Source organism: Xyrauchen texanus, chromosome 47 (assembly GCF_025860055.1).
Source record: "Xyrauchen texanus isolate HMW12.3.18 chromosome 47, RBS_HiC_50CHRs, whole genome shotgun sequence".
NCBI classification, from domain to species: Eukaryota; Metazoa; Chordata; class Actinopteri; order Cypriniformes; family Catostomidae; genus Xyrauchen; species Xyrauchen texanus.
Genome location: NC_068322.1, coordinates 25,488,112 through 25,560,200, shown reverse-complemented (window position 1 = coordinate 25,560,200; position 72,089 = coordinate 25,488,112). Strand labels below are relative to the sequence as shown.

The 72,089-nt window shown below is 39.9% G+C and overlaps 1 protein-coding gene across 3 annotated transcripts; it reads left to right on the top strand.

The window, feature by feature from the left end:
• Positions 1–28,147: 28,147 nt before the first annotated feature.
• Positions 28,148–61,746, top strand: def8 (differentially expressed in FDCP 8 homolog). 3 transcript variants are annotated; one of them, XM_052120991.1, is made up of 12 exons: positions 28,148–28,440; positions 29,274–29,393; positions 36,981–37,072; positions 39,720–39,869; positions 41,908–42,049; positions 42,145–42,309; positions 42,465–42,592; positions 44,391–44,504; positions 44,849–44,929; positions 46,118–46,258; positions 56,174–56,283; positions 60,693–61,746. In XM_052120991.1, the coding sequence occupies exons 2-12, from the start codon at positions 29,288–29,290 to the stop codon at positions 60,775–60,777; spliced, it is 1,314 nt and encodes a 437-aa protein (XP_051976951.1). In that variant the 5' UTR covers positions 28,148–28,440; positions 29,274–29,287; the 3' UTR covers positions 60,778–61,746. The 3 variants fall into 3 exon arrangements, with proteins under 3 accessions (XP_051976951.1, XP_051976950.1, XP_051976952.1); XM_052120990.1 differs by having other exon boundaries at positions 28,150–28,445; XM_052120992.1 differs by lacking the exons at positions 28,148–28,440; positions 29,274–29,393 and adding an exon at positions 30,240–30,381.
• Positions 61,747–72,089: the final 10,343 nt, after the last annotated feature.

Sequence of the window (72,089 nt, the reverse complement as noted above, 5' to 3'; positions counted from 1 at the left end):
CACTCTACCATACAGGCCTGATTGGTGGAGTGCTGCAGAGATGGTTGTTCATCTGGAAGGTTCCCTCTCTCCATGGAGAAATGCTGGAGCTCTGTCAGAGTGACCATCGGGTTCTTGGTCACCTCCCTGACTAAGGGCCTTCTCCCCCGATCGCTCAGTTTGGCTAGGTGGCCAGCTCTAGGAAGAGTCCTGGTGGATCCAAACTTCATCCATTTACGGAGGATGGCGGCCACTGTGCTCATTGGGATCTTCAATGCTGCAGAACTTTTTTTGTACCCTTCCCCAGATCTGTGCCTCAATACAATCCTGTCTCTGAGGTCTTCAGAGAATTCCTTGGACTTCATGGCTTGGTTTGTGCTCTGACATGCACTGTTAACTGTGAGACTTTATATAGACAGGTGTGTGCCTTTCTAAATCATGTCCAATCAACTGAATTTACCACAGGTGGACTCCAACCAAGTTGTAAAAACATCTCAAGGATGATCAGTGGAAACAGGATGCACCTGAGCTCAATTTTGAATGTCATGCCAAAGGCTGTGAATACTAATGTACATGTGATTTATTAAATTTTTTATTTTGTATAAATTTGCAAAGATTTCAAACAAACTCCTTTCACATTGTTATTATTGGGTATTGTTTGTAATATTTTGAAGAAAATAATGAATTTATTCCATTTGGAATAAGGCTGTAACATAACAAAATGTGGAGAAAGTGAAGCGCTGTGAATACTTTCCGGACGCACTGTATATAGAACTGCTGGAACGGAAGTTCCGAGACAACATTTTCAAGATGGCAGCGTGCTAGTTCTCTGGCGCATAAGGTGAATAGTAACCATGATTAACCATGGTAATTCTTGTGGTTAGGCTACTATGGTTTTACTACAAATAAGGGAAAATAGCTTAGGCATAGTTCAGTGTCATTCACAGCAAATATGAAGCACCATACTGTCTTATCAGATTTAGAACGTAAGCAGTAGGAGGCATATTGTAAGATGGGTTTTAATACATTGGCAGCTACATTAAATTGATAAAACTCGCTCACAAGGGCAGAAGGAGAGAGACCAATGTATTTTCTTTCTCCAGCAGCAGCAAGTGATGTATTAGAAGATGTCCACTACATTGCAAGCCAAATAAAATTATAAAGTTCACTTGCATTGCAAAAAGGTATGGCAAACTGCCCATCTAATGGGTAAAAGTGAATGTGCAAGGTTATCTGCTAAAGAATTTACAGGGATCAACTCACTCTTATGAAAGTTAATCTTGTACCCTGAAATTTACCGAAATGTAAAAAATAATAGGAACAGAAGTCTTGTGATCAGAAATAAAAAGTAGAAGATCGTCTACATGTAGGGATAATTCATACTCCCTACCTAGCCAACTGATACCTTTAAAATTTACATCCTCACAAAAACAGATAGCTAAGGGCTCAATGACAATGGCAAAAAGCAAAGGCGACAGAGGACAGCCTTGCCTAGTGCCCCTCTGAAGTAAAAATGGAGGTGAAACCACACAATTAGTTAACACATATGCCTGTGGAGAGACATAAAATAGTGTGATCCAGGCTTTTCCTTACATTAAATAGATATCCCTATTCGACACTATCAAATGCCTTCTCCGCATCAAGAGCCAAAACCACCTCTGGCACATTTGAACTAGGCATATTGAGAATATTGAAAAGTTTCCTTGTATTATAGAAAGAATGTCCTCCCCAGGTAGTTTCCCCCCGACCACACAACAAGGCCACAATCCCCATCAACTATCTACATGGCGACACGTGCTACGTCCCAACATGGTCAGTTACCATCAAGGCACAGCCAGGAAGCTGGCCAGTGGAAGTCAGGATTGTCAAAGATCTGCCAGTGCCCCTAATCTTAGGACGAGACTGGGCGGGGTTCTAGCAGCAGTTGGTCCAACCTGCCAGCCGCCAGGGGTAGTGCCACAGGGGACCCCGCCCAATACCACAGAGAAACACGCCCGGTGTTGCTGGCCACTGACAGCCCATTCACAGCCCAGCGACCGATATGGTTAGATGAGAATGATTGCTCGTAACGTATATTCTGACCTTTTCCAACAGATAACAGAAGGGGGGGGCGTGTTCGGCAAGGAAGAACGGGAGGACAACCACCTAAGAAACTGTTGGTCTCAGATCAGAGTAGTCTACGGCAAGGTACGGCTTCCCGCCACCCACCCCTTTCCTTGGTGGTGCCACGTACGAAGACTAAGACCATGCTCGAGTTGGCCCAATCGCTTCCCATGGCCTGGCACTTGGGGGTTGAAAACACCACCTGACGAATTAGGGAACGGTTCCATTGGCCCGGGCTGGACGCGGAGGTGAGACGATCTGTCAAAGATTGGCTCCACAGCAACCTCCCCCAGCCCCCTCATACCCCTGCCCATCATCGAGGTGCCCTTCGAACGCATCGGGATGGACCTGGTGGGACCACTGCTGAAGTCTGCCCGGGGGCATGAGCACATCCTGGACATGGTGGACTATGCGACTCGGTACCCTGAAGCATCTCAGGCATCCACTGGGTTTACGCCCTTCGAGTTGCTGTTCGGTCGCCAGACCTGGGGCCTACTGGACATTGCCCGGGAGGCTTGGGAACAACAAGATCGTGATGGTTCCGAAGGGCAATGGCACTCTCCGTTCTGCAATGACTTTCAGAAGTTAAATGAAGTCTCCACCTTTGACGGGTACCCCATGCCCAGAGTGAACGAGCTCATCAAGCGGCTGGGCAGAGCATGATATATATAGCCACCCTGGATCTGACCGAAGGATACTGGCAGGTACCCCTAGCGCCATTGTCCAAGGAAAAGACAGCGTTCAGCACACCTAGTGGCCACTGGCAGTACCGTATGCTACCTTTTGGCCTACATGGGGCACCTGCCACCTTCCAATGGATGTTGGACATGTTCCTAAGACCCCATCAGTCGTATGCAGCGGCTTACCTGGACGATGTGGTAATCCACTCTGAATGGTGGGAGGACTACCTAGACTGTTTGTGGAGGGTGCTGACCGAACTGAGGAAAACTGGACTCACTGCCAATCCAAAGAAGTGCCACCTAATTATGTCTGAGGCATGCTACCTGGGATATCAATAGTAAAAAAAAAAACTTAATTGTTTTTTTTTTACTATTGATATTAACTCACCAGTTGTTTCTTTCTTTTTCTTTTTCCTTTTTCCCATTTTTTGCTTCTTCCTTCCTCCCTACCTCTTTTATTTCTCTTCATTTCGTTCTATTTTTATTAGAACAAAATATGGGAATACAACAACATAAATACAGTACAAACAAAACAATAAACCAAAAAAACAAACAAATCAGGTTTTGCATGATATTATGTGAAGTGTAGGTGTGAGGTTGTGTTGTGTTGTGTGTGTACATCTCTATTCAGTATGTACTGAGAAAAAGAAAGAAAGAGAAGGAAAAAACTTAAATAAATACATAAAAAAGGGACGGGATGTAAGTCTGTAGTTTTATAGATATGTGTTTCCAGAATCTAATATTAATAATCATATGTATTAAGTGTAGTAATAGGAAATAAACATTTTCAATTGTTATATACACTCACCTAAAGGATTATTAGGAACACCTGTTCAATTTCTCGTTAATGCAATTATCTAATAAACCAATCACATGGCAGTTGCTTCAATGCATTTAGGGGTGTGGTCCTGGTCAAGACAATCTCCTGAACTCCAAACTGAATGTCAGAATGGGAAAGAAAGGTGATTTAAGCAATTTTGAGCGTGGCATGGTTGTTGGTGCCAGACGGGCCGGTCTGAGTATTTCACAATCTGCTCAGTTACTGGGATTTTCACGCACAACCATTTCTAGGGTTTACAAAGAATGGTGTGAAAAGGGAAAAACATCCAGTATGCGGCAGTCCTGTGGCCGAAAATGCCTTGTTGATGCTAGAGGTCAGAGGAGAATGGGCCGACTGATTCAAGCTGATAGAAGAGCAACTTTGACTGAAATAACCTCTCATTACAACCGTGGTATGCAGCAAAGCATTTGTGAAGCCACAACATGCACAACCTTGAGGCGGATGGGCTACAACAGCAGAAGACCCCACCGGGTACCACTCATCTCCACTACAAATAGGAAAAAGAGGCTACAATTTGCAAGAGCTCACCAAAATTGGACAGTTGAAGACTGGAAAAATGTTGCCTGGTCTGATGAGTCTCGATTTCTGTTGAGACATTCAGATGGTAGAGTCAGAATTTGGCGTAAACAGAATGAGAACATGGATCCATCATGCCTTGTTACTACTGTGCAGGCTGGTGGTGGTGGTGTAAAGGTGTGGGGGATGTTTTGTTGGCACACTTTAGGCCCCTTAGTGCCAATTGGGCATTGTTTAAATGCCACGGCCTACCTGAGCATTGTTTCTGACCATGTCCATCCCTTTATGGCCACCATGTACCCATCCTCTGATGGTTACTTCCAGCAGGATAATGCACCATGTCACAAAGCTTGAATCATTTCAAATTGGTTTCTTGAACATGACAATGAGTTCACTGTACTAAAATGGCCCCCACAGTCACCAGATCTCAACCCAATAGAGCATCTTTGGGATGTGGTGGAACGGGAGCTTCGTGCCCTGGATGTGCATCCCACAAATCTCCATCAACTGCAAGATGCTATCCTATCAATATGGGCCAACATTTCTAAAGAATGCTTTCAGCACCTTGTTGAATCAATGCCACGTAGAATTAAGGCAGTTCTGAAGGCGAAAGGGGGTCAAACACAGTATTAGTATGGTGTTCCTAATAATCCTTTAGGTGAGTGTATTAATAAGTTATAAAAAATAGTTATGATATGATAATTCAGTCATAGTAATTAGAAATCACATATTAAATAAACTATATATAAAAGGTATATCCATAATTGTGTCAATAATAATGACAGTGATGATAATGCTGAGAATAGTGATGATAATATTGATGTAATGAAATCGATCATAGTGGTAATAATAGAGATGGTAAGAATTATGATAGTGCTATAAATAATAATAATTTGGAGAGTATATAATATCAACATGTATATACATATATATGGATAAAACCACAAATATATAAATATTTCTTAAATATATATTTCTTTCTTCTAAGTTTGTAAATTGGGAGAGTGCGTGGGTCTGGTTTCAGGTGTTTGATTTAGAACCAAATACAGTACATTAAAAATGGGTTCCAGATGTCATTAAATGAAAATATATTCTTCTTGTGGGTGAATGATATTTTTTCTACTATGATGTATTCTGTTAGAATATTGATCCAATGTGTATAGATTTTTTAATTGTCTTTTCTTTACACAAATTTAAATTAGCTTTAACCTGTTCTGCAGATGAAAAAAGTCAGCTGAATGACATTCACAGAATCTTCTGCACTTTTTTCAAGACTATAAACTATCGGATCTATTTCTCCAATGCTGAGTTCACTTTCAGAAAACTATCTTTTGAACATTTGAAAACTTTTAAATATTTAAAATCTAACCATCTTTACCTCGGATCACATTTGCTGAGCTTCTTCATAAAATGTAAATTGGATTTAATATGCTAAAATTTATTTTACATGACAATCAAGTTCAGTTGGTCTTTAAAAGTTGCTGGACAAATCAGGACCATTATTACAGTCCTATCAGTGGTGGTGGTGTAGTGGTCTAAAGCACATAACTGGTAATTAGAAGGTTGCTGGTTCGATCCCCACAGCCACCACCATTGTGTCCTTGAGCAAGGCACTTAACTCCAGGTTGCTCCGGGGGGATTGTCCCTGTAATAAGTGCACTGTAAGTCGCTTTGCATAAAAGCGTCTGACAAATACATAAATGTAAATCTGACAAATACATAAATGTAAATGTATCAGAAGGGCAACTGCTCCCTTTTGATTGCTTTTATTTGTGAAATTAAAAGTAAGCTTGCTATGAATTTACAATTTTACAAAGATTTTGGGAAATCTGGGAGGCGAAATGTAGGGATATACACGCATTTCTGTATGGAAACGGTTTAAGGGCAGAGTTCTTTTGCGATAAACAAAAACGTAAGTATGAGTATTTTTTTTTTAAGCATGATGTCATCACGTACACCATTTTTATCGATAAAAGGTCATTTGAATGGAAACAGACAAAAGACAGCAATTTTGAAATATCGCAAACATTTGTTTTGACGCATTTTCACTTTGTCGATAACAAAAAAGCATGAAAAGTCGATGGAAACTAGGTTACTGTGTGCTGGCGACTTCTGGCGACAAGAGCAGCAGCAAACGTTGGTGACTGGATGTGGGTGTGTCAATCGATGAGACAAAGTTGAGAAGAGGCTCATTAGAGATATCAAATGCCTCCTTGAAAGTAGTCGAAAGCAGGCTGATGCAGTCAGGGGAGGAGTGAAATAAGAGCTGTCAAGCCAGAGAGTTCTCACTTCTCATAGTATATCAGCCGCTACGAGATCAAAGGCAGATATAGCATGATTCACATTCAAGTGCTTTGTTGTAAATTAAGTAGATGCAATTTAAATTCTGTTGCTTTTAAATGAAAATAAATTTGATGAACAAAACACTCAAAGTACCTGTTTTTTTAATTCCCTCCATATAACGTGTTTTTCCATAAATGTTTAGATTAATAAAGACAAGTATTTTAGATATTTCAGAAATATGATTCAAATCACATATCCCATACAGAGATTTCACTGTTGGGAATATTCACATATCATTTATACACATAAAAAAATAATATTAGAGATATTTTAAAAGAGAACAAAACATTGTTTATGCATGTTTATATGCTTGAATAAAATACATTGTTATAAGCATTTCACACCTAAATTGTCAGGCCCTGTCACTGACCAATTTGTATATGTTAGAATGGTTTCCTAATATTTTTTTTGTTACACAAATAGTATTTTCTTGGTCAAATGTATTTGAGCACAGAATAAGGCACTCATATTCCCTGTTGTTTTTTGGTCTTGTCTTTTATGTTGTAATTCTTGTTTAGTTCCTGTTTCCTGTTAATTTTTGTAGTCCTTTGTAGTTTCTGTAGCTGAAACAGGCCATAGAAGAGTGCAAGAGACTGATCTTAGAACTACCAGAACATTCTGAGAAACAGAAGGATACAGTGGTAAAACTGATCCATCTTCGACTCAAACTTCAGGAGTTAAAGGTGAGACACATGGCTCAGGGTTCAGTTAAATTCACCTTTTTCTTAGATTTACACTGCCAATTCAAAGTTTAAACACACCTACTCATTCTTTATTATTACTATATTCTACTTTTTAGTCATCAAGACCAAAAAATTTTGAATAAATAAAAAGTAACTTGTATTTTATCTTCTAGACCCCAATTACAACAGGTTGTATGATGCATCTCAGGTGATCCGATCACATGTGGTCGGGTGAGATACATCACCTTTTACATCTACAAATGCGTCTCCTGTGACCACTTGTGTTGGGATTTGACAACATACAGTACATCAATTACTATGTCAGTGTGTTACTGCATGATATGAAAGTGCAAAAAAGACAAAAGTGCAAGAAATGGCACACTGATTCTCCCAGATGCAGCTGAAATTTAATCTAAGCACAAACGGAACATTTTAAGCAGAATTATCCATTGTTTTAGTCAAGTTCTACCTGTATTAACTGGAGGTTGACTGATATGTTTTGTTTTTTTTAATGCCCGATCAGAGACCAGGGTGGTCAATTGTCCGATATAATGTGGATATATCTTACAAATTATTTATAAATATAAATTGCTATAAAAAACATAATGAACTTTTATTTAGCACTAGTTCTATTTACAATATTTATTCACTATGTTCTAAGTCCAATTTTAATAATTTGTTAAAAAGTCTGATCGACGGCGGATCCACCTCGCATCTTACAGGACTTGAAAGATCTGCTGCTAATGTCTTGTTGCCAGATACCACAGGACACCTTCAGGTGTCTTGTAGAGTCCATGCCTCGGCGGTTCAGCGCTATTTTCGCGGCATGCAGAGGACCAACAACATACTATGGTCATAATGTATTGGCTCATTTGTGTACATGTATTCACTTTTTCTGATTGGATTTTTTTTTGAACCGCACGTAATTAGCAAAGTTTAAACTCTTGTTTTAGCACAGCTCTTAATTGACAGGTGAGGGATGGTGTTTTTCTGCTGTCTGGGACACAATTTGCATTTGCACCTCAAATGTGATGTGATCACTTGCGTTTTTGACGCTGTTTACTTTTGTATTAAGATTTTGCTGATCCAATCACAAGTTTTCAGCACTATATACAGATGTAAATGGAGTTTAAAACATTTTGTGATTGGATCACGGAAGCCACAAGCGTAGAAAGTTAAAAACACATGCGACTTCATCACATTTGAGGTGTAAACGCTAATCTGTCCTGAATTTGTCTCAGGCGTCAGTGAAGCAACAACCCTTACCGGTCAGTCAACCACTGCGCTAAAACAAGAGTTTAAACTTTGCCGGTTATTTGCAGCTTTATAAGGAACATTTTAAAAAGTGATTGCATATACAAGCATGATAACTTCATGGATCTTCTTCAGTGTGACTGAAGATCAGTTAATACAGGTCCTCCACTAAAACAACAGATAATTCTGCTTATGCTGCATTTGTGTTTGTATTTATTTTCCGCTGCATCTGGGAGAAACTGTGTACGGCAGGATTCTTTTTTTTTTTCTTGCAGTTAAACACTGACATGGTGATTGATATATGTCGTCATGAGATCAGAGGCCCTCTCCTTGAAATCCGATCACAAATGGGCACAGGAGACGCTTTTGTGATGGATGGAAATACCAGGTGAAAATAAGGGCCTTTGAATACCTCCGTATGTGGTTTTTGTGACAACATTTTAGACCCTGTTTACACCTGTATTTAGCACTGACCACTTGTAATCGGATCATTTGAAACGCATCTTAATACAGGTGGAAATGGGGTCAAAAAGTTCCCATATATGCTGGACACTGGTTGGCTTCTTTTCCTTCACTATCCACTCCAACATATCCATTTAAAAAAAAAAAAAAATTATTAAATTGTTAGTTAAGTAAAAAAAACTAATACATAGGAAGAATTTATATGCACCTAATAAGCTCAAGCATTTAATCATCAATAGGTTTTCAGATCATGAGAAACATGATCAAGTGTGTCCAGACTTCAGACTGATATGTTGATTTGTGTGTTTTGTTCTGTGTGTTCAGGACCCAGAGGAAGATGAGCCCAACCTGCAGGTTCTGTTAGAACATCGCTTCTCAAAAGAGAAGAGCAAGAGTGTCAAACAGACATGTGACAAGTGCAGCACCATCATCTGGGGCCTCATTCAGACCTGGTACACCTGCACAGGTCAGATAATCTCAACTTAAACTAACCTAACCTCGACAGAACGTAACATTTGGTTTTCAACACTGTGATGAATTGTTTCCTGTCTCTTACTTCAGGGTGTTATTACCGTTGCCATAGCAAATGCATGAATCTCATCACTAAACCGTGTGTGTGTCATGTTCATTGGTGTCTTTTGTCTTCGTGCTCTTATTTTGAAGTTCAGTTTAGTCCTTGTTTCCTGTTTCCTGTTTGGTTTCTGTCATGTTCATTGGTTTCCTTTGTTGTTGTGCTCTTATGTTGAAGTTTAGTTTAGCCCCTGTTTCCTGGTTCCTGTTTCCTGTTTGGTTTTTTGTAGTCCTTTGTAGTTTGTTATTATGATTGGTGTTCCCTTGATTATTTCTTCCAGGTGTCCCTCATTCCCTTGTTAATTTGCCTTTGGTTTCTGTTAATCACCTTGTTATCTTGTTTGAGTTCTGTTCTTTCATTGGCCCCTTTTCCCATGTTTGTGTATTTAAACCCTGGTTTTTTGTTCAGTCCTTGTCGATCGTCGTTTGATGTTAACCCGGTGTATCTTTCCCTCCCGAGTTCCCTGTTCGTATCTACCTTGGTCAGCTTACTCAGTTTATGTTTCTTTCCCCCATCGTGGGTTGTTACTTTGTGTTTTTCCTTTGTTGTTCATTTAATAAAGTTCAACTGCGTTTGGATCCGCATCCCCTCGTCTGCTTCGTTACTCAAGCATAACAGAACGATCGACCAACTATGGATCCAGTAGTTATACGGGCCAACTGCCTGTTGCTCAACCTCAAACAAGAGGGCCGCCCTGTTGAAGACCACATCAGCGACTTCCTCGCGCTGGTGAAATTCACAGACTTCCCGGACTCAGCCCTGGTGGTCTTCTTCAGGGACACTTTACACGGTTCGCTCAGGGAGCGTTTGCCGCCGGCAACGCTTGGTTGGACTCTCCACGGACTCTCCTCCCACTGTGGTGACTCCCCAGTCGTCCTTGGCGCTTCCTGTCGCGCCAGCCCCACCTGTCAGCGAGCCCGTCCCCACGCCAGTCGCCTTCCATGAGCCAGCGCGGCCCACTGCGTCTGCCCGGAGGAGGGAGAGAAGACGGGCTTCCGCCTCCCGGCCCGCGCCAGCCCCGGTCTGCGAGCCAGAGCCCACGCATTTCACGGTGAGCGAGCTAAAGCCCACGCATGTCACTGTGAGCGAGCCTGAGCCCTCGACCGTCCCCGAGCCAGTGCCGTTAGCCTCAAACGTCAATGAGCCAGCGCCTGTAGCCTCGACCGTCACTGAGCCAGCGCCTGTAGCCTCGACCGTCCCTGAGCCAGCGCCTGTAGCCTCGACCGTCCCTGAGCCAGCGCCTGTAGCCTCGACCGTCCCTGAGCCAGCGCCTGTAGCCTCGACCGTCCCTGAGCCAGCGCCTGTAGCCTCGACCGTCCCTGAGCCAGCGCCTGTAGCCTCGACCGTCCCTGAGCCAGCGCCTGTAGCCTCGACCGTCCCTGAGCCAGCGCCTGTAGCCTCGACCGTCCCTGAGCCAGCGCCTGTAGCCTCGACCGTCCCTGAGCCAGCGCCTGTAGCCTCGACCGTCCCTGAGCCAGCGCCTGTAGCCTCGACCGTCCCTGAGCCAGCGCCTGTAGCCTCGACCGTCCCTGAGCCAGCGCCTGAAGCCTCGACCGTCCAAGAGCCAGCGCCTGAAGCCTCGACCGTCCAAGAGCCAGCACCTGAAGCCTCGACCGTCCAAGAGCCAGCGCCAGTGGTCGTGCCCATCCTAGAGCCAGCACCTCTCGAGCCTTCCAGAGCTCCGCCTTCCGAGCCTTCCAGAGCTCCGCCTTCCGAGCCTTCCAGAGCTCCGCCTTCCGAGCTTTCCAGAGCTCCGCCTTCCGAGTTTCCCGAGCTTTCCAGAGCTCCACCTTCCGAGTTTCCCGAGCTTTCCAGAGCTCCGCCTTCCGAGTTTCCCGAGCTTTCCAGAGCTCCGCCTCCCGAGCTTTCCAGAGCTCCGCCCTCCGAGCTTCCCAGAGCTCCGCCTCTCAAGCCTCTCGAGCCTCCTAGGGCTCCGCCCCTCAAGCCTCTCGAGCCTCCCAGGGCTCCGCCTCTCAAGGCTCTCGAGTCTTCCAGGGCTCCGTCTCTCAAGCCTCCCGAGCTTTCCAGAGCTCCGCCCTCCGAGCTTCCCAGAGCTCCGCCTCTCAAGCCTCTCGAGCCTCCCAGGGCTCCGCCTCTCAAGCCTCTCGAACCTCCCAGAGCTCCACCTCTCAAGCCTCTCGAGCCTTCTAGGGCTCCGCCTCTCAAATCTCTCGAGTCTTCCAGGGCTCCGCCCCTCAAGTCTCTCGAGTCTTCCAGGGCTCCGTCTCTCAAGCCTCCCAAGCTTTCCAGAGCTCCGCCCCCTGAGCTTCCCAGAGCTCCGCCTCTCAAGCCTTCCAGGGCTCCGCCCCTCAAGCCTCTCGAGCCTGCCAGGGCTCCGCCCTCAAGCCTCTCGAGCCTGCCAGGGCTCCGCCCCTCAAGCCTCTCGAGCCTCCCAGGGCTCCGCCTCTCGAACCTCTCGAGCCTTCCAGGGCTCCGCCTCTCGAACCTTCCAGGACTCCGCCCCCGAGTCTCCTACGGCTCCGCCCCAGAGCCTCTTGAGCCTCCTACGGCTCCGCCCCCAGAGCCTCTCGAGCCTCCTGCAGCTCCGCCTACGGGGCCTCCTGTGGCTGTGTGAAGTCAAAGGTCAGCCACCAGTCTGAGTACGAACTGAACATTTGTCCTGAGATCGGACTGGACAAACAGGACTACAGATGTGCAGAGTGTCGCACACCCATATCTCTACGTGAGTCTCAGTATAAGCATGCAGACACAAACATTGTCAGTTGTTTTTCTTTGTGCGGTTGTAAGTGTTAGTTTCACAATTGCTTTATAAGGAGAAGAAATGGATGAGTTATACACTTCCTCTTTTTCAAATGGAAGCTGTGTAATGTTGTGTAGGGGGTGTTCCCAATGAGGCACGGCAGTGTGATTATACGGGTCAGTATTACTGTAGCAGCTGCCACTGGAACGACACTGCCATCATTCCAGCTCGAGTCATACACAACTGGGAGTTTGAGGCCCGCAAGGTACAATCAATCAAAACATGTACACTAAAGGGGTCGCACACCGGACCCGGCAAGCTGACAAAATAAAATTCAAAACCATTGTTTTCTATGAATGTAAGCACACCAACACCGCCATTTGATGTTTATTGACATCACCCAGCTACAACTTTAGGAACCACTCAAAAGTCTTCTGCACATCTACGAGCTCTATAGAGCCTTAAAGGACAGGGAGTAATTTTGCATTCCTTTGCAGTAGTTTGAATTCACTCTCAATTATTTTGGTTTCCCTCGCAATAGCTTTATCCACCCCTCAAGAAAATGAAGCATGGGTTTACCACATTAACCACAGTTTAACCATGATATTTGTAGTAAAACCATAGTAATAGTTCAGGAAAACCAAATATATGGTAATACAAATAAATAAGTATTCTGCCATGGTTGGCCAGTTTTACTATAGTAACCCCATGGTTAATTTGTGGTATAAGTAAAAAAATAAAACATTTAAAACCATGGTTCCTAAAAACAAAACAAAACCTTAGGAATATCAATCATGGTTTCACTATAGAAACAGAAGCAGAAACCATAGCTGTTGTAACTATGTTTTTAGTAGGAACCACGGTTTCAAGAACCGCGGTACATGTACCATATGCTTAACATGGAGTTGCTATAGTAAAACTGTAGTAACCATGTTTTTTAAGTATTGGTAAATATTCCGATGTTAATGTAATATTAGACTAATATGTTAGTTCAGCCAATGACATATAAGGACCAAATTCACTAGAATATGAATGACACCTGATAGAGACCAAACATCTTTTTAATTCAATAGATTTATTTGATTAGATTTAAATATGAAAACATATTTTATTCAACAATTTATTAACTATTCTTTAAAAATGCATTTAACAACAACATGGCACAAACACAGACAGGAGTAAAAACATAAACTACTGCTTGCGCTACACACATGCAGGTTTAATAACCAGAACAAACATGCATCCTAAGATAATTATTTTCTATATATATATATATATATTCTATTATACTTCATACTTAGCTCATGGTGACATGTGGTTATAGGCTGAGGAGGTGGAATGAAACATCCTCTAATACATACCAAATCATGTCTTCTCTGGTGGGCCAGAAATATCTGTTCTCTCCCACACAGTGCATGCATCTCACTTGCACCTGAACCTCATCAATGCAAGTGATGATACCTGGGTAGAGGTCTCCGTCATATTGTATGACACACCACTTTTGAATGACTTTTGGACCCCATTCAATCTCTTCTGATATTGGTGTGTTTGGTGAGTTGAAGCTGAATGCCTTTGTGTTATAGCATATGCAAGGTAGAATCTTGTTTACAGTACAACATCTGCCCAGGAGAGGTAGTGACACCCTGGTGTATTCTCATTGTTGATGGGACTATGCTGTCTGGCATGCCCTTCATTGCCCTGTCAATGGATGCTTCACTTATGTAGAACAGTTTAAGAGTGGTGCCTGTGTGCAACAAGGCCTCACAGATCCATTGCATTGTGAATGTCACGGCCATGGCTCACAAACCGATCAGCACTCACCTTCAGAACACCTCCAACCCCATCAGGCACCTCTTTCCCATGGCTGGCCTCAAAGAAATTCCACGATCCAGCTTGGAATCCCTTTTTGTAGAGGAGGGAGGTGAAGAGATAGAAGTTCCCCTTCTGGCGATACTGCGTACAAGCAGGGGTGCCGCCAGGAATTTTGGGCCCCATGACAAAAAAATCTAATTGGGCCCCTTCTGCGCAGCTGTTGTCACCACATCTCTAGGGCCTAACTTTGCCATCAAAAGCTTTACATAACTCTAATCAAAGGCTTGCAACTGTCTTGTTTCTAGCACAATATTTACTGCTGGTGATTTGTAAATGCTAGTCTGCATACAGTATGCAGTTCACTCTTTGATGCAAGATTATACATTTTTCATTTTCTTTTTTGTTATGGTAAAAAGAGCAAGAGAGACAGAGAACCCCACACAGACTCCCTGGAATGATGCTAAGTCATTTACACGATGTTGCTCACCTTCTTGACAGGGACAGGGAGGGGTGCAGTTATGGGGAGACTGGGGTGCTGCTGACTCATCTGTTGTTAAAGGGTAACTAAACCCCTGCTCAGAGTCAAATATTGCTAGTGGGTGACTCCACCCACTAGCAATATTTGAAAAATGCTTGAAAAGTGGGAAGACCCCAGCGGGGATAGGGGGGACGAACCGAGGGCGGGGATGAGCGGGGCGTGCACCTGAGACCCGTAGTGACAGATTAATTGACAGCTGCTGTCAGACTCTAAAATGGAGAGTGACTGGAGTGACGCAAGTAGCTCTGCCACGGAGCGGTCTTTTGAAGTCGAGGACCTTTCTCCCCCACCTTCACCTGAAGTGGAGGAGGGTGAATTGTCTGTGGACACAGGGCCGGAGCCATATCAATTCGAGCCGCTGGCTCAAACTGCGGTTTTAACTCCCTGTTGAGCATCCGAGTGCGCATTCACCTTCACTCGCGTGCAGGAAAAACAAACGAAACGCTGTTCAGTGATGTTTATCCTTTTAACAGGATTTTTATTTAGCAAGCTTCACTTGAACATAACATTAGTTAGCTGTTCTCTCAACTTAGAAGAATGTGACGTAAAGCGTAACGTCATCATATACAAAACCATATACCTCCAAATAAAACTATACAGGTAGTCAATACCGTAATACAATGTATAAGGGTGCAATACGTTTAACACTCCCGCATCGCGAACGCGCGTTTGTCGGCCCCAGAGGATTAACTTTAGCCTAACCATAAATTGTGATTCAAATATATATGATCACTCACCTCAAGACGCCGCTGAGTTGGTGGAGTCCATGCAGGAGGAGCAGCGTTTGGCACTGCGTCGCATTTCAGCGCGAGCTGTTTGGAGAAGCCCATTTCCACCTCCATTACGTTGGAGAAGCAATCCCGCGTAAAATGCAGTTTGCACACTCCTCCAGCTCTAGGCAGGAACTCGCGGTCTTCCAGAACAAGGACGTGCAACCCCTGGCGCCTAATTTCCAAGTCTATATGGAAAGCAATACAGTCCAGCAGTGCTGTTGCAACCAGCAACATTACACCTACGTACCATCCTGACCACTGTACTAAATACAGATAATCTACGCTAACTTGAAGCTATCCTAACTGACGCAATACTATGCTACTAACTAACTATGCTTCTAACAATACTACACTAACAAATATGCTAATTAACTACCTAGGCTACACTAAATAATCTAAATAACTATATAAATGCTATGCTAAATAGATGCTAAAATACTCTATCCTGATCGTTTTCAATACTCGCAATTCCAACTCCTGACTCGCTACAGTGGTTTTGACGAAATGAGATGGTTTTTATACTGCCATGGGCGTGGTAGCTCGTACCAAGGGCGTGGTGAGCTGGAACCTGCTTACCTCAGCTGTCACCACTTACGTCACGAAGTACCGCAAACAGCCAATAGGAAAATTCAACTGCAGTAGCCACCATTCAACCTGAAGAGGGCAGCACTCAGACGTTTTTACACCATATATTGTAGAATTAAAACACTTTATACACAAATGTCAAAAAAATTACTTGAATCAATGACCAGTACTAATAAAGCCCCATTCTTACAGATCATTAACAAAAAAAAGTTGGTTTAGGGTTTAGTTACCCTTTAAGTCTGCTAAAAGGGGCATGGACAATGATTTAATATGAATATCTTAAAAGTTTCCCTGCACTGATTAAATGTTGATGAAATGTAGGCTAACACCTGCAGCTAGCTAACTTATTTTTTTTTTTAGCTAGCTAGCTAGCTTATTTCACTTCAGAGACTGAGCGCAACGCGTCATAATCTGAAGACCACGCCCACCGGGAGGGAAGACAATCCAACCGTCTCAGTTGACTTTGCATTGTGAGAGGCTGCCTCCTTGTCATTTATGACATATAACAAAAGACAGAACTAAACCCAGAAATACATTTTTATAAGCTTCAGAACCGTAAAAGCCAGCCTTTAAGGAGACAAAATTAGATACAGGCAATAAGACGTGACGCATCAGAAGGAAGAATGGGTAAATTGAATATATCTCCTCCTCTCAGGTTCACATAGGGTGGTGAAATAAGCAAACGACATGGTTAAAATTATGAATGTTCTTTTTTCTTTTTACAATATCATGTCGCGTTCCAGTGGGCGTAGTTCTCTGAGCAGTTCGGGAACTACTTGCGCTCTGTCTCCTTTTATGTCCTGAAACAAACCGTTTTTTGGTGTCGACAGCTTATAAAAAAAATATTTCTGGGTTATTTAGCTTGTTTGCTGTATACCTTGTCACACAGCAGCTTTTAGACATCGTTTTTTTTTTTTTTGTTATAAGTAATAAATGACAAGGAGGCAGTCTCTCGCAATGCAAAGTCAATGGAGACGGTTGGATTGTTCCGTGGCCTAAATACGCTGTCTCTATGGACAACAGGTTAATACCACTCACAGACTAAAGGCTACCCACCTTTCTTGGTGAAAAACTGGGTTACAGATTGACACCCTTTCCTTTGTCTTTCATCTCTCTCTTTTCTCTCTTTCCTTTTTTGGAAACCAGATTTTTTTATAACTATTCAACATTGTAATCTGTGTTTCTGGCGCATCGACTAACTGTCTGCAACTAAACACCGTCATTCACTCACTGATGAGCGCGCTAAGGCAGGACCAAACCATTTCATGCAGATACAGGGGGGTGGTCGGTCAATATGGATGTTGGAATATGGATGTTTATCAATGACATAATTAATTTTATTATTATTTGAAATATACTCAATGATGATGGTTTATATGTGTATAATATAATAAAAAAAAAAAAAATTATTAATTAAATTAGTTTTTACCTATTTGTTGGGGCCCCCTGTCATTCAGGGGCTCTTGGAATGGTCCTAACTTTCAAGGTCCATCACTGAGGAAATGGACTACTGTGACAGCAGGGAAGAGGTTCTTAACATAGGACAGAATGGGGCTTGGATGTTCCCATATGGCTGGAGAGCCCTTTAGTCATGATGGCGAGATGGTGCTGAAGCACACTGGCTCAGCATCTGGTCCTACATATAAAAAACCAGTGCGCAGCGTTGCTTACTCATGGGATGAACCGATGTGCACTGCCTGGATCTCAAATGCACATCCATGATACATTCTTTCCCTGCAGTATGGCGTTTGAATTTCACCTAGCATGATCTCAACCATCTTTTTCACTGTTGTCCTTTGTTTGTCCTCTGTGAATCACTGCATGTATTCCACCTGGGTGGAGCCTTCATACTCCCTGAGCAATGGTAAGTCCTTGTCTTTGCAGTTCTCTTTGTCATTATACATGCAGTCATTGATGGTTTGGTCACAACAGATCTCTGACGTCAACGTTTCCAGTTCAGGGGTGCTGAGCAACTTAATTCTATAAAGCTTTTGAGCTACAAAGCCCAAGTTCTCATGTAATTTGCACAAGCACATTTCCCTATCAGAAAGCGTTGGGTGCACTACCCAGTAGGGCTGAAGTCTGCAAAACAGAGAATAGGAAACTGACTTCCTTGGATTCTTTGGAAAGTATTTCTTGTGCAGGTTCTTCGGGGTGTCCACAAGGAATCTCTTTTGCATACTGATCTTGGCTTGTGTTACGGTCTGCTTTTCCCCCGTTGTCACACGGCTTACGTCAACTCTGGTGTAAAAGGCTCTTACATTGTTTTTGAAGTCCTCTTTCATGCGGACACATTTCTTTCTTGAGGAGGAGTATGGATTCCCTCCTACTGACTTCATTGCCTTCGGGTACTTTGAGCATATTTATGTAGCCTGTATTTCTTCACAATCTTCCATGTCCCCAGGTTACTGATCAGTCTTCTCTCCTGGCTATTACCTGCTTGTTGAATGTGTCGATGTAGTTCTCCAATCATTACATCACGGAACAGGGATTTCCTTGCAGTTGGAGTGTTTCTTGGCCTCACATATCACATACATATGTTTCCACATATCTTTTGTTGCAGGAGACCCTGACCTCAACAGCACCCGATGGAACCTTTTTTATATCGCTCTTTTCTGTTTTTTCAGCTGCTAAGGCCTCTTGTAGCCCTGGCTGTGGAACTGTGGCCTATCATCGCTGTTGATCTTTCCACAATTTTAATGATGTCTTTGGTCTCGCTCATTCAACTCATGAATACTTTTCCTCCTTTTATTGTTCTGCCTCCATCTCTCCCTTTCTTTCTGAATATGTTTCTCCTTTCTCTCAGGGTCTGCATTTCGTTGTGCCTGACATTGCCTTTGTCTCTCAGCTGCACTAGAGCCATCTAACTGTAATCTCTATAAACTGAAATAATTATATATATATATTGAAATATCATCAATGGACACTGTGCAACCTCAAAGGCAGTGCTACATGGCCCTAGGTAAAAGAGGGACCACATTAAAAACATTTGTCTGTGAGCATAAAAAGCTTCAAACTTATAGTGTAATGTCTATTTATTCAAATAATGTTTTAATATGTTATGCGTATTATATGCAATAAAGGTAATAAAAACTAAAAATGCCATTCATTTGTAAGGCCTTGACACAGGGCTGTCTGGTCCTGTCACACAGGAATGTGACAGGGCCTGACGGGCAGACATTTTAACTGCCATTGCTCAGCCTGTTAATATGCTAACATCCAAATAGGCCCTTTTCACAATGACATCAGATAACTTCTGCTTTTCCGCAAAGCAGTGTAAACGTACTTCCGTTTTAACTTACGCGCGCTGGTTAAAGTTACTTCAGGAAAACACAGAAGGTGATCACCGACAATACGAAAGGTAAAATTTAAATAATAATAATATTTACGTATGTAGCGTTATTGGTTCTTATATTAAGATTATTTTGATGACGTTAATGATCATTTCCAGTAACTTATTGCATTCTTTAACGTGTGACTGTCGTGGAGGAGAAAGTAGAAAGTTAGCTAGCACCAAGATAACTGTTAAATCACGGTTAATTAATTCTTCTACTTTTAGGTGTTTGACACTGTGTAGATATACTGTAAATACAAGTGCTTTGTAATATATTTTTTAAATTTGCTACATTTTCTATGCTTTGTATGAACATAGGGGTTACTATTTTTTCAAGGTTATTAATAAACAATGTTGTGAAGCATTCTGTAAAAAGTTTATCCAGAGTAAAATGAATTTACATCTTAACCAATAAAAGAAAGAGAATATCTTTAAAACTTGCCATTTTTTTTATTTACATACTGTATTTGGTAATAGCATTTATGTGAGATGAAGGAAACTAATACAAAACTTTCATAGCAGCTCAAAGCTACAAACAAGGTTGAAAACTGGTTGAAGAGTGACCACTGCTCGATAAGACAAAGGATATTTACATACAATGCAACACTGACTTAAGTTGTAAATTGAGTATTTACAACAGGAATTACATGCATCAGATGTTCATAGAAATATTTACATTTGAAAATTCTGCCTTAACGTAATAATACATCCATGTAGATGTTGTGATAAAAATAATCCAGCTTCTGTCGCATTGAGTTGATGATCTCCTCATCCCTAAATATTCTTTCAACTGTGAAGTCAGTGTGGGTATCTGTTATAAAATCACACCACTGAAGTCCGCTTATGGCCAGCTGGCCTTGAACCTGATAGTAATATTTGTGGCTTTTCTTAAGGCAGGCCTGGCCTCGAACTGTGATCAGGTGTTTAACTTGAGCAACATTTTCAACATCACAACTCTTAACCTCTGCCAACCCAAATGGTGGTATTTCTCTGGGGTTGAAAACTTTGGCATCAGGGCTGGCTGCAAGGTGAGGTGCATCAGGGTGGATGAGGACCCCACACTGCGTCACAGTGACATCACAGAAATCAGAATATTGCCTTAGTATGTCAGGCTCCAGGTCCAGCCCTCTTTTCATAGCTGCTGTCTGAGGAGTTCCTCTCAGAATGCGAGCAGCTAAGGATTTTGCAGTTGACTCTCCACGGACATGACATATCTCACCAAATCTGCTGGCTGTAAGTCGGGGTTTGCGTACCTGGGTCCACAGCTGGCATTCTGACTGCAGTCGTGTTTCTGCCTCAATAGCAGCAGAGATCTCCCTTGACACTTTAAGGCTCTCTAAGTGGCATTGTTGCTTGTAGTTAGGCTCAAATTGTATGTGAAATTTAAAATTGTGACCTTCAATGGGCAACTGAGGAAATCCAGGGGCACCAGGGTGTTTAATAATGTCTACTTATCTCAGGAGGGCACTGGTAAGAGAGCAAAGACCCAAATGGCACCGGGTCAAATTTAGAGTCCACAAAATTAAGGGCCTCAAGCCCGTGGAGCAATTTGCAAATGCCTGGTTGTGGGCGTTTGTCTTGCAGTTTCTCAACACTGGCAAGGATGTGAGGATCTGGAAGAGGACCTGACAAAAAAGTGAGATGTATATTTTAATAAACATGAAAATGTTTTGAGCTGCCCCAAACCCTATATATTAAGAGATGTTCATAATTTACAGAAGATATCAACTGGAAGTTTAAAGGGAAAATATACTAATCATTGTTCTGTTATACATTAAAATATATAGACAGGTGTTAATTCAGACTTGCCACCATATGCTGTGTACAGTGTACATTTCACACCAGTTCGGGCATGATCCTTGGACTTCGGTACTGGTTTACACACTACCATGTCATTTGTTGCCTCAGGAGCAATTCCCTGTAATATATTGATGATAAATTATTAATTGACATAGTCATTACAAAATTATAGTCCAACATCATTAAATGTAATAAATGTTAACGTATTACATGTGTCCTAGGCCGGTGCCAGGTCTGCAGTGAGCTGGTGCATGACAGTGGCAATGGCACTGTCTTGAAGCCCATGGTACAGTAGTGAGCACTTTGAAACAATAATGCCACAATGTGGTTGCACAGTGCTTTCCCAGCAGAGCAGGTACATGACATGCATTTCAGTACCACAGGAACCTCTTTAGCATGAAATGTAACCTGATTATAGAAACATGAAAATAAATCTTTCCTGCACAACAATTTTACATTTCATTGGAGTAATTGAACAAACTTAAGGTTTTAAAGTAAGTCCATGAACTTTGAACACCTACTTTATTTTAACATCACACAGCATATTTCTCAGTCTTATTGTCCTCAAACAACCCTCTTCTGTTTTTTAAATGTAAGGGTTGTCATCTAGATTTTGGTGCACCACACTCATTGACATCAGGCTGAGAAACACACTGAACCACAATGGAACTTTGTGGGATAACATTACTGCAAAGTGTCTGCAACCGCAGCAGAACATGAAAATCAGAAAAACCTGAAGGTGATGAGCCTCCTCATTTTTCCTCATGGACCTGTGACAACGCCCTCTCACTGTCACCTCATCAACAACTACATTCGAAACTATTCCAAAGCAATGTTTTGGTGAAAGGTCACAACATTAACCATGAATGCGTTACTGACTTTTATCTAACAATACACAATCTGTAGCTAACATCAGTAATAAACATGATTGCAACAAGAGTTTACAGGTCTGTATTACAGTAAATTAATAAAGAATATGGACTTTCACTGCAGGAGAGAAAGCTAACAACTATCGTTATCCTAACTCCGCTAACGTAATTTGGGCGGGACAATACAAAATGCTTACCTTCATACGCAAACAGGTACTGCTCAATGAAGAATTTGTATCCTTTGTCAAGTTTGGAATGTGCTGTAAGTGAAAATTTGTCTGCAAGTCACTGTACATCATCTAGATGTATTTTTGGCAGGTGTCGAAGGGACTGGGTAAACTCCATAGCGTTCCACTATGCTGGCGGAAGTAAACATACACTGCTTTGAGTCAGAACGGAAGTTGCGTGACGTCACGTGAAAAGGGCCTATTGTTAGCATGCAAAGGTTAGTACATTTTTAGACATGTTTTGCATTTACAAAGATTTTATTCTTTTCTGAGATATGTTTGCGTGACAGGGCCTAACCCTTTATCTCGTCGTCCTCCTCAAAAAAAAAATCAAAAAATAAAAAGCATGTAAAACCAAGCTTGAAATCATACAATTCAATGACAGAACTCTCCCTCAATCAATGTAAGCATCACCTTGGTCAAATGATGTAACCTTAAAGGCCTATTGCACACTTTGATGTACAGTTTTATGTAAACGGGACAGGACAAAAACATGGGGACAGTTATAAAATACTATTTATTTATAGAATGTATGTATAATTTCATGTTTTTTATCAATTGATGTGAATGATAACGATATTTTAAATTAATGGTATTTTGTTTTTTTAAATGACAGTTTTTATAATTACAAAACAATGTAAGATGTAGCTCAAATTTGGCTGAGGACAGTCCATATTTCAGGATTTGTATTTTTCAAAAGTATTTTAAAAAAAGACAAACATCTGAGAACCTAATGAATGACACATTCCTTTACAGAACAACTCACAGAAGTCAACCATCTAGTCAGTTTTAGACATTTTTGGATTATACAAGTTTTATTCACTGTATCATTTCCAGGACAGATAATGTACGTTTCTGGTAGAATGCCCCCAATAACGTTAGGGCGACAGCGGTTGAAGACGCGACGCGGAAACACACGGGCCAGCGAGGACGAGCAGAGACATTGCTGAAAAGGATAGTTTTTGTTTTGTTTTTTACTTAGTTGGTTTAAGTTTATTTTGTCTGTTTGTTTGTTTTGTTTGCGGTTTCATGGCATAATCTGATTTGTGACTGTGATTGTGATTTTTGAAATGCAAAAATATTGAGCAGAAAAATACAACTATGAAACTGCAATCAGTATGTAAGAAAGAAATAGTGGAGAAAAAAATTATTGGTGAGAAGAGAGGAACTAAGGGAGTGATAACAGGAATTCCTGTAGAAGTGAATCTGGAAGAACTAAGGAAAGTAATTAAAGGAGCAATGATCACAGAAATCACTCGATTGCAGGCTTTCAGAAATGGAGAAAAAACAGATAGTGAGTCTGTACTGCTACAGTTTAAAGATGATGTACTTCCTATGAAAGTGATGGTAGGATATATGAGCTTTAACGTCAGAGAATATGTACCTCCTCCATTAAGATGTTATAAATGTCAGGACATTTATGGACATACTGCAAATGTATGTAAAGGGAAACAGAGATGTGGTAGATGTGGAGGAGAACATGCATATGGAGAATGTGGGAGTAATGTTACAATAAAGTGTTGTAATTGTGGAGGGAACCACACAGCAGCATATGGGGGCTGTGAAATCCGAAAAAAGGCAGTTGATGTTCAAAAAGTAAAATTAAATCAGAAAGTAACATATGCAAAGGCTGTGAAAATATATAATAATGAAAGAGAAAATGAAGACATTGGTACGAATAAAGAAGGAACGGGGTCAAAACAGGAAAATACAGAAATGTCAATGGATAGGATAGTGCTTTTTGTAGCATATGTCATAAATTGTTCAGAACAAGCAAAAACAAAAAGAGAGAAGATAAAAATCATAGTTAAGGCAGCAGCTAAATTCCTAAACATGAAAGATTTGTCATGGGAAAAGATACATGCTGATCTTAACCATGGAGAAGGGAACGCAGATACAGCTTCTCAAAGCATAACTTAATGTTGGTAATTCAATGGAATGCTAGAAGTTTGATAGCAAATGGATATGAGTTTAAGGGATATATTGATAAACTAGGAAAGAAACCAGATATCATTTGCATTCAGGAAACATGGCTCAAAACTAATCTGGATTTCATTATTAAAGGATATAATACCATACGTGAAGATAGAAGAAATGGAATTGGAGGGGATGTGCAATATTTATTAAAGAGGGTATAGTTTATAGGAGGTTAAAAACAATACAAGAATTAGAGGTAATAGTTGTTGAAATGTGGAACAAGAAAGAAAAGATCAAAGTGATTAACTTCTACAACCCATGTAAAAAACTAGAGAGAGTACAACTAGAATCAATACTGGAGGAGTGGAGAGGAAAAATTATTTGGTGCGGGGATTTTAATGCACATAGTAAGGTGTGGGGTGAAAAAGAAGATTTAAATGGAAAAATTTTAGAAGAAATAATGGATGAAAAGGAATTAGTATGTCTAAATGATGGGTCTGGTACAAGAATAAATTTAAGTAAGGGTATAGAGACTGCAATAGATCTTATATTGGTGTCCCAGTCTTTGGTAGGGATAAGTAGTTGGGAAGTAAATAATGAAAGTACTATAGGGAGTGATCATTATCCTATATACACAGAAATTGGAATAGAAAGGGATATGCAAAAGAAAGAGAGAGTAAGTAGGTGGAAATTTGAGGAAGCAGATTGGAACAAGTTTAGAATATTGTCCAAAGAAAAATTAAAGGAGGTTTGTATAAATCAGGGAGTTGAAGATCTGAATGAAGAAATAAGTAGTATTATTTTAGGTGCAGCAAAAGAGTCGATACCAAAAAGAGGAGGCAGTATTAGAAAGAAAATCGTTCCGTGGTGGACACAAGAATGCTCAAAGGTAATTAAAGAGAGAAATAAAGCATTTAAAATCCTGAAAAGAACACATAACTTCCAGAATTTAATTGATTATAAGAGGAAGCAGGCTGTAGTAAGGATGACAATAAAGAGAGTTAAGAAAAACTTTTGGGGGAAGTATTGTGAATCTCTAGGAAGAAGTACACCATTAGATAGAGTATGGGGTATGATTAAGAGAATGTCAGTAAATAAAAAAAGAGTATGGTTATCCTATAATGAAAGAAGGAGAGAAAGTAATAATAGAGAGCAAAGGTAAAGCAGAGTTGCTGGCAAGGACATTTGTTAAAATACATAGTAATAGTAATTTGAGTAATGAGGAAAAGACGCAGAGGGAGAAAACAATAAGAGATAGTGTTGAAGTAATACAGGATGGTGGAGATAATGAAAGTACCATAAATGTGATGTTTACAATGGGTGAGTTGAATAATGTCTTAAGAAAATCGGGAAAAACAACGCCAGGGAATGATCAAATAAGTTATTTTATGATAAAAAATTTAAATGATGAGAGTAAAGAAATGTTATTAAAGTTATATAATAAGGTATGGGAAGTGGGATGTTTGCCAAAAAAGTGGAAAGAATCAATTATTGTCCCTATATGTAAACCAGGTAAGGATCCGAGTTTGGCAGAAAGTTATAGACCGATTGCTTTAACGTCACATGTAGGGAAAATTATGGAAAAAATGATAAATGAAAGATTAATGTATTATTTGGAGACAAAGGAATTGATAAAGGATTACCAGAGTGGGTTTAGAAAGGGACGAAGCACAATAGATCTGGCTATATGTTTAGAAAGTGAAATTGGAAAAGCTCAAATTAATAAAGAAAGTATATTATCTGTATTTTTTGATGTTGAGAAGGCGTACGATATGTTGTGGAAACAAGGACTTATGATTAAGATTTATAAATTGGGAATAAGAGGGAGAATGTATAGTTGGATCAAAAACTTTTTAACTGATAGGTGGATCGCAATAAGAGTAGGGACAGAATTGAGTACAAAGTATTTAGTGGAAAATGGAACTCCTCAAGGGAGTATAGTTAGTCCAGTTTTGTTTTTAATTATGATAAATGAAGTGTTTAGTAGAGTTGATATATCTATAAGTGTTGCATTATTTGCAGATGACGGTGTTATGTGGAAAAAGGGAAGAAATATAGAATATATAGTGAGGAAGATGCAAGAGGCAATTGGGAAGGTAGAGAGTTGGGGAATGGAATGGGGTTTTAGGTTTTCAGTGGCAAAGACCAAAGTAATCTGTTTTTCTCAAAGGAAAAATCAAGAACAGATTCAACTTAAACTTTATGACAAAAATCTAGAGAGAGTGGAATGTTTTAAATATCTCGGGATATGGTTTGACAAAAAACTTAACTGGAAAATACATATTGAGAAAGTTGTTGAAAAATGTAAAAGAATATTGAATTATATTGAAACTTTTGAAACATAAGATGTTTGAGAGGTAGAGAGTGGGGAGCAAATAGGACCTCATTGAAAATAGTTTATATTGGATTAATTAGGGCAGTTATTGATTATGGATGTACAGTTTACCAGTCTGCTTCAAGAACTTTACTAAAAAAGTTGGATGTTATTCAAAGTCAGGCGTTGAGACTCTGTTGTGGTGCTTTTAAAACAACCCCAGTAGCGGCATTACAAGTAGAAATGAAAGAGATGCCATTGGAGATTAGAAGAAATCAGATAGCATTAACGTACTGGGCAAATTTAAAAGGGCATAAGGAAAGACACCTGACTCAGAAGGTGTTACAACCATGTCAAGAAAGGGAAAGACGACAGATTAAGAGCTTTGGATGGATAATAAGGTATGCAGTCGATGAGATAGGGATAGGAGATATGACGGTAAGGCCAACTGTGCCATTATCTAATGTTCCACCTTGGATATTAGGGGAGTTAGAGGTAGATTTGCACCTTTTAGAGTGGAAAAAAGAGAATAGTATTGATAGGAGTCAGGTTAGTAGATACATAGAGAAGTATTCTATGTTTGTTAAGATATATACAGATGCATCAAAAACAGAAGATAATAGAGTAGGAGCTGCGTTCATTATACCAGAAGTGAATGTTACGTTAAATAAGAGAGTAAATGATAAAATGTCAGTGTATACAGGAGAAATGCTGGCAATTCTCTTAGCCCTTGAGTGGGTTGAAAATAGTAGGTCAAGGGAAGTGTAAATAGTAGGTCAAGGGAAGTCAAGTAGTGCGTTAACCAGTATTAAGAACATGAAATCAGAAGTAAGACAGGATATTTTGTTGGAAATAGCCCAAGCGGTTTATAGAATTAATAGAGTAGGAGTAGTAGTAAAATTAATCTGGATTCCAGCCCATATAGGAGTAGAAGGAAATGAAATGGCAGACAAATATGCCAATAATGCAACAAAAAAAAAACAGAGATAGTTATGGTAATAAGTTATAGTAAGGCAGAAGTTAAAAGCATAATCAAAGAAGAAATGAGAAAGAAGTGGCAAGTGGAGTGGGATATAGAAACAAAAGCAAGAATGTACTACAGTATCCAGAAGAGGGTAGGAGGTATGAGAGAAAATAGTAGGAATAAAAGGGAAGAGGACATTATTTCAAGAATGAGATTTGGGCATACTGGATTGAATAGTACACTTAAATTAATAGGGAAGCATGAAACTGGGATGTGTGAGGTCTGTAATATTAACGAAACAGTAGAACATGTAATTATTAATTGTCATAAGTATAAGGAGGAAAGGATGAAGCTGAAAGACTGGTTTAGAAAAGAAAAAATTAGATTTGAAATGAAGGAACTATTACAAATGAATTCAGGGCATGTAGGGTATAGAGCGATATTCGTGTTTTTGAGTAATACGGGGCTTAGTAGAAGGATATGAGTTTAGTTTCCTTAGAAAATTGTTTATTAATAATGAAAATGTATGAATATTAATAATGTTATTAGATATTTATGAAGTTATTTATTGGTTTTATTATGGATGTATGTAGGTATTTATATATTTATTTTAAGGGTAGTGAGGAAAGGCTATTGTGATCCACACTCCATATCAGAAGGTGGCGGTAATGCACACTTAAAAGTTGTTTGCCAACCGCCATTAAAAGAAAGAAGAAGAAGAAGACAGAAGAAGACAGAAGAAGAAGAAGAAGAAGACAGCAGTTGAAACCATAATATGTCTATGGTTGAAACGCCAACTATCGTCTAGCGTCAAAATCGCTCCCAATTTGCTTGGAGCGGGCTGTGTTGTTTTAATGCTCGGTTGAGGCGCTAGAGGTCACTGCAGTCACATACACACCCTGAACAAGAGCCGAGCATATACAGTCGAGCTTGTGTGTGTGTGTGTGTGTGTGTGTGTGTGTGTGTGTGTGTGTGTGTGTGTGTGTGTGTGTGTGTGTGTGTGTGTGTGTGTGTGTGTGTGTGTGTGTGTGTGTGTGTGTGTGTATATATCCTACTGTATACATCGATGGAAACAGTGACAGCATTCAGTGATTAATCAGTTTATCGTGTGGGATTATGATGATGATGATGATGATGATGATGATGATGAAGCTCTGCTGATACCGAATAAAGCGTAAGGTAAATAATTTCTAATATCGTTCAGACGTGATGCTAAGTGGCTAGCACGCTGGCTAAATCTCATGCACAAACTGACTGTATATTAATAGCCTAATATCTAATAAATGTTCATTACTTCGTCAAATGGAATGTATTTATACAGTTGTTGTCTGTATCCGTGTTGCTTTCGTGATTATTAGCAACCCATTTACTGTTAGATTAAGCTATAATACTGTATAACAAGTACTGATTCTGTATACATTTATATTGTTTTTAGTGTCCCTGTGTACTGTCGCTAACTGTCAGATCTCATTTAGCAGTGCTTGCATGAATATATGATTAAAACGTGAACAGACAGCTATCATGTCAAATCAGACAAAATGTTGGGTGGGATGCACCTCTGCTCTCACTTTAATCATTCCTGACCTCATGAACTGATGCATGAGATTTGATCTATATGTGATATCATTCATTCATATGATTATAGAAATGAACAGTTTGAAATGGTTGATGGTGCTGCTCTGCAACATACATTATATGAGACGCTGTGTGAAAGTGCCAGTGTATGTGCAGTGTACCAATCACAAAACACTACAGAACAATGTTCAGTACACAATACAACTGCTGTTGGCAGATTATAGATAGACACAGGAGATTTTCAGTGCATGCTGATGGTACAGTTGCATTTGTACTAGGGATGTTACTGAAATGCGTTTAAGCATGTTAAATGTCTCATGCGAGCAATAATATGGCCTCTGAAAGAATGTTAATTAAGCATTGTTTAAGGAGAATAAAATGTTTACTAAATTATGTACATTATGTAATTGTACTTGTCTGTGTCCTCTACAGATGTGAGCATTGTCATGGAATATAATGAAAGACTTGCTCGCTTTCGTCAGGGTCTTGTCAATCCATTTGACAGGGGAGAGAATGACAGCAGCTCAGATGAGAAAGATCCTCCCAAACATGGTGAGTGGATGTAATATTAAAGGTCTGAGAAAAAAAAATTAAAGATTTTTACAGCACCAAAATAAACCTTCATATTGGTTATTACTGTTGAGCTGTGGTTATGTTTCCTCTCATCAGTCATTCTTCTGACAGATATTGTGTTTTCATGAAGGTCCACAGACAGTCATATTCTGGGCTCCAGAGAAATACTCTGTACTGCACCATATTCTGCAGATGATAATAGCGTGATGTTTATTACGGCTGGCAAACAGCACCGTTTTTTGTAAATGAGCACAATCTAAAATGAGTCTAATTTACATTAATTTACGATATTTCAGCGCTGATTGTTTGTGGTTAGTGAATGAGAAACAGGTTTTAATGAATTAGCCCAGAGGTGTTTAAATGTATTGAAAGATTGGGTCGTTTCTTGGCATTGGTGAGCTAGGTTGTTGTTTATGGCGCCACCTGCTGGGAGAACGCCAAAGAGGATTTTATTTTTATAACTTACCCAACACTGCTACCAACATATTTAGAATAACATGATTACATTTCCTTCATGGCTTCCTGAGTACTTCAGTAATGTGGAAAGTATTGTACATCAAGATGGGCATTTTGATCTTGAAGTATACTGATGATTAATCGATCCTTACATAAAAATATCGATCCTAAGTGTTTAATGATTTTATTATTTATTTAGCTTAAAATGTAACACAAATCATAAGCTTTTAATCAAATAAAAAAACCTACTTAAAGAACCTATTTTCTCTTTTCACCACAGATAAATGTGTTAATCAACGGTAGTTCTGTCAGGTGATGTCTCAGGGATGTGAGACAGTGAAGTGAAGCAGATGAAAAAAGCAGTGTCAGTTGTCTCACTTCCTGGATCTAGCAGCAAATATACGCAGTTGCAAAAAGACACACAGACTCAGTCAGACTGTAGAGCATTTGATATCCTCCGTATCGACTCTAATAGGAATTTACAACATGCTGTGCTGTGACGTTTATGCAGGTAGACCAATTTATGTATACTTTTTTTTTTTTTTTTTGTACTTTAAAAGTAGTTTTGGAGTTATTGAGAGTAGTGAATAGTTTTTTTCTCTATTTGAAAGGTTGTGCTACGGTGAACTGAAAATGTACTGTATATGTATATTAATGAAAACAAACAAAATACTTATTTTAAAGAGGTTGTGGATCAATAGATCTGTTTGAATTATATTTTTTTAAATTTTTCTAGTGTCATTTTTATATTGACTTATGAAAAAGACTTAATTTGAGCCTCAGTCTCTAGCACACATTTATTTGTGTGTTTCTAAATAACTTGTTCCCTGTGGGGACCCGGGGTAGAATAGGTCCCTAGCACCCCCTTGCTGATCGTAAGAGGCGACAAATGGGGCAACTTGTACGCCGTGAGTTGCGACTCGTGTCAGTGGAGGAAGAGATCCTGGTGCTTGAGGATTGTGGCCTGCTGCGGCCGCCATATATCCAACACATAACTTTGGCTCCTACTTCATTCAGACGAGGGGTTGGAATGGCCCATTCCAATCAATCGGCTTGTCAGGATTTGCCCCGGACTTGGTTCAGAATTACAACCAACTATTTAGTTTTCACCTCTTCCAGAAGGCACTGGCGTAGGGTCAATTGAGTAGTATAAATCTTGTATTTATATGCTCAAGTATATCATATCTGTATCCTTGGTGTACATCCGGTGGAATCCGCGGCACTGTACATCCCCTTGTAGGACTCCGAGGTGGGTGAGGAGCAGAGATGATGAATCTATTCTTTCTAAACATGGCAAATAAACAAAACACCAAAAAACGGATACTGGATCAAGACTTGGAAGTCGAACTAACCACTAACATTTTTTCTTCAAAAGAAGGAAATTGGCAAAGATTTATTTTACTTGAGTCTCTATCAATTGACAGCCCTCTCACTAAACTGTCTCCTTTTGCTATTCAGAAAGGAATCACAGGAATAGCAGGAACAGTCAAGGATATTAAAAAGCTGCGATCGGGACAAATTTTGGTGGAGTGCGCTCGGAAAGCAAACTCCGAGAACTTATTACGAGCAACAAATCTGGCTGGAGTCACTATGAGAGCATTCTGTCACCCTTCTCTGAATAACAGCAAAGGAGTGATCCGCACCAGAGAATTGCAAGACATGGATGAAGCTGACATAACCTCAGAACTGAATCATCTAGGTGTGATTGATGTCAAAAGAATAAGTATCAAAAAAGATGGACAAGTAATTCCAACAGGAACATACATTCTGACCTTTAACAGACCTCTCCCGCCAGAGAGAATTCAAATAGGATACCTAAGTGTCACTGTAGATATCTACATACCAAACCCGTTGAGATGTTTTAAATGTCAGAAATTTGGTCATGGTTCTGCTGGATGCAAAAATAAGGCTGTTTGCCACAATTGTGGTAAGGATGACCATGAAACAAACTGTACTAATTCCGCTAAATGTAAAAACTGTCTTGGTGACCATGCAGCCTCATCAAAGAAATGCCCTGCTTGGATTAAAGAGAAGGAAATACAAAAAATTAAACACACAAAGAAGGTGAGCTATCCTGAAGCCCGAAAACTTGTTGAAGGTCTCCCTGCCTTCACGCTGAATAGATCCTACTCTGCTGTGGTCAAACCAAATATACGAGAAATTAGTACTCAGACGGAACTGACTTGGATTTCTACAGACAAACCTCAAGATATTAGTAATATTAAGAATTCATCTTCACAAAAAGCAAGAATGTATGTATCCAAACCAACCCGACTCAAGATACCCAGTTGGAACAAAGAGAACCCAGAGAGAAAAGGAAACCTCAAAATACAGTAACTCGACTACCAAACCAAGATAAAAACAGAACTTCAAAACATGACAACCCAAACGATGTCGAAATGTCAGAACCTACGACTAGTCGAAGTCGTAGTCTTTCCCCTAAGTGTAAGAATAAAGGATTTGTACCTATCCTTCCCACTTGAAGATGAGTAATCTTTTAATCCAGTGGAATTGTCGGGTCTAAAAGCTAATTTTGCAGAGCTGCAACGTTTAACTTCTGTTTTGAACCCCTTGCCTATTGTATTCAAGAGACTCACTTATCTCCAAATGATCCCCTGACTGTTAAAAATTTTAGACTGTTTAATGTCTATGGACCAAATGCACAAAGACCTTCTGGTGGATCAGCTGTCTTGGTTAAAATGGATATTATTCACAGTCACATTGTACTGGATACCCAAATACAGGCAGTAGCAGTACGTATCACCTTTCATAGAGTCATTACATTATGCTCTATCTACATACCTCCCAGCGAAGTTATTACACTGAAAGAATTGGACAAACTCGTAGCACAATTGCCGACTCCATTTATACATATGGGTGATTTTAATAGCCATAATCCTTTATGGGGAGAAGATCGATGTGATGCTAAAGGAAAGAGAATGGAGGATTTTATACATAAAAATGACTTGTGTTTACTAAATGATGGAACCAAAACCTACCTTCATCCATGTCATGGCACATATTCTGCAATTGATTTGACTATATGCAGTGCTGAAATCTTTTTAGATTGTACATGGCGGGTCTGGGACGATTTATGTGGGAGTGACCACTTTCCACTTATTACCTCATTCCCTCAATCGGATGTCCAACAAAGACCTTCAAGATGGCAACTTAAAAAGCAAATTGGCCTTCTTTCGAAATTATGTGTTATGAAAAATTTATTTCAGCAACTCAAGACAATCAGAACTCTATAGAAACTTTTACTGAACAGTTAATTGATATTGCAAATGAAACAATTCCAAAGACATCCTCTAAATCGCACTGTAAAGCTAACCCCTGGTTTAACGAGCAGTGTAAAAAAGCTATTGGGGCACGGAAAAGGCGGAAAGACTTTTTAATAAACAGCCTTCAACGGCTAATTTTATATCTTTTAAAATTTGTAGAGCTCAAGCTCGCAGAATTTTAAATGAAGCAAAAAAGCAAAGCTGGAGACAATTTGTATCAAGTTTAACATGCTATACTCCCATGAAGAGGATCTGGAACATGATTCGCAAAATGAAGAACATTGGAAATGGATTTAATATCCAACATATTAAAAAACTAGATATTCTCCAGACAAAGGAAATGGATATAGCAAACACATTAGCAGAATCTTTTGAAAAGAATTCGTCAATAGAAAACTGCCTCCCTGAGTTCCAGTTAATTCGAATACAGCAGGAAAGGGAAAAATTGAACTTCTGTTCTGATAACGAAGAAGTATATAATCAACCTTTCAAGATGGATGAATTAATACACTCTTTAAAATGTTCCCGTGACACTGCTGTAGGGCCAGACCAAATTCACTATCAATTCTTAAAGCACTTACCCCAAAGCATATTATCTCTTCTTTTAGATAATTTTAACTCTGTCTGGTCTTCTGGACAAATACCACCCTCCTGGAAAGAAGCAAATTTCAAAAAAAAGAATTCCTATACCTAAACCAGGAAAAGACCATTCAGATCCAAATAACTACCGACCAATCGCTCTTACCAGTTGCCTCTGTAAAACGATGGAGAGAATGGTAAATAATCGGCTTGTTTGGACTCTGGAGTTGAAGAAACAAATAAGTGACTATCAATGTGGCTTTAGACGTGGAAAGTGCACCTTGGATCAATTAATCCGAATGGAAACTTATATTAGAGATGGTTTCATTAGAAAAGAACATGTTGTTGCCGTCTTTTTTGACTTGGAAAAAGCATATGATACAACATGGAGATATGGGATTTTGAAAGATCTTTACCACATGGGTTTTAGAGGATGATTACCCATCTTTATTTCCAATTTTTTGACCAGCAGATATTTCAAAGTCCAAGTAGGAAACACCTTGTCGGATATTCACAAACAAGAAATTGGAGTTCCTCAGGGAAGCATTCTTTCTGTCACTCTCTTCAGTATTAAAATAAACAGCATTGAGAGTATCATTGGATCTAATATATTCTGCAGCTTATATGTGGACGATCTCTGCATCTGCTATAGAGGGAAGAACATGAGTACAATTGAAAGACAACTGCAGTTATGCATTCACAAAATATATCAGTGGTCAGTTGAAAATGGATTCAAATTCTCTAAATCAAAAACAGTCTGTACCCACTTCTGTATCCAGCGATCCCTTCATCTTGACCCAGAACTCTTCATTAATAGAGAACCGATTAATGTTGTTAAAGAAATTAAGTTCTTAGGACTCCTTCTTGACAACAAAATGACTTTCATTCCTCATTTGAAAGCACTTAAAAACAGGTGTCTTAAAGCCATGAATATAATGAAAGTACTGGCAAAAACAAAATGGGGAGCAGATTACATGGTTCTTTTGAGACTCTATAGAACACTAATTCGTTCCTGGCTGGACTATGGAAGCATAATTTATGACTCTGCCAGAGAATCATATAAGCGGATGTTGGACTCAGTACATCATCAGGGCTTACAACTCACCTTGGGAGCATTTAGAACTTCGCCGATGCAAAGCTTGTACATCGAAGCCAATGAACCTTCACTTCAAAACAGACGATTGAAGCTTTCACTCCAATATGCTATCAAAATAAAGGCAAATAAAACCAACCCCGCTTATTCTTCAATCTTCAACCCACAATTTACTCCTTTGTATGAGAGCAAACCTAAAAGTATCAGATCCTTTGGTATTCAGTATTAAACCTCATTTGGAGAACTTGAATATAAATTTGAACATTCTAACCCAAATACAATTCAATTCTATATCTCCCTGAAAACTAAAGAAGCCTAATATCAATTTGGACTTGACTCATCAGAAGAAAGGGTGACCCATCCAAATGTATATAGACAGCAATATTTGGAAATAAGAAACCAATTCCTCCCATGTACCTATATTCACAGATGGCTCGAAGATGAAAAACAGTGTTACAGCAGCAATGGTGACTGGAAATCAACGCTATGGAATTCGTATTCCAAAACAGTGCTCAATTTTCTCTGCTGAGGCTCGTGCTTTACTTTTAGCTTTGGAGCACATTGAAAATTCTCTGCAAAATTTTTTTATAATTTTTACTGACTCTAAATCCTGCCTTCAAGCAATGGACACTTTAAAAATTGACCATCCTTTAGTGGACTGCATCTTAACCAAAGTGGATTATCTACTAAATCAGTTCTTCAGCATTATTTTTTGCTGGGTTCCAGGACATGTTGGCCTTTCAGGAAATGAACAAGCTGATGCAGCTGCTAAGGAAGCTCTTAATCAGGAAGTTAATGAATGTCAAATCCCTCCCTCAGATATCAGACCGATTATTAACCGATATATTTTAAATAAGTGGCAAGAAGAGTGGAATATGTGCAAGAACAACAGGTTGTATGTAATTCATCCGGAAATTTCAAACAGACTTTTTATCAATTTTAAAACAAGATTTGATCAAGTGGTCTACACCAGATGTCGTATAGGTCACGCAAATCTGACCCATGCCTTTTTGCTTAAAGGTGAAGACCCAACCCTATGTATGTTTTGTAATATTCCCTTATCTGTCAAACATATTTTACTAGATTGTCCTGGTCTTAACACAAGTAGAATACTCTTTTATGAAGTTACCTCGTTAAAGGACTTATTTAATGAGATTGTGCCTGAAAAGGTTTTGGATTTCATATCATATATTAATCTTTAAAAAAGTATTGTATAATATGACTTGCTATTTATATTTGTTTTGTTTTTATTGTATTTATATGATATTTGTTTTTTGTAATTGAATTCTTGCCATGAAAATAGCTTTGATCGCTGACATGGCATTAAATAAAACATACTACTACTACTACTACTACTCTAAGTAACTTGCAGATTAATAGTTGTTTTCTACTACACTAAAAGTATGTACTTCACTGGTGATGGGAAATGAAATACTTTGTAATAAACAATACACCAATATTGGCACATAGACCTCTTTGACACATCCGCTTTGTGCTGGTAAACTATATTGGGTAACAGTTTGTAGTCCAGGGACTTTAACTCCCTATGTTCATTGTTCAGCTTTATTGCACTATATCGGGGGTGCACATTGCACATGCAAATTGGGTCAGAGCACATATTTGTTGTATATTTTGCCATTTTTACACCAATAAACTAGACATAAAAAGTATTTAGTGGCCTTTTAAACTTTGGCATAATTTTGGGCAGAAGAGGAACAGTGAAACATTTTTTACAGATTGAGGTCCGACCTATAATATCCAGACTATAAACATGCTTAATAAATAACTATTACCTAACAGTTCCTTTTATTTTACAGGCTGTAGTGTGTCCTTTTGACCACTACATTTTCGTTTGTATTTTTTGACATGGTATTTACCTATTAGTTTGTGTCTTTTGCTGCCTGATTTTCATGACATAACCAATGCACTGTGTGTGGCTTTGTATAACCTACAGCATACTTCAGTTATTAGATTTTACAGTTCCACCTCTGGGTTGTACAATTCAAGCACTGTTTGAACTCTACTGATGTTAATGATTAAGTGAGTCACACCTGGGTCACATTGACACAGCAGCTAGTGAAGATCTGAGTTCAGTGAGAAACAGTTGATTGAAACAGACGTGCTTGATATGAATCAATAATCGTGTGTTCACAGAGGTAAGGTCGGAGGTCTTTGAATCCAGAAGTCAGAGTTCAGACCACACGATGGATCTGGGCTTGGCTGAAGACCACTTCTCTCGACCTGATGTAAGCACTTCACTTGCAATTATTCTACTGTTTAAAAGCATTGAACTCTGGTTCTTCATGGTTTTGTATTTGTTTATGAATGAACATCACTGCACACATTGCAATATTTGGATCATTCGATTTTTGAGTTTGCAGTCAGAATTATATAGTATTTAAGAAGTCAAGTCATTTTTATTTGTTTGGTGCATTTCACAACACACAAAGCAGCTTTACAGTAAATCATGCATTAACAAAATTTTTTACCATAATATCTATAGTCTTAGTCATCATTGTATAATTGTATAAAAATAAATAATTAAATAGTTAAAGTTTGATGCCTTGAACAGTTAAGTCATTTTTATTTGTATAGCGCTTTTCACAACACACATGATTTCAAAGCAGCTTTACAAAATTATGCTTTAACAGAAAAGAAACTGTAATATTGTAATGTATTCAAGTCATAACAGTGCAGTTAATAAATTAATTAATCGTCAATAATAAATAAAAAAGCATGGTTGTAAATTGTGCCTTGAAATAAAGTAAAAGTGTTAAGGGACAGTGTTTAAATAGATTTTTTATGAACTGTAAGATTAATGTCTGTGAAGTCCATCCTGGATTAACTGCAGAAGTTCACATAGATACATTGTCCTTTGTTAGTTTGCTGATGAAGACTTCTGTTGGCAATTAATTGATTGTCTATTTATTCCATTTCAACTGTGTAGTCCATCAATAAACAAAAGTGATGCAGGCAGAGATCAGTGCATCGCAGTTCAACCGGCTGGACATTTTGGTGTGGTCCATCTTAAGTCCTAGGTTCAGGCAGTGGCATATGAAGTATTCGATGTCTTACAGTTGAAGTTTGCGTCAGTTCATCCTCTGAAGTCCATCATAAAAGACGATGTGATGTCTGTCTTACACCGGCTGTAGTTTGTCATCATCACTCAGCAACACGTAGCAGTGGAGTCAGGCCTTAATCCTGTAGATTTCTCTGTCGAAATGAACATAGTTGAAGAATACTACATTTTCTAGTATTTTTGACATAAATGGGAGATTTGAAATCAGTCTATAATTAGCCAATTCGGCAGGATCAAGATGTGGCTTTTTAATGAGCGGTTTGATAACTGTCATTTGAAAGTTTCTTAGGACATGTCCTAAGGATAGCGAGGAGTTTTTATTTTTAAGAAGTTATATAATGATGATTGATGATATACACGGATGATCCAAAACATTATGACCATTCCCAGATAAAGCAAAACATTTTGACCATCTCCTAACAAGGCCACATGTCAAGGTCTGGGTAGATTAGATGGTTCTGGGTAGATTAGATGGTTCAAATAATCAGTTCTCGTAGTCAACATGTTGAATGAAGGAGAAATGGGCAGGAGTAAAGATCTGAATGACTTTGACAAGGGACACATTTACCTGGGGAAGTGATGGCACCAGGATTCACTGTAGGAATACGACAAGCCGGTGGATGGAGTGTGATGCTCTGGTGAATGTTCTGCTGGGAAACCCTGTGTCCGGCCATTCATATGGATGTCAATTTGACACGTGGCACTAACCTAAACATCATGGCAGACCAGGTACACCCTTTCATAGCAATGGTAATCCCTGATGGCAATGGCTTCTTTCAGCAGAATAATAAGACCTGCCACACTGCACACTTTGTTCCGGAATGGTTTGAGAAATATGAGGAAGAGTTCAAGGTGTTGCTCTGGCCTCCAAATTCTCTAGATCTCAATCCGATTGAGCAGATGTGCATATTCTGTTGGATATGCTGGACCAACAAGTCTGATCCATTGCGGCTCCACCTCGCAATTTACAGCACTTGAAGGATCTGCCACTAATGTCTTGTTGCCAGATGCCACAGGACACCTTCAGGGGTCTTGCAGAGTCCATGCCTTGGCGGGTCGGAGCTGTTTAGGACCAACAGCTTATTAGACAGGTGATCATAATGTTTTGGCTAATCAGTGGAATCTCTCATCACTCACAAGTGTGGAATGAGCGATTTAAAAACTTGCGCTTACCTGAAATTATTAAGCTCTAGAAGAAAAAATTATAATGTCAGAAACAATATTGTTTAACATTAATTTCTCACTAGGTTTGTACAGTCAAAAGAAGGCAAAGGATTTTTTTTTCCCAGGAACATTTTCAAATATTAGGTAATTTTAAAATAGTGATTTCCAGGCCTGGAAATCTACTAAAATAAAATAAACAATTCTAGTTATCTAAAGAGCACAACATTAGAATGTTAGATATTATTAGATAGCAAATAGATGTGCACAAAATTGCTGGATTTAAATAAACACTTATTTTACACAACATGTACTCTAAAGTCACTAAAATCTTTCTAAAACAGATTGACAAGGCTATTGGTAGATTTTGGAACTAACACAATGCTATTCAGCTTGTTCAGCCTCTGATTTCGATATTCTCAAATACCATCCGATTGGCTTAGCCAATATCTTGGTCAAGAAATCACAGAAATTTCAACAGTAAATATAATTTTTTCCAGTTAAGCTTTGGTCAGCAATAGTTCTTTAGCTAGCAATTGCTCAGTTAGTGCAGTCTTTACAAGATAATTGTATGAATCACTGGAAAAGCCATGAAAATTAATTGAATAAAAGGTTTATATCACAGTATTGATGATGTACTGATGTGTGTTCAGGGCTCATTCATTGCATCTGATATAGAGCAGCTGAAACAGGCCATAGAAGAGTGCAAGAGACTGATCTTAGAACTACCAGAACATTCTGAGAAACAGAAGGATACAGTGGTAAAACTGATCCATCTTCGACTCAAACTTCAGGAGTTAAAGGTGAGACACATGGCTCAGGGTTCAGTTAAATTCACCTTTTTCTTAGATTTACACTGCCAATTCAAAGTTTAAACACACCTACTCATTCTTTATTATTACTATATTCTACTTTTTAGTCATCAAGACCAAAAAATGTTGATCAAATAAAAAGTAACTTGTATTTTGTCTTCTAGACCCCGATTACAACAGGTTGTATGATGCATCTCAGGTGATCCGATCACATGTGGTCGGGTGAGATACATCACCTTTTACATCTACAAATGCGTCTCCTGTGACCACTTGTGTTGGGATTTGACAACATACAGTACATCAATTACTATGTCAGTGTGTTACTGCATGATATGAAAGTGCAAAAAAGACAAAAGTGCAAGAAATGGCACACTGATTCTCCCAGATGCAGCTGAAATTTAATCTAAGCACAAACGGAACATTTTAAGCAGAATTATCCATTGTTTTAGTCAAGTTCTACCTGTATTAACTGGAGGTTGACTGATATGTTTTGTTTTTTTTAATGCCCGATCAGAGACCAGGGTGGTCAATTGTCCGATATAATGTGGATATATCTTACAAATTATTTATAAATATAAATTGCTATAAAAAACATAATGAACATTTATTTAGCACTAGTTTTATTTACAATATTTATTCACTATGTTCTAAGTCCAATTTTAATAATTTGTTAAAAAGTCTGATCGACGGCGGATCCACCTCGCATCTTACAGGACTTGAAAGATCTGCTGCTAATGTCTTGTTGCCAGATACCACAGGACACCTTCAGGTGTCTTGTAGAGTCCATGCCTCGGCGGTTCAGCGCTATTTTCGCGGCATGCAGAGGACCAACAACATACTATGGTCATAATGTATTGGCTCATTTGTGTACATGTATTCACTTTTTCGATTGGATTTTTTTTTTGAACCGCACGTAATTAGCAAAGTTTAAACTCTTGTTTTAGCACAGCTCTTAATTGACAGGTGAGGGATGGTGTTTTTCTGCTGTCTGGGACACAATTTGCATTTACACCTCAAATGTGATGTGATCACTTGCGTTTTTGACGCTGTTTACTTTTGTATTAAGATTTTGCTGATCCAATCACAAGTTTTCAGCACTATATACAGATGTAAATGGAGTTTAAAACATTTTGTGATTGGATCACGGAAGCCACAAACGTAGAAAGTTAAAAACACATGCGACTTCATCACATTTGAGGTGTAAACGCTAATCTGTCCTGAATTTGTCTCGGCGTCAGTGAAGCAACAACCCTTACCGGTCAGTCAACCACTGCGCTAAAACAAGAGTTTAAACTTTGCCGGTTATTTGCAGCTTTATAAGGAACATTTTAAAAAGTGATTGCATATACAAGCATGATAACTTCATGGATCTTCTTCAGTGTGACTGAAGATCAGTTAATACAGGTCCTCCACTAAAACAACAGATAATTCTGCTTATGCTGCATTTGTGTTTGTATTTATTTTCCGCTGCATCTGGGAGAAACTGTGTACGGCAGGATTCTTTTTTTTTTTCTTGCAGTTAAACACTGACATAGTGATTGATATATGTCGTCATGAGATCAGAGGCCCTCTCCTTGAAATCCGATCACAAATGGGCACAGGAGACGCTTTTGTGATGGATGGAAATACCAGGTGAAAATAAGGGCCTTTGAATACCTCCGTATGTGGTTTTTGTGACAACATTTTAGACCCTGTTTACACCTGTATTTAGCACTGACCACTTGTAATCAGATCATTTGAAACGCATCTTAATACAGGTGGAAATGGGGTCAAAAAGTTCCCATATATGCTGGACACTGGTTGGCTTCTTTTCCTTCACTATCCACTCCAACATATCCATTTAAAAAAAAAAAAAAATATTAAATTGTTAGTTAAGTAAAAAAAACTAATACATAGGAAGAATTTATATGCACCTAATAAGTTCAAGCATTTAATCATCAATAGGTTTTCAGATCATGAGAAACATGATCAAGTGTGTCCAGACTTCAGACTGATATGTTGATTTGTGTGTTTTGTTCTGTGTGTTCAGGACCCAGAGGAAGATGAGCCCAACCTGCAGGTTCTGTTAGAACATCGCTTCTCAAAAGAGAAGAGCAAGAGTGTCAAACAGACATGTGACAAGTGCAGCACCATCATCTGGGGCCTCATTCAGACCTGGTACACCTGCACAGGTCAGATAATCTCAACTTAAACTAACCTAGCCTCGACAGAACGTAACATTTGGTATTCAACACTGTGATGAATTGTTTCCTGTCTCTTACTTCAGGGTGTTATTACCGTTGCCATAGCAAATGCATGAATCTCATCACTAAACCGTGTGTGAAGTCAAAGGTCAGCCACCAGTCTGAGTACGAACTGAACATTTGTCCTGAGATCGGACTGGACAAACAGGACTACAGATGTGCAGAGTGTCGCACACCCATATCTCTACGTGAGTCTCAGTATAAGCATGCAGACACAAACATTGTCAGTTGTTTTTCTTTGTGCGGTTGTAAGTGTTAGTTTCACAATTGCTTTATAAGGAGAAGAAATGGATGAGTTATACACTTCCTCTTTTTCAAATGGAAGCTGTGTAATGTTGTGTAGGGGGTGTTCCCAATGAGGCACGGCAGTGTGATTATACGGGTCAGTATTACTGTAGCAGCTGCCACTGGAACGACACTGCCATCATTCCAGCTCGAGTCATACACAACTGGGAGTTTGAGGCCCGCAAGGTACAATCAATCAAAACATGTACACTAAAGGGGTCGCACACCGGACCCGGCAAGCTGACAAAATAAAATTCAAAACCATTGTTTTCTATGAATGTAAGCACACCAACACCGCCATTTGATGTTTATTGACATCACCCAGCTACAACTTTAGGAACCACTCAAAAGTCTTCTGCACATTTACGAGCTCTATAGAGCCTTAAAGGACAGGGAGTAATTTTGCATTCCTTTGCAGTAGTTTGAATTCACTCTCAATTATTTTGGTTTCCCTCGCAATAGCTTTATCCACCCCTCAAGAAAATGAAGCATGGGTTTACTACATTAACCACAGTTTAACCATGATATTTGTAGTAAAACCATAGTAATAGTTCAGGAAAACCAAATATATGGTAATACAAATAAATAAGTATTCTGCCATGGTTGGCCAGTTTTACTATAGTAACCCCATGGTTAATTTGTGGTATAAGTAAAAAAATAAAACATTTAAAACCATGGTTCCTAAAAACAAAACAAAACCTTATGAATATCAATCATGGTTTCACTATAGAAACAGAAGCAGAAACCATAGCTGTTGTAACTATGTTTTTAGTAGGAACCACGGTTTCAAGAACCGCGGTACATGTACCATATGCTTAACATGGAGTTGCTATAGTAAAACTGTAGTAACCATGTTTTTTTTTTAGGTAGAATGAATATGATTTCTATTACCATAGTTTTGGTTTTCCAGTATCATTACTATGGCTTTACTACAAATGAATGATTAAAATATGGTTAATGTAGTTAACCCATGGTATTTTTTCGTGGTTACTATGGTTTTACTACAAATGCCATAGTTGAACATTGTTTAGTGTTGTAAAACCAATGGTTGATTTTCATAAAGGAGGATAATGCTATTGAGAGGGAATGCAAAAATCAATTCCCTATCTGTCCTTAAGGGGCTCTGTAGAGCGCCAACTATTCACATCGTTTTCCAAATTTGACCCAAAATATCTTTTAGATGGACACAAACATATTGAATATTCTGTTTTTATATTTCCAGTCAGGCTTGACAGCTAATGGTAGATAACTAAATAGTTAGTTTATTGTACTTCATCCAGTGTTTCTTCTAGGATTTTTTTCTGAAGCGATGCTGTTGTGCCTGCAAGGCACGTCATTGGAAGAAACGGCTTACAACGACCTTATGAGTCGTTGAGTCTATGAGTCATTATAGATGGGTTATTCATGTTGGCCTTGTCGTGTGTGTGTGTGTGTGTGTGTTTATTATTTACTGGGAACTTTTGACACTTGAAGGGCTCTGGAAGCCCAGATAGCTATAGGAGTAACTGTCAAATAATTAAATGTCTAAACACAGAAAATAACTGGCAATTGTTTTTATTAAAAATAAAATACAGAACAATTCCTGTGAAATGGCGTGTCACTTCTCGTTCGGTGTGCGATCCCTTATCATTCTATTCAGACTTGAAAGTCAACATGAAATCTACATTTACTTTTTAATAAATGTTCCTGGTCCTATTGTGCACAACTCATGTTATTAAAAAACAAAATGTCTTTATAATCTTTCAATTAATCCTCAATGGAGTAAGTCTTGCTCTACATGTTTTTCATTGAATGTCATATTTCACTTGGAAATGCGTCACATTTAAATGCAATTTCGTGTTGACTTAAAGAGTCTACATTTGATCATTGCTAATTAGCCTATTAACTAAATTCTCTTGAAATAAAGAATATTTGCATATAAAAGACTTCATGTTTGTTTATACTGTGGGAGTGTTTATCATGTTAATTTTCTTTCATTTGTCAGGTGTGTCGTTCATCCATGCGTTATCTGGCTCTGATGCTGTCGAGGCCTGTGCTCAGACTGAAGGAGATCAATCCTCTGCTATTTAACTTTGTGGAGGAGCTGGTGGCGATCCGTGTGAGTAGCAGAAAATCAACAACTAAAAAAGACTTCAGTTTACGTTGAATTTGAATATATTTAGATAATTTACTTTATAAGAAACAAATGTTCTGGTCCGAGCCCACAAATTTGGCATAGCTAAGGAGGTTTTGAATCTTTGTGCAAGTTTGCACATGCAAACTGCAAGTGATGGAAGTGAAGACAGCCATTAATAAGAAGTTGTTAGTGTAATTGAACTGTATGCAATAAATAGAAATATAGACCCTTTGTGTCTATGTTTACTGAGTGCGTTTTTCTTGAATGTCAGGTATAATAGTAAAGAATGTAATGGGAATAATCTTCTGATAACTGTGTCACTGCAGAAGTTACGTCAAGATATCTTACTAATGAAGCCATATTTCATCACCTGTAAGGAAGCAATGGAGGCACGACTGCTGCTGCATGTGAGTGTCATTTATTCATCAAAAACACAAATCTCATTTACACTCATTCACAGGGGTGAAAATAGTGTCATCTTTTGGTATGGAAAATCAAAATATCTCTACTATACTAAGTTTTTCTCATCTCCTGTGACGTGATTCATAGCATCTGCATCTTTGTTTTTCCTGTTCCTGAAAGATTTTCCTGTTGTGTAGCGACTGTGAACTGTGGGAAAGGCACTGTTATTATTATCAGAAGTGTGATACTAGCACATTAAAGGAATATACCTGGGTAAATACTGCGTTAAATACAACTTTAGCTCTATTGGCAGCTTTCTGTGACTGTTGTTTAAGACAGACAGTATTTAAAACTCATCTGTCAATTTGTAAAAACAAAGAAAATGACATGTTTAGACTAATGGACTTGTAGCAGACTCTGTGGGGCAAGAAGTTCACCAGAGGGTTTTAAAGCAGAAATGTGAAACTGATATTTTTGTCAAAGCACTTACATGAATTATTCAGCAATTGCCAGTTTATTATTTGAGCTGTACAATCTACATCTTGAGGTGGGACTTATCTTGGTGTGAGAACTTTAAGTTATGCATTACCAACGTCATTCCTGAGTTTGTAATGTAAAAGAAATTCAGTTTACTTTACTGTGTTATTTCTGTGATTGTGCATATGAATTGTTAGAAGCGACAATACATTGACAGATCTAATTACCCACCTTTTTCCTGAATGTGGACATGTTCATAGCAGAAGCCTGTTTTTGTTTTCCGGTTTTCACTTGCATTGAAGTTTGTTTTTAGCAGATCATTTGATGTTTAGTGTATAAAAATTAAAAAAATTGCCAAAAAAACAGACTTTTGGCTTCACAATTTAGTTGCAACGACCGTGTTTTGACAGTGCCTCACCAGAGTGGGTAGATTATATGAAGCCAAGGCGAGTTATGTTGGTATAATTTGAGTTATGACAGCCAACAACTACACAAGGTGAGCCTGAACTCATTTGTATTCCAACTAATACTTTAAATAGTTATGGATCTCTCATTTCAGTAGATTTTGTTTTGCTTTTTATGGAAAGCAGAACCAGAAAACGATTTATTCTGGTAATAAGAATCATCATGGCATCACCTAGTGGTTGCTCAGAAAAACTGTGGAAGACATTGTCTATAAAATACACATAGTCAGATAGTGTTGTGTTGTGTCACAGCTTCAGGACCGTCAACACTTTGTGGAGAATGATGACATGTACAGCCTTCAGGACCTGATTGACATCTCCAGTGGGCGTCTTAGCTGCTCCCTCACTGAGATTCACACAACCTTCGCCAAACACATTAAACTGGACTGTGAGGTGAGAGACAAGTCATATGCAGCTGTTTTCACATGTCCACCTGCACATGGAACTGAATTAGGAACTGATGATTGATTATATGTTGTTAATAATTTGATCCATTAAAGGTATAGTTCACCTATTTTTGGGTGAATTATTCCTTTAAGCTAATCTATTGCTGATTAATAAATTTGAGCACAAATGCGTTGAGTAATGGAGAAAAGATTATCTGTATAATTATCCACCACTAGAGGATATATAGCGCCCTGTCAGCTACACAAAATTAAAAACGCAGACGTGCATACTTCACAGCTGGGGTCAATGTGATCATGGAGCGTTTCTCTTTAGATGAAGATTACTTTTCTGCATAAACTGTGATCGTGTTAAAATACAACATGACAACAAGCACTGTTGATATGCCATTCTACAATGTGAAGATTTAATGAACTCTATCTTCTATACAAGTAATTGTTAACAGTAAATTACACAATTCACAAATTCATACTAAAGAAATACTGAATGTATTAAAAAAATACAATGAAGTAAAAATATATCAAGAGGAAAAAAACAGTACTCACATTTCTAAAACATATTTCTTTCAATTATATTTAAACAGTATGCTACATGCACATACAGTGGGTAATCAACCAGAGTAAGTTTTCTACTACCGCAGTCACCGTGTGAATGAGTCATTAGCAGCTCTAAACCGCTAAGGGGCGCTATAACCATAGAAATTCAACAGGCCAGAGCTGAATGCCTCAAAGCTCCATTCATTTGAAGGTGATAAGGTCAAGTTAAGTTTGTTTTTCCAACTGCCATAAAAGATAAGAAAAAGAGGAGGAAGAAGATCATCAACAAACTTAAAAACGCCTCAGCATTTATTATCTGGCTAAACGTTGCAATGGAGACACATGATAAAGACTTTACTGCAGCATTCATCATTCACGAGGATGCCGATGCATCATAGAGTTATTTGTTTGCATTTATTCATTCAAATTTCTTTAAAGACAATTATTACTTATACGTGAGTTTTTTTATACATATGCACAAACTTATGAGCAAGCTTGATAAAGCAACATATTCACAATGTCCGAAAACTGTTAAGACTAAACCTCTGCTTTCTTTTAAAGAGGCCCTTTTATGCTTTTTGGGATTTTACCTTGCCTTTAGTGTGTAATGTAGCTGTATGTGCATGTAAAAGGTCTGCAAAGTTACAAAGCACAAAGTCCAGGCAAAAGGGAGTTATTCTCTCCCACAGACAACACTACTCTTGAACTGTCTGAAACACCTGGTTTGCAGTCCAGCCATTACTTCCGTGACTTGGCTATGTCACTATGTAACACATTTGCATAATCCCCATCTAAAGGCTATTTTAAACTGAAACTCTGTTATGGTAAGGGGTGTTACATTTCTGACACATGCTCCAAGCAGTTTACCAATCACAACAGTATAGGGCAGTTGACCAATCAGAGCATGTTGGACTTTTCGGAAAGGAGGGCTTTAAAGAGACCGAAGCTACAACAGAGCATTTCAGACAGATGGTGAAAAGAGGTGCTGCAGCAATGTACAATATGAGAAAGATAATGTGTTTTTGAACTTAAAGCATTTTGAACTGTTCTAGTAGACCCCCAAAATAAAATAATGAACCTGCAAATGAGCATAATATGAGCTCTTTAATGTGGTGATAGGCTAGCCCATATTTTCTATTTTTAAACAGGATTATCAAATGTGAATACATTTATGTATATGTATAACATTGTGCCATATTATGCTGTACTCTCCTGGCAATAATAGCAAAATAAGTGCACAGAATCATTATTTAATATATATATATATATATATTTAAAATAATCGCTATTGTCCATTACATGAATAAGGGTGGAAGTTAGTACTGTGACCACATTATTTAATATTTGTCTCAATACACGCATTTTAGTTTTACGCTACATGTAACAACCAGAAATGCTATGCAGTTAAAACTGTTTGTTACCAGCTTTGTTATACTTTATCCATCTTTGTGTTTTATTAGTAGTTCATATTTGCTATTAACCATTGTTGCTGCAAAGCTTTATAACATTGACTATTTGCATTCAGATGTAACCCCAATAGACTATTGGTAACATTGAAATACACAACAAACTGTATTGAAAGTGTTGCTAAAATGGCGTGGAGCGTAACATTGGTGTGCAGGGTTTGGTTCTGCATTTGGCATATTATTTTTCCCATTCCGTTTCTTGACTCCACTCTTAATATTTTATTTAATACTACTTCTAATACATAATGAATTAATATAAATTAGTTTTACTATAGTAATATTGTAGTAACCATGTTTTTGTTTTGCTTTTTGCCAGAAATGTTAATTCAATTAACAGTGGTGTTACTAAAGTTATATTGTGTTAAAAGAGTAAACCTGTTTAATTATGTGGTTACAATTATTTTTCTACAAAATACAATGGTGATAATATGGTTATTTTATCTGTAGAGGATGTCGGTTTATGCATTATTTAGAAAATTTTTAACACTTATCGAGACATGTTTCTAGAATCTTTTTTTTTTTTAACAGGCAGGAGTTTTAAACACTCAGAGCTTCAGTGATTTACACCTGATCTCGACAGGGGGAGGATGTGTTTATATCTTTTGTTTGAGTTGAAAAAGGTGCAGTGGGGATTTGCATGTTGCCACGCGAGAACATGATCAATTACATTCGCAACATACAGTACATTGAAAACATTTATTTACGCTAATAACAAACATACTCATTGGCTTTATTAATTTTGCCAGTTTGTTGTTCATTAAATTGCTGATTGATTTTATAATGGCACCTAACCCTGATAGCACACAAGCATCACCCAGACGTCTATTTGATGTGTGTTTACATCTGGAAGATGTGTTTTTTTATGTTGTTTGCTCATCTGCAAAACGTCTAAAAGATTGCAGATGTCTTTGAGACGTGTGTAAATCGGATCTTTTTAAGATGTTTAGCAGATTTTAATTAGATTATGATGCGTTCCATGTGGTATCTGGGAATATGTGGGAGCAGCGTTTCAATGAGAATAAGACATTCAGATTTCATATAGTGTCATAATTTGACATGACCATCATATTGTGAATGTGAAGCTCAAGTTAACGTGCACCATTTCACACCGAATAAAGAAACCTCATTTGAGATGCTCGCAACTTTTACCGTAGCCTAGCACAAACTGATAACGCTGTGTGAAGTTGTGCAGAACATTTTGTTTTGGAACCAGATCACAGATCACTGCCTCTGTACATTGTTTTTTTTTTGGTTTTGCATCATTCACCATTCAAGTTAATTATACCACTTATTTTCATCTGTACATGGATATCAACATTATGTTGTAAGTTTATTCAGATCTCAGCCCCTGTTAAACTGGAACACCGGAGAATGACTTATAGGGAAGCCCCACTATCATAGCGCATTAGCAGGCATGATTAAAAGAAAGTAAACACACCAGCAACTTAAGAATATATACCATGTTTAAATTATATTCATTATAATAAGAACAAATGACCAACAATGATCTTACAGGACACAGTGTCAGTAGCAGCCACCTTGCAAAATTACCTTTTGTGAATCTGCTGGATGTAGTTTACTTTCTACATGTATCCAATCAGACAATAAGTTAAGAAAAATGGCAGATTCTGGTAGTATCGTGGAGTTCATACGTCAGTGCATAGCCCCTGAGCTATCAGTCCACATGTGTCCACAAAGAACTTTAGCTTTTTACTACTCTAAACCAACCACAGTAACTTTAAAGGAATATAATTAAAAAATGACAAAATAAGCACACTTTATATATATATATATATATATATATATATATATATATATATATATATATATAAGGGCTGTTGATTTAATGCGTTAATTCAGTGCGATACATTTTTACCAAAAATAACACGTTAAAAAAATGTATGCAATTAATCACACTTCCCCCGGACCATAATAAGGAAGAGTCCTGAGAAATGCAAGCTTATAGTACCACCGGTTTACTCCAGAGGGCAGTAAGTGAAATTTCATCTGTATGAGCAACGCACAGTTTATACAGTGAAGAAAAAACTTCAGTAGGCAGAACAACACAAACATGCGTTACGTTCTTGCGTTCAAAACACTTGAAGGAGCGCAAATGCGAACTAAGGGATCTCAAGATGTGTGTAAAGATAATATGGTAGTAAACAATACATTGTATTCTAAATCCGCTTTTGTATTGTCTTATCAATGATTAACTCTTCTATTACAAGAATGGAATGCATTTTAATTATCTGAATAGTTTTTATTTTTTATATATATACAGTATATATATAGAGAGAGAGAGAGAGAGAGAGAGAGAGAGAGAGAGCGAGAGAGAGATTTTAAATATTTAAAGATAACTATGTATAATTATATATTGATATAAATGTGTATAATTGTTATATAAGGGGCTTTCTCAGCAAATATTTGTATATGTGATTAATTGCGATTAATTAATCGATACACCATGTAATTAATTCGATTAAAAATGTTAATCGATTGAAAGCCCTAATATATATATATATATATATATATATATATATATATATATATATATATGCTTATGAGCAGGGTTTCAATTGAACCACATTAGTCTATCGCTGCAGACTAGCAGAGTCAAGGGTCAGTCTGGTCGGATACCCACTGTTCTTCAGTGGCTGTTTTGTGTTTGCATTTCCTTCAAATTTGCATTTGAACAGTTGGTCATTCAAAAATCTTCAAGCTGTTCACCACTTCAGTTTTTTATTGTTAGTGTTCATGCATAATACATTTTAATTATTTAACATAAATGTAAACTGAATTTCATTTAATTTCTGAGAGTTTGTAGTGGACAACACTATCAGCCGGAACCTACTGAAATACAAACTGCAATTCCAAAAAAGTTAGAACAGTGTGTAAAATGTAAATCAAATACATAAAAAAAACACACACATTTGCAAATCCTTTTTTACCAGTATTCAGTTGAAAACATTACAAAGATAAGATTATTACTGTTTTAACTTTTTTTTTACATTCATTCAAGTTTGATGCCTTGAACAGTTAAGTCATTTTTATTTGTATATCGTTTTCACAACACACATGATTTCAAAGCAGCTTTACAGAAAATTATGCTTTAACAGAAAGTAAACTAATATAGTAGTATCTTCAAGTCATAACAGTGCAGTTTGATAAAAAGCATGATTTTAAATTGTGCCTTGAAATAAGTAAACAATATTTGTATTTAGACCCCCAATGAGCAGGCTAAAGGCGACTGTGGCAAAGACGCAAAACTCCATATGATGGTTAACTGATAAAAAAATAACCTTGGGAGAAACCAGGCTTACTGTGGAGGCCAGTTCCCCTCTAGCTAAACAGCATGAAAATCATACCAATATTAGTATTTACAATTTGTCACTTAGATGGTTTCATCCAAAACGATCTAAGATACATAGCAAGCAATTTGTCATACAAAGTTTAAGAACATTTGCAGTCTATGACTCACAGTGGATTGATAATAAGTAGTAAGTGCAATTAGTGTGGGTTGGTTAAGTGCTCGCAGAACAGATGTGGTTTCAGCTGGTTCTTGAATGTTGAGAAGGTAACAGCAAATTGTGTGGCGGTTGATCGTTCATTCCACCATAGAGGTGCAGATAAAGTGAATGATCGTGAAATTGAGTCTTTTTGTGATGGTACAACCAGGCGTTGCTTGTTCATAGACCGCAGAGAGCAATTTGGAGCATAGACCTGAAGTTGAAGTAAGAGATTGCCTTGACTTGATGCAGACAGCTACAGGTAGCCAGTGGAATGAAAATTCAAAAGTGGGGTGACATGAGCCCTTTTTGGCTGATTGAAGACCAGATGCGCTGCTGCATTCTGGACCATCTGTAGTGGCCTTAATTGTGGCCAGACAACATAGCATTGCAGTAGTCCAGTCTTGAAATGATCAGAGCTTGGACCAGGAACTGTGTAGCATATTCAGACTGGAAAGGTCTGATTTTACTGATGTTGTAAACCTGCAAAACTGGGCAGTTGATGAGTTGTTTGCAGTGATATTAAGCTGGTCATCTACCAGATACTCCCAGGTTCTCGGCTGTTCTGGTTTGTGATAATGTAGTTGAACCAAGTTGAATAGTGAGGTTGTGGTCAACTGATGGGTTGGCTGGGATCACAAGGAGTTCTGTCTTGGCAAGGTTGAGCTGAAGGTGTCGTTCCATCATCCAGGCCGAAATGTCAGAGAGGCAGGCAGAGATACAAGCTGAGACAGTTGGGTCATCAGGCTGGAATGACTGGTAGAGCTGTGTATCATCTGCGTAGCAGTGTTAGGAAAAGCCATGTGTCTCTCCAGGAGACCTTGAACGATCTACCAGTGATATATGACTCAGACCATCTAAGCGCAGATTCCTGTGATGCCCAGGTCAGAGAGAGTGGACAGGAGGATCTTGAGGTTCACCGTGTTGAAGGCAGCAGAGAAGTCCAGGAAAAAAATGATGGATGATTTGGAGTTAGCTCTCACCAGTCACAGGGTTTCAGCTACTGACAAGAGGGCAGTCTCTGAGTGTCCTTTTTTGAAGCCAGACTGATGTCTGTCGAGTAGAAAACCAGACAACTGGTTGAATACGACCCTCTCCCTTTTTAGACAGGAAGGGAAAGGGAGAGACCGATCTGTAGTTGTTGACTACTGTGGGGTAATGTGCAGAGTTTTTAAGCAGCGGGGTTACTCTAGCCTGCTTGAATGTATTGGTAAAGTTTGCAGTTGTGAGAGATGCGTTGATACCATGTGTGAGTGCGGGTAAGATCGATGGAGAGGCAGCTTGCATAAGATGGGAGGGGATAGGGTCAAGTGGACAGGTGGTTGGACTGTTTGAAAGAAGCACTTTGGAGACCTCAGTCTCGGAGAGAGAAGAGAAAGAGGAAAACAGAGGATGGGACGATGGAAGAGAGTAGCTGTGGGTGTTAGGTGTTGAGAACTGGCTACTAATGCTCACTGCCTTGTCAGTAAAAATGTTGCGAAGTCATCAGCATTCAGAGAAGAAGTAGGATGTGGTGGTGAAGGATCGAGAAGAGATGAGAAATTTGAAAATAGTTTTCAGGAATATTAAGTATTGAAATGAACCGATCTTGTTTTGGTAATAATAAATTTTAGCAGCAGAAACTCTAGCCGAAAAGAGGAGAGAAGTGATTAATACTTACACAGGTCAGCAAGGTATTTTGACTTCTGTCGCTGTCTCTGTGCACTATCTCTTTATTTGATCCAAGATGATGGCACGGTAGCTGCCACTCCGGATCCAATGAGGCACATTAAGACCCAGCTGCCCCCCTCAGTTCGCGTATCATCCCAACCATTCAACCGACGATGCCATCACCACCACCCTCCATCTGGCCCTCACCCACCTGGATAAAAAGGACTCATACGTTCAAATGCTGTTCATAGATTTCAGCTCAGCATTCAACACAATCATTCCTCAGCACCTGATTGGAAGGCTGAACCTGCTGGGCCTGGATGCCTCCCTCTGTAACTGGATCCTGGACTTCCTGACTGGGAGACCTCAGTCAGTCCAGATTGGGAACAGCATCTCCACTGGGGCCCCTCAGGGCTGTGTGCTCAGTCCACTGCTGTTCACTCTGCTGACTCAGGACTGTCCAGCAATGCACAGCTCGAACCACATCATCATGTTCGCAGATGACGCGACCGTGGTGGGTCTCATCAGCGAGAACGACGAGTCCGCATACAGAGAGGAGGTGAAGCGGCTAACGGACTGATGCAGAGCCAATAACCTGTCTCTGAATGTGGACAAAACAAAAGGGATGGTTGTTGACTTAAGGAGAGCACAGAGTGACCACTCTCCGCTGAACATCGATAGCTCCTCTGTGGAGATCGTCAAGAGCACCAAATTCCTTGTTCACCTGGCGGAGAACCTCACCTGGTCCCTCAACACCAGTTCCATTACCAAGAAATCACAGCAGCATTTCTACTTTCTTCGAAGGCTGAGAAAAGCACATCTCCCACCCCCCATCCTCACCACATTCTACAGAGGGACTATTTAGAGCATCCTGAGCAGCTGCATCACTGCCTGTTTTGGGACTTGCACCATTTCAGACCGCAAAGCCCTGCAGAGGATAGTGAGGACAGCTGAGAAGATCATCTGGGTCACTCTTCCATCCATCAAAGATATTTACACCAAATGCTGCATCCGCAAAGCAACCAGCATTGTGAATGACCCCACACACCCCTCACGCAAACTATTCTCCCTCCTGCCGTCTAGTAAGAGGTACTGAAGCATTCAGCCCCTCACGGCCAGACTGTGTAACAGTTTGCACATGTCCAGAGTTGCACTGAAGTTCATTGTCACCTTATACGTGGCTGCTACCTCAATAACCGCTATGTCCATAGAACACTATTTCATAGTATGTTATGTTTACATTCAGCATTTTTAGAAAGTGTCATCTTTTTGCACTACTTAGATTAGAATGTGTACTGGTCGGCGCGGCACTGTCTCTTACTGCACCTATTTTCCTGTTTTAGTAATTATTCTACTGTCCTGTACTTTTTGCACACGTTTGCACGTACACTTTATGTAGGAATGTGTAGGTCTTATTTAGTCTGTGTAGTCTCATGTGGTTCTGTGTTTGTCCTATATTGTTTATGTAGCACCATGATCCTGGAGGAAAGTTGTCTCGTTTTGCTGTATACTATACTAACTTTATATGGTTGAACGACAATAAAAACCACTTGACTTGACTTGACTCAGCTCGGTTCGGTTCGGTGTCTCTGGCAGCCAGTGGCTGGAGGTTGTGACACATGTTGGCCTGGAGGTAAGAGGACCGACACTATCAAGACAAGATAGATAGATGACCAAAAAGTGGATTTTAGCAGGATTAGTGGCAGTAATGGCATGATCTTCTAAAATTGTGTAATTGCAGAGAGAAGAGAGCGGAGTGAATTTTCATGAGTTTGAATTGAGGTAAACGGTTCTCCCACCCCGCCAAGTCAGGGTGTGAGTGAAAGTGAAGTCAGTTGAGAGAGCTGAGGGAGTTGAGGTGTTGTATTTGCAGATCCATGTCTCAGTCAGAGCGTTTTGACTGACTGGCAAGGGCTGGAATTAATTTAGATTTGTTGACAGCTGACTGGAAATTCCACATTCCAACAGAGATGTAGAGGGGCTCTGGAGAGTCAGTGCTAAGTGACCTAAGGTGCTATGGAGTGCGTAGACTAAACTGAGTGTGTGTAGATTTTCGGCTACTTGAGACAACAGGAATGTACTGAAAACACATTCGAGTAGAATATAGAATAACTATGAGAAATAGAGAGATGGGGCAAAACGTTGTAGAGGCTGGCTCCTTGTCGTGTCCTTGCTCGGTAGACTCGTAGGTCTTCACCCAAGGTAGGTCTTCACACAAGATGGGTATTTACCCAAGGTAGGTCTTCACCTGAGATATGTGCACCACAATGGGTGATGTGTCTAATTGCTGCACTATTTGACTATGAAAAAGCCACATTGTTTTCTTGCTGGAAAATGCAGGGATGTTACTAAGAAAGACATCGTCTAGATGGCAGCATGTACTGCATATGAAACGAGTTAAAGGCTTAGCTCCTGTTCTTTAGCTCTTTCTGGGTCACATTTCATTGACTGTCCACCTTGTTTTACTGTGGGTGGTGTTTAATCTCTTTTTCATAAAAATATGAATGTAAAAAAGGAACACAAATATTTATTTTTGGAGTAAGTATATCAATACAATTTCATGAGTTGATACAGTATATTGATTTTGTACCACCACATTTACTGGAAATACAATTTAGTTTAGAAAATGTTTAAAGTTTTTAAAGAAAGAGTGACTCATATAAAAAGCACTGATGAAATCAGGTGTGCTGGTTGTTGATCTGTGGTTGTGTGCTAGCATCTCTTTTCCTCTGTCTGTGTCATCAGAAATGTCAGGCCAAAGGCTTCCTGTGTGAACTGTGTAAAGAAGGCGACATTCTCTTCCCATTCGACAGTCACACCTCCGTCTGTCACGACTGCTCCGCTGTTTTCCACAGGTCAGATACAATCACATACACTGACACGTTACATTACATTTCATCACATTACCAATCATATGTGCTGACACTTAACATTACAATTCATGCTGGTTTTAATTACAATATGTTTAAAAAATTGGCACATTCCACTAATTTAATCACTTTGAAAATAAATTACTAATCATATGTACTGACACATTACATTATATTTAATTACAGATAAATTATTGTAACTTTATATTATACATTATTTACATTTATTGAATGTTTATTGTTAGAATTAAAAAAAATAACATAAATAAAGGTTTTAAACCCTTAAGGCACGGTCACATTTACCTCTGCACGTCAGAATTCCGCAGGCGAAGAAGGCGTGGGCGGATGTGGTGTGTGTTTGCTTGGCAATTTGTTTTTTGCTGGTTTCAGTCTCTTTTTAATTCTCCACTTTAAGTTAAAAAGAATCTTGTCGCTAAAATGTTATCCTTGTCCATTGTGAGATTTCAGTGTAGCACCATCCAAACAGAGGGCAATTACAAACCAAGCAACTTCCTATTGGTCACACGCCGAATTAGCCTGTCAAAGATCACCAAACTTGAACTCCACGTGAAATCCAGTAGGGGAAACACTTTGCCACTAGAAGTTCATCATGTGAAATTCACAGTCTTGCGAATTGCTATTGAGATGACTGAATTCTGCCGTGCAAAGTTACATATGACCGTGCCATTACACCATGAAGGCAATCTTAAATGGTAAAAAGAAAATAAGAAACTAATAAAATCTGTAGAATTGATGATTGTGTAGATTTATTTTATACAAAACCTTTTGAAATGTAAAAAAAAGAACAAATATTTAGAAAAAATGAGACTTCCAGTTTTAGACACTGCTGAGAAAACGCTCCAAAAAGTTCATGTTTAAAGAAAATATTTATTTTGGCAAATATATCAGGGTGCAAATAAGCTAGTTTAAAAAAATAAAAAATAATTCTCCAACATGGCAACTTTACTAAGCTAAAATGTTGTGTTGATAGTTACAAAGAAATTAGAAGTTACAGCATTTGGAATGCTGGTGGCCTTTTTTGTCCAAATGTCCAAAACCTCTCCAAGCAAGGATTCAGGTGTTTGATTGAACATAAAAACCTCTCAATTAATCATAAAGTTCTTATTCCAAAAATCTACCAAATAATAAAAAACAAGTTACTTGGACACCACAGTCCATCAATTCAAAAAATGTGCATTGAGTGCCCTCTTGTGCACAGTCTGTACATGTGCACTCTGGCTCTGATTACCCTGTTTTACCCAATGTGAATTCTAACAATCTAAAAAGGCCTTTGCACACCAAATGCGAATGAAATATGAGTTATTGATCATGTTTTAGGGACCGCTGCAGTTACCAAACCAGCGCATTTGGTGGCTCCAAAGCACAGAAGGCTTTGACCATCTGTTTAAACGCAAGTAGTATTAAAGTATATAATAATGGGTCTGATGCAACTTCGGTTTTGTGTTTAGATGTCGTTGTGTTTAATTTGCAACATGCAGGGTTTTAAGCAAATGTATAACACAAGTAGATATACATGCCAATAAGATACAATCAGTATTGTTCCAATTGACAACATTTGTTTTAACAATCATTAGTGCATTACACAGTGATTTTAAACAAATGTACATATCACAAGTATATGCAGTATGGGTGGAAGTGGCATATAATCAGTATTATTCCAACTGATAACGTTTTAACTAGAAAGAATCAAGTGTAAAAATAATATTAATAATCACCCCTCAGACTACATATATTTACATCATGTACTATATACATGAGTGTCAGTCAACTTGTCCAGCAGGTGAACTGAAATAGTTTGTGAAGTGTCTCGAAAGTTTTCTTTCTCATCGAGCATATCAACAACACACTTATCATCGCTACTGCAGATCGTAGAGAAATAAAAATAAAATTCTTTGATCTGCTTGCTAGAGAATCGTTTGCTTTTCTTGTTTGTTTTGCAAACTTGTCTAGTGATTATTTCTTTTCACCTGGTGATGATGGGTGGAGGGCTGACCAGCTGATTTTTACCAGGGTCAAATTGCTTGTCGATTAGCGCCATCTATTGTAAAGACTTGAATGTGCTAACAGCAATCGTTTGCCTTGCTTTTATTGTGAAATGGCCATTTATCAGTGATTTGTTTTGCATTATTGCATCGCAATAATCTTTTTGGTGTGCAAAGGCCTTTAGACATGCAATGGCGGCAATCTAACATTTATTACGCAAAGTAGCGTATTTCATTGAGTTGATCTCAGAGAAACTGTTGTGAAATGCTTTAGCTATTAGCCACCATAGTCTGTCATGGCACTCTTTAAGGAATAATTCAAGATCTACTCATCATGTTGTGTTTGAGGTCGTTTGAATTGGGATCACATGCTGTAAGTTACGATATGCCATTTTCCATATTATGACTATATTTCTTGAAGTAATGGTCCAAAACACGACAAAAAGCCTCAATCAGTTTATTGTATTTATGTGGATCGCTCACATATAGTTTGGTCTCTGAGTGAAACAAATTTACTTGTTGTATTCTACTAATTGAGACCTTTCCAACTATATTTAACAAATGGATATAATTTGTCAGTTAATTAAATAGTAGTTTTTAAGAATGGGTCAGATCAAGGTTCTAAGTCTTACAACAACGCCTATTTTGTGTAGACCAGTGGTTCTCAAACTTTTTACACCAAGTACCACCTCAGAAAATATTTGGTTCTCCAAGTACCACCATAACGACCAACATTAAAATACAGTAGTAGTAGTAGGCTTAACTATTCAGCTACAGTTATGCACAGCTCATGCACTCACCGTTCTACTCACACCGGTGAGATCGAAATTCAGTGATTCCTCTGCGTACCACTAGAGGAAGTCTGCATACCACACTTTGAGAACCACTGGTGTAGACCAAGGAATTGGTTATTGACTTATAACAAAATAGTGCTCCAGATTAAAAATAAATTAGGGCCCCACATTAAAAAAAAATTACTAAGGCCTAAACTGAAACTTTAGGGTGCCAAATGGCTGTTTTTTTGCCAAATCACTGAATTGCTTGATTTAGATTGCTGTTCAGAAAAAAGATAGAAAGCATAGAAAGTTAATCTAAGGTTTAATAAACAGTATAAATATATAGCTTAGAAGATACTTTTGCATTACCTTTTGTCTTATAACTTTTCACTCCCCTTTCATAATCTATACAAGTATAAGAGATAACATATTGTTTTATTTAATACTGCTCTTCACATTCATTACAGATAATTTCATAAAGTATGGTATACATTTAGTAGTTTGTTGTCTTTTTGAGCATCAGTGAATGTTTTCACCTTGTGTAATTGTCCATATTTATATTGATCACACACACACACACACACACACACACACACACACACACACACACACATATATATATTATATTATATTATACATACGTACGTGCATGCGTGCATGCATACACACAGTATAAATTGTTTAACAATATTGCCTTAGTCTTTTACTGTTACCAGATGGCCAGACACAGAGAATACAAGAGTGTAAATTGAATGAAATCCCTGTTGCAGTTTATTGTGCTACTCCAATCCCAATCAATAAATACCAGGGGGAAAAACTGGTACAGTTTTTCAGATACGGACTTTGCATTGTAAAGAAGCACGCAATACACATGGGACTCTTATTTTGAAATGTCTGCACTGTCCGTTGTGAGCTCACTGACGGCTGATTCGCTGCGAAAATGAATGAGATTAAAACTGCTAACCTGAGCTCCTGAGTTAAAATCCTCAGTTCTTTTCGGATGATTCCGGTTCAAAAGAATAATTTGGTGACGACTCTCTTGTGCTGGGTTTGTTGTTGTTGCGTACAGTGCAGCGAGCTCGTCATCACACCAGAACGGGTGAAAAGGAGCGCCTGACACACTGGTGCACGCTCTATAGATGTATATGTGTGTAACTCACAAGATGATATCTGATGAAACCGTATATGAACAAACACACACCCCAACTGTTGCCAATGGCGACTAGATTTTAAATTATAGTCGCATTAAAGGATTTTTGGTCGCATTTGCAACCATTTTATTCGCAGTCTGGAGCCCTGCAATATATTTTAAGTATTCAGCACCCTTCAGTGGCCCAGTACCAGGCCGCTCCGGTTTTAAGAGGTATTCAGACATGTCCCAAATTTTGGTAAAAGAGTTGCAAATGCCATAGACAATGAAGAGAAAAGAGAACAACTTCTAAAATATTTACAACTGAATTCAGAACTGAAGTCCAGTTGGCCGTACTTCAGTCCACAAGGGGGCGATAGTGTTACCTTCAAATGTCTGTGCCAGGCAAAGCATTGTGCATGCACTGAAACTTGTGTATCCAGATAATTTTATAGTGATTGACTATGATTTTGTAATGTTGCTCAGGGATTGTTACTATGACAACTCCACCACATGCCCACGCTGTGCCAGAATGCTGGAACGCAAACATGAGGAATGTCTGAACCCATAGATCAGCATGAACGACAGATGGACGAACAACATTCTCACAGCCACATGTCTCTTATTCTCTATCTATTTGATATATTATATCTATTTATGAAGCAGTGTGGTTGATGCAGATCAGGAAAACCTAATCGACTTAATCTTTATGATGATTTTGAGCAGAAATGTACTTTATTGGCACTGTTACAAGTTCTTTTTACAAACAGTCTAAACCAAAACCTATCCTCCAAAATTACTTTATCGAATTCATTTAAATATTCATGTTTTAATGGACTTCATGAAGAGTAATGCCATATTTAACTTTTGACATGTATGTAAAAAGACAGTAGGGGATAGACTTTCAATCTCATCAAAGGTTTGAATTGTTGTTTAGATTGGCGATGATGATTGCGCAACAGTTGATACATTGAAAATGTTCAGTAGACAAAAAAACTCCTGAAACTCAAGTTGTGGAAACTAGATCTAAGAGTTTTATATACTGAATGCAATCACTCACAGCCTTGTTTTTATTCCCTTCTTTAATTAAATATGGCGCTTCTGTGACTAAGGTCTATAATTCAGTGTAGCATGTATGTTTATGGGACCAGATAAAAAAGATGATGCAACACTAGGCTTTTGCCATCTCTTTTTGTTTTGTTTATTTTTGTACTATTGTCTCCAAAACACACTGTTGCTTTGAAATGTTTTTGTACATAATATTATCTACAACATAACTTGTGCTCCCATTTAATTAAATCAACATGGATGTGTTTTATTGCTCTCATGGATCTAAAATATCATGACACCTCTCTGTGGATGTGCAAATATATCTCACAATGGAGTGTTTATTTAATTGTAATGATCTGTTATAAAACCATAGAGAATATCATATGAAATAGCAGCATGTTATTTAATTGTCTCTGTAATATCCATGTAAGAAGTGTTATGAAGTTTAATATCTAAGATCTCTACATTAAGCATGAATAAACTTATGAAACAGAACATATGGTAGTGTTTGTCTGTTGTAAAGATATTCTGCACTGTATTTTCATGATCTGTCCGAAAGTTGGTAAGTTTTTCCATTCTATGAGTTTTCAGTATTATGATTAGATACAGTATGATTATCAGACTATCAGTAGTTTTTGACTTGGTCCCAAATGATGCTCAAGTGTGATTGAGTTCAACTATTTAAAAGCATATATTTTTCCCACTCAATAGTAGAATATTGGAGAAATATTTTCATTCAAATTTGTTTGTATTGCCATTATAGTGCCATTCAGCAAGTAACTAGCTAGCTGACTGTGGCGAAGAAGCACTCTCTAGAATTATACACTACAAGTACAAACTATTTGCAGATTTGGTTTTTATTTCTTACGGTTTAAACACATTTTGAATTGAAATACAAATAGTTTTCTTTCCAATTTTCAGTGGACCCTAAAACACAAATTTGCAGACCCCAGTTTGAAAATACTGCTTTTCAACACATCCCCATTTTCATTATGTTATTACACGCATATAACACAGAAAAACTGAACTGTAAAGATGTGACTCCTGAAATGATTACTCAGTTCATTATTTCACAAGTGATTTACAAAGCCTGACAAATTAAACATCATTATTCATTTCAAAGGTACAACATTTTAGCAGAAAAAAGCCCAATTGTATTATTTGTGGTGTATGTCATTTTAAATATCATGCACAGTGTGTTCAGTATTAAGCAGAAGCTTTGAGTTTGCATGTCTGTGAACAGTTAATTATCTGCATTTCAAATTACAGCATCCACTCATGTATGACAACTGTATGATTAAATGTAAACCGTTTTGTTTATATACTCATGAAAAACAACAAAAGCTATTAAATGGTACACTTCCAAAAAAAAAAAAAAAACAATTACATGTCTGTACCCCTTTACTGTCGCTTCACCTGTGCTTTCTAATGACACACAATACAGGTGTTAGAAAGCAGGTGCGGTCTGTGTAATTGTAATTCATGTTAGAGATTTGCTCCCAGGTCTTGCATTTAATTGTGTGGTGTATTTACCGTGTGTGTGTTTGTGTCTAAATGAGATTGACTTGTTGTTTGAGTTCTTTGTGTATCTGTTTGGAGTCTCAGTCTTGTGTAAAGTGCCACCGTTTCTGGATTCGCTGCGGTGTTTTCGCTCTAACGCGTGTTGCGCTTTACTGCAGCGCGTCCAGGAGAGCACATGTACATGGCCTGCTGGTGACCTGCAGAACACAAACACACGTGTCATATTCCAGTTTCACTAACCGCATGTTTTACACATTACATGGAACAGTAGTCTATCACACAACATTGATTACAGAACACACAGGAGCTCCAGTGAAGACACACTGTGCACAATGCAGCCAGTGATCCACCAATCCTATCAGTAACCCAAGTACATTAAACAAATGGGTTTTCTCTAGCAGCGGTTTAGTTTGTTGATTTTAAGCTTTTGGTAAGAACAGATATTGTAAATTACAATTATTATTGTGAATTCTACGCTCCAAACTACAATTCCATCATATTTTGATATAGCTTTTGTGTAAACAAATAAACACAAAATCAAACATGTTAGTCCTGGTTATTTTGTCAATGTTCTTTTGGGTTTTATATTTTTCACTGGTTTTGCCTAAAAGTAAGGGATAATCCATGGCTAAAATTAGTTTAATGCACGTGAAGGCAAAGAACCACTCAAAGTGAACTGGAGTTCATTTAAATAGTTAAATGCACACACAGGAGCGTGGGAACTATATTGGGGGTAGTGTAGGCCTATAGTAGGCTGTGTTATGTATCCTGATTGACTTTATGATTAGTTAAATCTGTTTTGCACATGCATCGCCACAGAGTTAACCATTTCAGACAGTACCGGTCAGCCTCTGTCTCGTTCACTTCACGTCTGTGGGCGTTACGCACAGCTCAGTGTGGCCGCTCCAATTTACCTTCAATGAAATCTAACCTTAGTGTAATTGACAGAATTACTAAAAAATATTTTGCTACCTAAAAGTTAAAGATTTTTATTAAAACTCAAGAGATGGTGGATGTGTGAAATTTCATGATTTATGAGTGACGTAGTCTAGTAGAATTTTCTAAAAAAATATTTTGCTACCTAAAAGTACCTAAATATTAAATATAAAACGCATGTGGACTGATATTTTCCAATGTCTGGACTCCTTTATTAATGGAGTATATAAACAGACGATTCAATATATTGGTATTAAATGCATTTTCTGAGAATTTATATTTCATGTTTTTACTGCAAATGTCGAAATGCGCGCTCTTTGTTCCATCAGTCACCATATATCGGAAAATATTTGGAATGGGTCAGACATAATTCTGACCACTTATTGTTTTGTTTTAAGTGAATTTCGTTTTGTATAAATTGTATCTTCATTTTAATCAATGTTTTCATCAACAAATTGACTGGATTAATAAATAAGAAGCAAATATAGACAATATAATTAGGACACGGAGGCGCCGGCGAGTGAACTGGAGCGCGTCTCATAAATGAACCGAAAACTGACAGAAAACACTAGTTTATTAATAAACAATTTAAATGTTTAATGCGTAATCCTTACTTTGGCCGGTTCTTTGTGGCAAGCTTTATGCGTGCGTTGAGATACTACACATAACGATGAATCGGATGTCAAATCCAGTGATGTTGCCCCCCCTTCTCTTATTCGCTTTGCTATGGGAGCTTTTGAAAAGAAATTTGAAATCCGTTTTTGTGTCATTACCGGAATGTTGCTTTCTTCACGAAGAGGATAAAATCATATTCTTCCGGGACTCGCGTCCTTAAATTATATCTCCGCTGCTGCTGCGCATACAACATATAACGACTCGGTTACTAGCGTAACCTCGGTTCCCTGAGAGGAGGGAACGAGTATTGCGTAAGTAGCTTACGCTATGGGAAAACTCCGTTTCTCGAGAAATGTTGAAGTCTTTATGTAAAACGCATTGCAGCTGCACAGCAGACAGCGATGAGCGAGGCAGCTCGGTCATTGGCTGTGCCGCGGCAACTGCTCGAACCAATGACGGGGCGACTCTGAACCACGACCAATGGGCGCGTTAGCATAGCATAGGCAGGCTATATAATGGGCACCGTCATGCGAGTTCCTTCAGATTCAATCGACTGAAGCGAACTGACCAAGCACAAGCACGGCAGCTTACGCAATACTCGTTCCCTCCTCTCAGGGAACCGAGGTTACGCTAGTAACCGAGTCGTTCCCTATCGAGAGGTCTCTCCTATTGCTCTCCTATTGCGTAAGTAGCTTACGCTATGGGAACACCATGTAAAACGCTGTGCGTGCTGACTTCGCTCTATAAAACCAGAGGCAGGTGCCTGAGCTTTAAAGCAAAGTGATTATTCCCCGAGCCGGCCAACGGCGAGCTATATACTGGGATATTACAGAGCGTCCTTGCCCATGGCGGGGCGCTCTTTGTACAAACACAAGCACACATCTTATGTACTGAGCTTTTTATGTACTGGTACGCATAATAAATCCTCTAAGTCGGTCAGAGACGGACCTTATAAGGGAGGAGGTGATGCCCAGCACACACACAGTCTATTCCATTCTATAGTCAGGCTGATAGAATGTTGGAATGCAATGAGGGGACCTGTAGGTTATAAAACCTGATAAATGTCGAAGGCGAGGCCCAGCCTGCCGCGCACAAATATCTTCAATGGGTATCCCACTCGACCACGCCCACAAGGAGGCCATGCTCCTCGTAGAGTGAGCTCTGATGCCTAAGGGGCATTGAAGGCCCTTGGCTTCATAAGCCAGCTCTATAGCATCCACTATCCAGCGCGATATTCTTTGCTTTGAGACAGCGAGACCCTTAGTTCGGCCACCAAAGCATACGAATAATTGTTCCGTCTGTCTGAACAGGGCAGAACGTTCCAAATATACTCTGAATATACTCTGTAAATTTGCGTCGCCTTCGTCTGCTGGGGACGATAGCGCTGCCAGAGATATCATCTGTGCTCTGAAGGGTGTAGAGAGCACTTTAGGAATATACCCGTGCTTTGGCCTAAGGACAACTCTGCAGTCGTTAGGTCCAAATTCCAGGCAAGCAGCGCTTGATGACAGCGCGTGCAGGTCGCCCACTCTTTTAACTGAAGCGAGTGCCAGCAAGAGCGCGGTTTTGAGCGAGAGCTGCTTAAGGTGCACGGTTCGGAGAGGTTCGAACGGGGCACCCTTGAGTGCGTCCAGGACCGTGGCCAGGTCCCAGATCGGCACCGAAGGTGGGCAAGGAGGGTTCATCCTCCTAGCACCTCTTAGGAAACGAACGATCAGATCGTTTTTCCCTAATGAATGTCCTTTATCAGGATTGTGTGACGCTGCTATGGCAGCCACATAGACTTTGAGCGTGGAGGGTGTGCGGCCCGCCTCCAGCAGCTCCTGCAAAAAGGCGAGTACACTTGGTATCTCGCGACGCTTTGGGGTTCAAACTCTTGGTATCACACCAGTCACTGAACACTTTCCACTTTCGGGCATACAAGCACCTCGTAGAGGGCGCCGCCTCAGTAATGGTTCTCAAAACTCCACTGGGGAGGTTCTCGGGAACCCGTTGAGGGGCCATGCATGGAGGGCCCACAGATCGGGCGGGATGAAGAATCATCCCGCTGGCCTGTCCGAGGAGGTCTTGCCTCAGCGGAATCGGCCATGGGGCAGATTGCATGATCTGTATCAGTTCTGGAAACCACGTCTGGTTTTTCCAGAGTGGGGCTACCAGGAGCACTGCACATTTCACCTCCCTGATCCGACTGATGACCTGAGGTAGCATCGCGATCGGGGGAAAAGCATACAAGGGGCGGCTCGGCCAAACTTGGGCGAGCGCATCCGTGCTTTTTGAGAAGAGAGGGCAGTGCGCGTTTTCCTTGGAGGCGAAGAGGTCGACCTCTGCCTCGCCAAAGGTTTGCCATAACCACTGAACCGTCAGAGGGTGGAGAGACCATTCTCCTGGGAGAACCTTGTCTCTGGATAGCATGTCTGCTCCTTGGTTCAGGACACCTGGCACGTGCGCTGCCCTTAGCGAACGCAGGTGGTGTTGTGACCATAGTATGAGCTCCCTGGCCATAGAGTGCAGGGAGCTCGACCTGAGTCCACCTTGGTGATTTATATACGAAACTACCATCATGTTGTCCGTTCGGACCAGGACGTGTTTGTTTTTTTAGGTACGGAAGCAGGGCTCTGAGAGCCAAGGCGACCGCTTTCATTTCCAGACAGTTTATGTGTAGGCGCTTTTCCGGGTTTGACCAAAACCCGGAGACAGGCCTGCACTCGTAAAGGGCCCCCCATCCTATTTTGGAGGCATCTGTCATGATCATTTTTCTCCGCGTACTCACGCCCAGACTCACGCCGGTTTGATACCAGTTGATGGCTTTCCAGGGCGTCAGGGCTTTTATACAGCCGTGATTCGCTCTGATCAAAAAGTGGCCCGAGCGCCACGCGTGAGTGGGGACACGGCTCTTGAGCTAGCGCTGGAGAGGACGCATGTGCAACAATCCTAGCTGGAGTACAGCTGATGCCGAGGCCATGAGACCGAGCATTCTTTGAAATCGTTTGACGGGGGCGTGCGCGCCCGTTCTGAACGATGTTGCAAGGCGTCGAATAGAGAGCGCGCGCTATTCCCAGAAAAGAGATATTCTGGCTGGGGGAATAGCACGCTCTTTGCAAAATTGATTCTCAGACCCAGGCATTCTAGATGGCTGATAATCCAAGATCTGTGCGTCATTAACTGGTCCTCTGATTGTGCTATGATTAGCCAATCATCGAGGTAATTCAGTATTCGCGACTCCCGCTGTCTCAGGGGAAAGTGCCACGTCCATACATTTCGTGAATGTACGGGGGCCAATGATAGGCGAATGGTAGTACTGTGTACTGGTATGACTGTCCCTCGAGCGAATCTCAGAAAGGGCCTGTGATGAGGCGCTATCGAATGTGAAAGTAAGCGTCTTTCAAATCCACTGATAGAAACCAATCCCGGGCGAACTTGCGCGAGGATATGTTTGGTTGTTAACATTCTGAACGAGCGAATCATTAAAGCTTTGTTCAGATGTCTGAGATCCAGGATGGGGCGAAGGCCACCGTCCTTTTTGGGACGAGAAAATAGCGGCTGTAAAACCCGCCTGCTCAAAGAGGGAGGAACAGTTTCTATAGCGCCTTCTCTATCAGTTTGAGCACCTCGGTGCGTAGAACATGTGACACATCTTTTCTCACTTTCGTCTCGACCACCGCTGAAAAGCGGGGTGGTCTCGTGAGCGAACTGAAGTGAGTATCCGTGTTTTATTATGTTCAAAACGCATTTCGGCATGTCAGGGATTTTTTCCCAGGCTTCTGCTCGCACAGATATGGGCTGAATGCTGGCTGGGGGCGTGTCGCAGTGACGTATGGGCCCCACCGGCAAATCGCTTTGTGCTAACACAGAGTCTATGGCTCTCAGAGGCGCAGGTGCGCGCTGAGCATCCATATTGAGTGCCGAGTGCAGGGGTGCGTGTGAGAGTACAGGCACGTGCGCTATCTCCGAGATGCTCACAGCATGAGTCGGAGAGATGCTTGAAACTGTATGAACAGTGTTTTGGGGTGGGGGTGCATACATCATAATAGGCACGCGCGCCACATTCATAAAGCTTTCTGCATTTAGCGGGGAGTTTCTTTGCTCACGCATTGCATCTGTGATGCTTGCGGCATGAAATAGAGAGCTGTTTGAAACTGTATAGGTAGCTGTGTGTAGGGGTGCGTGCAGTACAGCAGGCACGCGCGCTACACTTATAGTATTTCCCGTTTTTACTGGGGAAGTGTTTATAACTGTGGGAACAGTGCTTGTGTGTAGTGGTGCATACATGACAATAGGCACACGATCTACATTTTTGGGACATCCAGCCTGAACTGGGGAGGTATTTGGCACTGTTTGGACAGTATTGATATGTGGGAATGCGCACTTTAGTGTGGACACGTGACCCCTTAGTGACACAGGCAGAAAATGACTCTTTTTGTGATTTCTGTGCGTTGCCGTTAAAACGGCGTTTGATTGCAGGTGAGCGAGTTGTGTGACTGGCCCACTGACTGCTATATAGACATTTCCAGCCGCCTGTAAGGGGACTGGGTAATGTTTTACACATTTTGGAGAGAGTGGTCCGGCTTTTGTGAGACACGCACTCTCTTTTTATTCCTATGGCTAGGAAGACTTACGAGGCTCCGGGTTCAGCACGATCTTGGGCAGAGGTCCCCGTCGCTCAGGCGGCTGCTTTCGGTTAGCGGAACGCGAGCGGCGTCGAGTGTCCGTTTCAGGTCTGGGAGACGGGAGGCGCCGCCCTGGCTCGCTGCTGCTGCTGAGGCGGTCTCTGGCGGCTCTGTGACGAGCTGGATCGCTTGGGCAGGAAGTGACGCATAGCCTGCGAATCCTTCCGAGCTTCAGTGAAGCGTTCAGCGAACTCTTACCGCCGGTCCGAACAGGCTGCTTGGAGCGAAAGGCGCCATTCCTCGACGCGCCTAATCCGCGTCCTTCATTTCCGTTAGCGTCAGCCACAGATGGTGCTCAAGGACAGCATGCAGACGATCTCTGAATCCATGCTGGTGCCCGTGCTCGTGTCCGCTAATGTCGACGGCGCGGGGTCGAAGGCCGAGCCCGGCCAGTCGTCGGATGCAGCGTCATTGGAAAGGCTGTCATCCTTTTCACCGTCGTCCCCTGACGCGCCGAACGAGATGAGACCCACCGCTCTGTTGGAGGGGTGCTGGTCCGCCTGCGTGAATTGGACTGGCGGCAGGGAGTCCTCGGGTGGTGGTGAAGCACGCGGGGACTGGCCCGGCGTGACGTCACTGAAGTCCGCATGCTCTGGCGGCCTCCATGAGCGGCGCTTTTTCTTGCGCGGCTCGAACAGAGGGGACGGCAGTACGGTGGTAGCAGGCTTGTTCGCGGCAAAGGGAGCGCGCAGCTTGGTGAGGCCCAGGGAGTCACATTCGGGGCATCCGCCTCGAGTGAGAGCAGCTTCTGCGTGGTCAGGTCCCAGGCAGCGAGTGCAGATAATGTGATGGTCCCCGTCAGAAAGAGGGCCTCTGCACGAGACGCAGGTCGAAGGCATTTGAAACAACGCCTCGAATTTGCTCTTTCACTAAAAGAAAAAAGCGTCGCAGAGGCGAACACTTGCAAAGTAGCTTTCAGTAAAAGGATATCAAAGGTGATGCGCTCCGGATGGCGTAGCAGAAGGCTTTGAAGGCGGCTGAAGGCGCCGGCGTCCTCTTAGCAGTCCTGCTGTAGGCTTGTTGACGGCGGGCGAAAAGACTCCACTAATCCAGAGTATCCAGCGAAGAGAAGGTCTTTGCTGAAGGAGATTAAATCTAAAGAACTCTCATGACGGGGCACCTAATATATAGCCTTAGCCACGCCCATCTTGGCGGGCTCTGAGCGCGCGCTCATTGGTCGCACGTTCAGAGTCGCCCCGTCATTGGTTCGAGCAAGTTGCCGCAGCACAGCCAATGACCGAGCTGCCTCGCTCATTGCTGTCTGCTGTGCAGCTGCAATGCGTTTTACATAAAGACTTCAATATTTCTCGAGAAAGCTACTTACGCAATAGGAGAGACCTCTCGAAAGGGAACTGGCACTACGAACGTGACTGTTGTAAAAGTGTTAAAGTTACATGATAAGGGAAAAATAATCCAAAACACTTTGAAACCTGCAGACTTTGACCTCTGGGACATCAATGCTGTGATATAAGATTAAAATCGCTAAATGGCCTTTCACTATTACTAAACTGTTAAACAGTGCATTAGAGGTGCCATGTCATTCCCCATTGAGTTTCACTTACAATGTTAATAGATGGTTCAAAAACAGATAATATATACACAGGTAGTTTTCACCCTGTCTCTGGCCCTGTCTGATATGCTCAGGTTTCTATGTACTATCCCTTTAAGGCTTCAATATACACATCCACGGTGTTATGATTGGCTAACTTCTTTGAAATGCAAACACCCTCACCAACACTCGTGGAATGTTTTTTTTTTTTTTCCCTTTCAATAAAAGAATGAAAATGTGCAAGTGATTTACAAAATCCCTTGAAATCACTCAGTCCAGGCAATCATTAATAGCTATATGTTGCAATATACACTCACCTAAAGGATTATTAGGAACACCTGTTCAATTTCTCATTAATGCAATTATTTAATCAACCAATCACATGGCAGTTGCTTCAATGCATTTAGGGGTGTGGTCCTGGTCAAGACAATCTCCTGAACTCCAAACTGAATGTCAGAATGGGAAAGAAAGGTGATTTAAGCAATTTTGAGCGTGGCATGGTTGTTGGTGCCAGACAGGCCGGTCTGAGTATTTCACAATCTGCTCAGTTACTGGGATTTTCACGCACAACCATTTCTAGGGATTACAAAGAATGGTGTGAAAAGGGAAAAACATCCAGTATGCGGCAGTCCTGTGGGCGAAAATGCCTTGTTGATGCTAGAGGTCAGAGGAGAATGGGCCGACTGATTCAAGCTGATAGAAGAGCAACTTTGCCTGAAATAACCACTCGTTACAACCAAGGTATGTAGCAAAGCATTTGTGAAGCCACAACACGCACAACCTTGAGGCGGATGGGCTACAACAGCAGAGGACCCCACCGGGTACCACTCATCTCCACTACAAATAGGAAAAAGAGGTTACAATTTGCAAGAGCTCACCAAAATTGGACAGTTGAAGACTGGAAAAATGTTGTCTGGTCTGATGAGTCTCGATTTCTGTTGAAACATTCAGATGGTAGTCAGAATTTGGCGTAAACAGAATGAGAACATGGATCCATCATGCCTTGTTACCACTGTGCAGGCTGGTGGTGGTGGTGTAATGGTTTGGGGGATGTTTTCTTGGCACACTTTAGGCCCCTTAGTGCCAATTGGGCATCGTTTAAATGCCACGGCCTACCTGAGCATTGTTTCTGACCATGTTCATCCCTTTATGGCCACCATGTACCCATCCTCTGATGGCTACTTCCAGCAGGATAATGCACCATGTCACAAAGCTCAAATCATTTCAAATTGGTTTCTTGAACATGACAATGTTCAAGAAACCAATCTCAACCATATAGAGCATCTTTGGGATGTGGTGGAACGGGAGCTTCGTGCCCTGGATGTGCATCCCACAAATCTCCATCAACTGCAAGATGCTATCCTATCAATATGGGCCAACATTTCTAAAGAATGTTTTCGGCACCTTGTTGAATCAATGCCACGTATAATTAAGGCAGTTCTGAAGGCGAAAGGGGGTCAAACACCGTATTAGTATGGTGTTCCTAATAATCCTTTAGGTGAGTGTATGTGAAGCACGCAATCAAACTTTCGTCTGAAATAACAA

Coding starts and splice junctions, on each gene's coding strand:
- def8 (XM_052120991.1), top strand. CDS start 29,288: ATGGAATATAATGAAAGACTTGCTCGCTTTCGTCAGGGTCTTGTCAAT. Junction 42,310..42,464: donor TCGCACACCCATATCTCTAC/GTGAGTCTCAGT, acceptor AATGTTGTGTAG/GGGGTGTTCCCAATGAGGCA. Junction 42,593..44,390: donor GGGAGTTTGAGGCCCGCAAG/GTACAATCAATC, acceptor TTCATTTGTCAG/GTGTGTCGTTCATCCATGCG.